The sequence below is a fragment of the Adiantum capillus-veneris genome, chromosome 2, assembly GCF_014529385.1.
Source record: "Adiantum capillus-veneris isolate H3 chromosome 2, ASM1452938v2, whole genome shotgun sequence".
Taxonomy (NCBI): domain Eukaryota; kingdom Viridiplantae; phylum Streptophyta; class Polypodiopsida; order Polypodiales; family Pteridaceae; genus Adiantum; species Adiantum capillus-veneris.
This window is the reverse complement of record NC_140932.1, coordinates 15094741-15166829: the sequence shown is the minus strand read 5'-3', so window position 1 is coordinate 15166829 and position 72089 is coordinate 15094741. Positions and strand designations below refer to the sequence as shown.

The 72089-nt window shown below is 40.6% G+C and overlaps 1 protein-coding gene and 1 pseudogene across 1 annotated transcript; both read right to left on the bottom strand.

The window, feature by feature from the left end:
* Positions 1–5712: 5712 nt before the first annotated feature.
* On the bottom strand, positions 5713–6529 carry LOC147462408 (uncharacterized; annotated as a pseudogene).
* A 15351-nt stretch (positions 6530–21880) lies between these two features.
* LOC147462407 (uncharacterized) lies at positions 21881–38855 on the bottom strand. The gene is made up of 3 exons (XM_086493586.1): positions 38379–38855; positions 38184–38285; positions 21881–21976 (listed from the first exon to the last, which is right to left on the bottom strand). The coding sequence occupies exons 1-3, from the start codon at positions 38853–38855 to the stop codon at positions 21881–21883; spliced, it is 675 nt and encodes a 224-aa protein (XP_086349712.1).
* Between the last annotated feature and the right edge of the window lie 33234 nt (positions 38856–72089).

Here is a 72089-nt window from a genome sequence, read left to right as displayed (position 1 = left end):
CCCGGGCTAGAAATTTTCAAAATTCAATTCGTACAAAAACTGACCCCGCTAGTCCTTCCGAAAGATTCAATGTAAATTAAATTATTAAGAAAAACTGAATGGTTGTAGTAATCATTTAAGCATAAACTTTACTAGAGGCCTCCCATATATTTACCAATTAAGCAAAAATAGGTCAAAATATAGCACAATTGATATTTTAAAGCTGGCAAGTAATGGGAGGGGTCATCACTGACCTTCCAAGGACACAATTAGCAACAGGGGGTGCCATCTTGAGCTGTAGGGTTGCTTGAGCTGCAAGAAACTTCCATTTTCAGCCTATGAGACCTTATGAGTGCCAAGAAACCTATAAATAAGACCCCTTGCTTCACATTTTGAACAGACTCCGAGTCCTGGCCATTTCTCTCTCACCTAGAGAGAACTCTACTCAAAAATCACTAGAGAGAAAAACTATAATTGGTTAATCTACGGTAATCAGCATTAAACCTTTTTAATTAGCAAAATTATATTAATTTACTTATATATTCTTAATTAATCCAATTAATTAAGAAGATAAAACTTACTTACACTCTATATTACTTAATTCTCTACTGATTATTTAGATTAAGCTCAAGGATATTAAGTTAATTAATTATTAAGCTTTATTAGGACTGAAATTAATCATTTTAGCCATAAATTAATAGTAATTATACTATTTAAACTTAGATTGAGATAAGATAAATATGAGAGTTGTGTAGACTATCAAGATGCTAGGAAAAATATCTCTTGATTTTTTGATTAATTTTTGTAATTATTTAAGCAGAATTACACTGTATTTAAGGAAAAAGTAAAGGGGAAAATTATCAAATTATACTAAAAAGCTTTGAGATAATTTTCATAGATAAAGAAATCTTAGAGAACTTGTGATAATTATCTTAACCACATATAATTAGTTTAGCTAATTATCTTAGTAGAAAAACACTGTTTTTAAGGAAAAATTAAAGGGGGAAACTAGCAAATTAGACTAAAAAGCTTTGAGATAATTTTTAGAGGTAAACTATATCTTAGGAAACTCGTGATAATCATCTTAACCACAGATAATTAGTTTAGCTAATTATCTTAGTAAAAAGACATTGTTTTAAAGGAAAAATTAAAGGGGGAAAATAGAAAAAATTAGATTAAAAATATTTATTAATTTTTAGAGGTAAAACATATCTTAAGAAACCCGTGATAATTATCTTAACCACATGTAATTAGTTTAGCTAATTATCTTAGTTTAAAAACAATGTTTTTAAGAGAAAACTAAAGGGGTAAAATAGCAAACTAAACTAAAAATATTTGAGATAATTTTCAGAGGTAAAATACATCTTAGGAAACACGTAATAATTATCTTAACTATAGATAATTAGTTTGGCTAATTACCTTAGTAGAAAAACACTGTTTTTAAAGAAAATGTAAAGAGGGAAATTACAAATTAGATTAAAAAGCTTTGATATAATTTTCAAAGTTAAAATACATCTTATGGAACCCGTGATAATTAGATTAACCATAGATAAGTATCTTAGCTGATTATCTTAGTAGAAAAACACAGTTTTTAAGGAAAAATTAAAAGGAGAAATTATTAAATCATGTTATATGATTACATGCTATTTATCAGAGTTATAATACATGATAAAAATGCCGTGATAATTATGACAAGGTTACAAAATTAGTATAGATGTTTATTTGGATCAAATTATATTAATTTTAGATAAAAAGTAAAGAGGAAAATTAGTAAATCATGTGATGATTACATGCTATTCTTCACAGCTATATTACATCATGAAAAAGCATTGATAATTATTTCAAGGTTAGAAACTTATTATAAATATTTATCTTAGTCAAATTATACTATTTTTAGCTGAAATTTAAAGAGAGAACTTAGTAAATCATGTTATATGATTATGTTCTATTTATCAAATCTAGATTACATAATAAAGAGGTCATGATAATTATGTCAAGGTTAAAAAATTAGTATAGATATTTATTTAAGTCAAATTATACTAATTTTAGCTAAAAATTAAAGATAGAAATTAGATAATTAAGTTGAAAAATTAAAAGATAATTACCAGAGATTAGAAATATTCATATCCACTTGTGATAATTATAACATAGGTAATAAGTGAGTTTAGGAAATTATAATTGACCAAAAGTCCTATTAATAGCAAAATATTAATTAAAATAAATAGACTTTGCGGTCAAAAGTTTTTAGGAAAATTATAGTAAGTGTAAACCTATGATATAAAGTTGAGAAAATTAAATCTTTAAGAGAAAATAAATAGAATAAATATTAAGCTCAAAATAAGCAGATTCCAAGCTTAAAATTCGATGGAAAAATTAGGAAAAAGATATACAAAATTATAAGAAAATTAGGATAGCTTAGAAAACCCTTAGGAAAGCTTTGGAAAAAAGTTATCATACCCATATAGGCAAATAAGAAACTACTAGGTCAAGGATGGGTTAATTTTATTTGCGAGTTAATCAATTCGTGTTTTTTCGCTAAAGGTGATGCTTTTTCGAGTTTATATAAGCATTGAGCTCTCTCATATGTATGCTCTCTATGGTGTCATTGAGGTAGGTGAAATAAGTAGCGAGAGAAGGAGAGAGAAGAAGAATTAGACGGAGACAGAAAAACATACTTGTGGAATAGGGATAGAATAGGGGTGTGAGAGTACCAACAACGAGAGAAACACACACACACACACACACACACACACACACACACACACACACACACACACACACACACACACACACACACACACAGGGTGTATGAAGGATAAAGAGAGAGAGAAAATGTCAAAGTGGCAGCTAGCCAAGAGAGAAAATCATTTGCACAATAGTCGAATTGTCATTTTTGCAATGATCGGGGCATAATATTCATAGCGCATAAATCAAGCATATATTCTTGCAAACTCCACTAAAGCAGTTAGTGGTGGTTACTCATGGCACTAGTAGATGCTTTTCAAGATTTGGGACTACTCATGGCACTAGCATATGCTTCTACCGGTTACCTAGCAATATTGTGAGTGCAAATTGGACCAACATCTAAATTATTTTCAAGATATTGTGCACCTTTTAATATACTCAAGTGAGTTGGAGATATGGCTTACAAACTCTCTTTATCTATGCATTCTCGTATTCATCCAAGTGCTTGTGATTGGAGACTGAAGTGGTCCTTTTTAAAAAAATAGCATGTCCATGGGTGAGCAAAAGACATAAAGGGTGTTGTTAATGATCGAGAGGATGTATGAGTGGTCAAGCATATTTTTATGCACTCATATTTGGAACACTCTTTGGTGGTCCACAAATGTATCAATCTCTTGTTGATTACAACCAATCATATCAAGTAATTTTTTTTATTCCTCTGATTGATCCCCTCTATATAAATTCCAGAAGGAAACACCACATGCATTTACAATTTATCCTAATTCTTTTTTTGAGAAAGGTTTAATTCAGAGCTTTCTTTTATTAGAAAGACCTTTGTTGTTGCAATGAAGGAGATAGGCTTTTGGAAAGTGGAGGAAGTTGTTTTCATAATCTCCGTACTGGTGAACAACCCTTAGTTTTCGCTTTTCACACAGAGAGTGAGACCTCAATAATTTTGTCCATTTCTCAAATGAGCATAACAAAAACAATATCAACCTAATGTATATCGACCAATAAATTATAGGAGTTAGGGTCTGAGTATGACCACGATGCATGGTTTATGATAGTGAACATCAAGCCAGGTAATTCTTTTAAAAAATACTACTATGGAAGAAATCATTGAGTCAAAGGTGACATTTGAGCATTCAAACTTCAAGAATTCCCTATTCAAATAATATGACATCTTTTATAGCCAACAAATCACCTGAATAATGCAATGTATCCATCCATGTGAAGAATCCAAGGCATTAGTAATCTTAAGAGCATTAGTAGCCAAAAACAGGTAGAAGCAAGTGAAAGGCATAGGAGTATCATACTACTACCATGGCATAAAATTTCCTAATTAGAGGCCATGTGAAAATACGAGCGTGTTAAAAAGGGGAGCTTTTCACTTAGAGCTTTTGCAAAATTATAGAGCTTGACTAGCAATCTCATCATTATATTTTTTTGCATTTGTTAATGTCTTGCATGCAAAATTTCCTATGCCTTCAAAACAAAAAAATAAAAGTTGATCACATTTGGATAAACTTCCTTGATCCACAATCGTTAAAAGCAGCTCAAACCTACTCACATGTGTCCGTGTTAAGCATATCTTATATTCTGCTTGAAAAAGTGCATCACATTTGGGATGCATGCAGACCAAAGCATTGCAATGAACATCCCTAATTAAAATTCTCATCCATTTTCTTTGGACCATTTCAATGTTTTTAATATTGTTGCATGCCAAAATTATATACAAGAATCTTGACGAGCACATTATATGATTTCATCAATATGACACAATTTGCATACATGTCAAACAAGCATGATAGTATATACCAAGAGCGTGTGATTAACAATTTGATCATGACTTTGTTTGCCCATGTGCAAAATGTTACATGCCTTGAACATGCAAAAATAGGTGATCACGTCTGGAGAGAGGCCCTTGCTTTGGAGCGGATGAAAACAACGCAGGCCTTAGTCCTGGCCACCTTAGACATACCCTGCACTAAGTGCAACTTCAAGAGATAACATCTTGGGCATGAAGTTTATCAACCACTTGTGCTGATTTGGTGAATATACCACATGCTACTGTGTTTTCTTTTGACAGTGCAAGCATCGACTCCTACTGTCATGGCTGGGTGGGAGTAGTGACATAATTTGAAATCCTCTCAATATTATGGTGTGTCAAATAGACGTAGGTATCATGAGGAGTGAGCACCTCTTTTTATTGATATGTACAAAGAGACAAGTCAAAGAGTTTGTGTTTTATCATGCACCCTGCTACGCGGTTGAGAGGGCTAGCCAGCACCCCGGTTAGTGCGGGCAATGGTTGAGGGGCTAGGACATATCCATAGCTGCAGTCCCATGTGGGCATCATTATTTGCGGTAGTAGCTTGAGTGAGTGTAGCATAGTCCCCATCCTCCGCAAAAGCTCCTCATGCTTTCCACCTCGCAACTTGGCCATTGTGGAAGACTGTGATGGGGCAAGCATAACGAATGGTGGACAGATAGTGGGCAACAATGAGCGTCATGCGTCAGTGCTTGGTTGAGGGCAGTATGCACCACACCCTTTGATTTTGCATCGAGAGAATTAGTGGCCTCATTCAAGAGTAAGATAGTTAAATCTTTTAAGAGGCCAATGTTCTCCACAAGTCAACCAGACTCCCCAGAAATTTTCCACATCAGATAGCCTACATATGAAAATTCAAAGCCTACATAGTACACCACCATGTTTAAATCTCTATGGCTAGGATCAAGCTCATCCATCGGTCGAGCATTGGTTGTGGCTAACTTAGAGCTATGAGACATTGACTGCCTACAGTGAAGCTCTAATTATTATGTCTTGCCATGCAATAAATAGATTGATGCAAAAGGGGCAAAGGACGTCTAGAAGAGTGTTCTAGTGGAAGGAGAGGAAGACAGACTATAAGCAGAGAAAACAAAAACCATCATTTTACAAAGTAAATAAGCCTTTGCATGTATACTATATAGTTAATTGTCTTCTTACAATAGGCAAAGGCTACATTGATCGACACCATCCTATGTTAGCTATCTTTAAAACTTAATCTACGATCCCGAACTCGCCCTATCGATGCTTTCAGTTACAATAATCTTCACACATGCGTTCTCGTTCTGTTCTCATCGTCATCGACCCTTAAAGATCCTTCAGAGTAATTAACAGAGTAATTAACGTCAGAGTGCTTTCTTACTATCTTTTCGCTTTTGTAATATTGCTCAAAGAATTCTTGATTTACCTTTCTAATTCCTTCCAAACTACAAGCTTAAACATACTATAGCATGGATTAAGACAGAAAAAAATAATCAAAGTCCAGCTGTCAGCAATGTTTATACGTAAACCTTAATCCGGTACCTGTGATTAAATGTTTTAGTTTGATTGAATCGATCAATGATTGCGATTGGCTAGCAAGAGATTCACACCTAGCCGGGTGACGATGGGATTGATTTCGGCATGCTGGAAGAGCGCTTTGACGCATTCTTCTTTGTCTAGACAGAGAGTGAGGCAGCGTTCTATGAGGTACTGCACCTGCAACTCAGAGGAGAGAGCTTGCATGTGTAATTAATGGCGTTATCCAGCAGACCTATATATGTATGCTGGTTGATAATTAAAACCCTAGTTGACTTAATAATCAAGCTCTAGCACATAATTGCTGGTAAAGAAATAGAGCATAAATCAATGATTATAGGCAGGCAGGCTCACCTTCCTAATGAAAGATTGCGAAGCCTCATCCATCACATTTTCTGTGCTTGTGCTCGAATTCGACAATGATGATGCAGTGTCAGTGCTAGCTGCACTGCAGCTTAATGCACTGGTGGCCGAGGTACTTGACGAGGAGGATGACCTGCATGAAGCTGTTGGTCTCATGATGTTGTTTCTCGCTCGCAAAGACAGGAAAAGACAGTGGCAGAGTCTATAGTAGCAGAAGACGTGCAGCACTTATACTAGCATGTCAGAGCATTGTAGGACACTTACGGTGACAGTAGAGTCTAGACATGTCCTAGACATGTACACAGAGTGTTGAAACACCACTTCAATCTCCAGAGTTACACACTCATGGCGGCCGGACACTGTCGACAGTAGTGTCAGGATACCAGTACTGTATTGAGCCACGCGCTTATATTAGTACAAGCACAGGCCCAAAGTACAGTACAATGTCCTGCTGCTGCAGAGAAATTGAGCCACGCGCTTATATTAGTACGAGCACACGGATCACTCAGTCCAGAGCAGCGCGCGCGCTGCTATTCCTTGGCTGCTGGAAAGAGTATTGTAATGACTCTGCTCAAAAGGCTGTAATGACTCTAGTGTAATGTTTCCCTTGGCCGCTGGAAAGACTATTTGATAGCTGGTCAAACCTGAGCCGCTTTCCAAATGTGTCCTCCTGGGGAGTGTGGGAGCAGCGTGCGCGCTGCTTCTTCATGGTGCTCTTTGCAAGCATCTTAGATCTCCTACATGACCACGCCATATGATCACGTGTCCACCCAGTGCAGGCACATGTGAAAAGACATAGATTCTCACACAAAGAGGAAGGAAAACGTGTTTTGCAAAGGCACCTTCCCCTCAACCATCTTGCTCAAATAGACCATGGGTGGGGGTCTAACAATACGCAACCAATGACCAGCATGCACATTGCTTGTGACTGGAGGCTACATACCGATGAAAGGAGGTGATGGGGACTGGTCCTAGCACCCTTGATCTCAAGGGTGCCAATGCCCCTTTACTGGCAAACTTGCCCATCTTCGGCTTCTAGTGCTCACGAGCCTAATGGATTTTCAAGTAGCAACACACGAGTATCCTACTCCTAAAAGCAAAAAAACAATAAGACCACAACTAGCTTAGTATATAGTGACAAATAAAAAAAAGACCACAAATAGCAAGTGTTTATGTGTGTGTGTGCAATTGTATTTGTGTGTGTAACATTTAATGGCCTAATAACTTATGTGTAGCGGAAATTAGCATGAACATAGTGGGCATTTCATTAGAATGGATTCCTAATGAGAATTACAAGAGTGCTTGGGTGGAGAGAGCAACAAAAAGCATAACACCTAGTTAGATAGCATCAACAATACTTTCAAAAGAGAGAGAAATTAAGCAATTGACAACATTTGAGGACCGGATTTGCATGGAGCCGGTCCCCCCTCCAAAAGGCTTTGTATTATGGTTTCTCCCTGCAAGAGAGACATTGTACAATACAATTCTTTGTGTTCCTTCAAGACTAGCTAGTGCAATGAAGATGAAAGCTTCATGCACCAAGCAAAACACTTATCAAACACAACTTTAATTATCCCCGGTCTCAGACCCAAGACCTCACACACCTTCGAAGATGGTGAGAGCTAGCAGGGTATGAGAGTAGATTGAGAGGAAGAAGGAGTATCTTACGAGAAAGATGTACATCTCCTCACATAATCACTCATATTAGCATAGCTTAGCTTAGTAATTAGCCTGGTAGAAGAGATGAGCATGCATTGAAGCTTAGCTCTTGGTTGGCTTTGCATCCACATGCCAAGAGTGTGTCGATGTAGGCTTCTATCTCACAAGCTTGGAGTAGGTGATGAGCTCTCCATTAAAGCTTGGGAAGAGATAGTCTTCTTTACTTCTCACATAGGCTGTGTGAGAGTGTGTGTGTGATAATGCCTTGCAAAAATCAGCCCCCTCTCTCTCTTGGGCGAGCCCTCTTGCTATTTGCTCTTGAAGGCTACCCATTGGACCTCCCCAGGGCTAGCCTATCACAATTAAGCAGCATAAGTGATAGCCTTCTGACATGTGTCCCCCTTTCCCCTTTTGTGAGAGCTTAATCAATTAAACTTAATTGATTTAAATGAATTAAATCCCCATTGGACCAATAGGAATTAAGTAGCCCATTGGGCTACTCAATTCCTATTGGACCCCTTCATGGGCTGTCCAATAATCATCCAGGAGACTTAATTTTCATTGGTTCTTTTTATTAAGTGTCTTAAAATTAATTAGGCTAAATTTACTCTAGCCTAATTCTCATTGGTCCACTTCAAGGGTCATCCAATCGGAATTGGGTACACCTTGTGGGCATATGGCCTAGGGAGTTGACATGTGTCCCTCATTCCCTTTGTGTAAAGGGAGCTTGTGTGTGTGTATGTGGCTTTCTCTCTCATCCCCTAGAAGAAAGGCTCGCCCCCTCCCATGTAGGGATATACAAGACTTTTTGGTCACACACAAAGCATCCAATTTCCCCTAGGGTTGACCTTTGGACACAACCTTTGAATTTTGGAACCTTAGCATTTTGGAAGTCTTAATGGGCTGAACCTTAGGGTCTTTTTAGCCCATTGTTTCACATGGCTCTTTTGCAGATGGCCCCCCCTTTGGATCCCTATTTTCCCTCCTTTGGATCCCTACTATGGCCGGTCTGCTAGCTTAACCAATATTCTAGCTTTTTCTCCCCTGGCACTTCCCCATATTAAATGATCAGTTTAACATGAGAAAATCATTTAGGAGAATTAGATATTGATTATTATGACAGTGTGTGTGTATTACAACAAGTTTATTTGTGTTTGTGTTTGTAGTATACAAATGCATGATTGTAAAGTGTGTGTTTGTAGTATACAAATGCATTACTTATTGTGTTTACGTCATGTGTTACTGTGTGGTTGTGTGTGTGAATGCAAGTGTGTATATGTGTGTGTGTATGCATGATTGTATTTGTGAAATGTGTTGTTGTGTGTGTGTGTATGCATGATTGTATTTGGTAAAGGTGTTGCTCTTTGTGTGTGTGTGTGTGTGTGTGTGTGCACGTGCATTTCCGTCAGAGGAGCTTCCAATGGAGCCCCATTTGGAGCTCCTCCATGCCTTGAAAGGCATGGTGAGAAGGTAGTGTGCACGCTGCCTTTTCACCATGCCTTTCAAGGCATGGGGGAGCTCCATTTGGATCCCCAATGGAGCTCTTCCATGCCTTGAAAGGCATGGAGGAGCTCCATTTGGAGCTCCTATGGCAGACCTACATGCATGCTCGCACCCGCGCGTGCACACACACACACACACACATACACCCATTTACATGAGTATAAAACATGCACACACACACCCACACACACCCACACACGCACCCCCCCCCCCCCAACACACACACACACCCTGAGTACCTTCTCTTCTTCTTCTACTCCTTCTTCTGCAAACTGAACACATAACAATTTTATATCTCAAGTATAAAACTCCTGGTTTCGGCATTCTTTTGGTTTTGTTAATTGGCTAATATACTGGTACAGCGGTATTAGACGTATCATTACCAGTGCTACCAGCACTAGTACTAGCACTAGAAGTCGTTTGACTAGTACTAGTACTAGTACTAGTATGCCAATATATCAGTATAGCAGTTTTAGTAATAGTACTAGCACTAAAAGTTGGAAGACTAGTACTTCTATCAGTACCAAAATACGTATCATTACCAGTGCTACCAACACCAGTACTAGCACTAGAAGTCTTTTGACTAGTACTAGTACTAGTATGCTAGTATATCAGTATAGCAGTTCTAGTAACAGTACTAGCACTAAAAGCTGGAAGACTAGTACTTGTACCAGTACCAATATACCAAACTTGTATCTATATGTGTATACTGGCTCTCATCAGGATCCTTATAGAATTGCCTATTTCCTATCTCCGAGGGTGAAACTCCTGGTTTTAACATTGTTCAAAAATTCGTGAAATAACAATATGTTAGGGAACTGGTAAACCATTAAACATGTATACTAGAAAAGTAATAAAGCAGTATCAGTACCAGTACTACCAGTGCTATTACTAGCACTGACAATTTTAGACTAGTACCAATACTAAGTATGCCCCTTGGTATACCAGTTTAGAAGTATCACAATTTCAATACCAGTACTAGGAGTACTAGTACTAGCAGCACTAACTCATACCAGTACTAGTATACCATACCTGTATCAGTACCAGTATATTGGCTCTTTGCAAGATTTATGGAATTACCTATTTCCTATATAAGACTACTAGTTTATACACCTTTTTGGTATTCTCGACATAAACAATGTTTAGAAACCAGTTTGCCAATAAACCAGTATAGCATTATAACAATATAACAATATAGACGTGTAGCAGTATCAATACCAGTACTGCCAGTATCAATACTAGCACTGAGAGTCTGAGACTAGTACCAGTACTAGTATACCAGTTGACCAGGATTGCAGGATAACAGTACTAGTACTACCAGTATATCGACACTGACAATGAAAATCTGAGACTGGTATCGGTACCAATACCAATGTATCGGACTGTAATAAGTTTTTTTAAAACGATGTAATTGGCTACCAAAGTCTCTTGAAATTTTGCTTTCAATTATAAGGTTACTTACACAAAAAGGTGTACCTATATGAAATGGATAACAACTAGTGTACCAATTTACCAAGATAGCAGGATAGCAGTACTAGTGTTGGCACTGAAAATTTGAGACTAGTACCAGTACTAGTACTAGTGTATCAGAGTGTAAAAAATTTGTTTAAAATGATGTAATTGGCTACCAAAGTCTCTTGAAATTTCGCTTTCAATTATAAGGTTACTTACACAAAAGGTGTACCTATGTGAAATGGATAACAACTAGTGTACCAATTTAAGAGGATAGTAGGATAGTAGTACTAGTACTACCAATACCAATACTGGCACTAAAAATCTAAGACTGGTACCAATACTAGTGTATCAGACTGTAAATTTTTTGTTTAAAATGATGTAACTGGCTACCAAAGTCTCTTGAAATTTCTCTTTCAATTATAAGGTTACTTACACAAAACGGTATACCTATGTGAAATGGATAACAGCTAGTGTGACAATTTACTAGGATAATAGGATAGCAGTACCAGTACTACCAGTACCAATACTAGCACTAAAAATTTGATACTGGTACCAATACCAGCACCAGTATATCAGACTGTTAAAGTTTGTTTATAATGGTGTAATTGACTACCAAAGTCTCTTGAAATTTATATATCAATTATAAGGTTACTTGCACAAAAAGGTTGTACCTTTGTGACATGGATAACAACTGGGATTCCCATGCATCACCTTCATATAGAGCAAATGCTAACAAAATGTTGTGTTGTTTCTATGGGTGCAAGTGAGGGCTACTCTCTTTGGTTCAGCTTTTTTGGTGCTTTATTATTTTGAAGATTGGCAATTGGTTTGAAGTTTGTGAAGGAGCTGCTTCCTTTTGGATGGTGTCTTTTGGTGTTGGAATTAGGGTTGCAGAGAAACACACACAGCTTGGAGAAGACGAAGGAAGCTCAAGGCACACAATAGAGAGTGTGTTACTTAGTGTGCAATGGAAAGATAGATAGCCCTAGAGTTATGGGCGTATATACAATGCACGGGGGAAAAAACCTCCTAAAGAGGGAAAAAATGCCCCGACGGTCCTAGTGTGTTCACACCCATCACTACCACATGTATATGGTAACAAATCCCCCCTGGAGTGATGCGGTGAACAAGAGCTGGCACATGAGTAAAGGGAAGTGCCATGCCCTGAGGACAGGATCAGTCCACAAAGGGGAGTAAGCCCAAAGCTTTGTGGAAAGCTTCAAGCTTCTCACGAGACAATGCCTTTGTGAAAAGATCTGCGAGGTTGTCTTGTGTTGGCACATAAGCCAAGTTGATCTCTCCTGCTGAGAGCCTCTCCCTGACATAGTGGTAATGCACCTCAATGTGCTTTGTGCGACCATGAAAAACTGGGTTCCTCGCAACTGCCAATGCGCTCTGACTGTCAGTGTAGATAGTGTTGGTAGTGTCTTGTCCAACACCCAAATCAGCCATAAGGCGTCTGAGCCATACACACTCAATCGTAGCTGTGAATACTGCCCTGTACTCAGCCTCACAACTCGAAGTGGCCACAGTAGGTTGCTTCTTGCTCAATCATGATATACATGAACTGCCAAGCATGAAACAAAAACCACTTGTGGACACTCGCGTGTCAAAACACTTTGTCCTCTTGTCCTTTTATGACAAAACCGCGAGGCTGCGTTACATAAACTTCCTCAAATATGTCACCATTCAAGAAAGCAGTAACAATGTCTGATTGATGTACATCCCAACCAAAATGAGTTGCCAATGCACATAGAAAACGCACAGTAGTCATACGACAAGTGGGAGAAAAAGTCTCTTCATAATCTATGCCTTTTTGCTGTGCATAACCCTTTACAACAAGTCGAGCATTATAGCGATCGATCTCACCATCCGGCTTGCGTTTCAACTTGTAAACCCACTTCGTACCAATGGCCTTTTTGCCAGGAGGCAAATCACATAAAGTCCATGTGTCATTTTCTATAAGTGCATCATATTCTGATTGCATGGCAGCCATACAATTTTCTGAATTCTGTGCTTCATCAAAAGATAGAGGCTCCTCAACATCATGTAAACTAGACATAGCCAAAGCATAACAATCTGATGCGTAAGATGCATGGCGAGAGCCTAAACGAGTACAGCTAGACAAAGGTGCATCCAATTTACTGTCACACAAAGTGTGCACCAGCCATTTTGGCATACCTCTAGCCTGCTCATTTTCAACCCTTTCCTCATCAACTACATCATGTACATCTGCATCAGTAATAGGCTGATCTAAAACATTTTCAGAAACCCCCATAGGTTGTACATTTTCCTCATTGGAACTTACATTCGTATTTCCACCACTGAAAAGAGGCAACAAAGTGTCATAGATGTCCTGTGAGCTTACATTACTGTCTCTAGTACATGACAGCAAGGGCTGAACAGAATCTTCCACAAACACTACATCCCGTGAAACTAGAATACGTTTTGTTTGCGGATGATACAACCTGTATCCTTTGCTTTCAGCACTATAACCAACAAAAATACATTTGACAGCCTTATCATCCAATTTTTTGCGCTGCACTTGTGGCACCAAAGCATATGCCAAACAGCCAAAAACACGCATGTGCTCAATAGAAGGCTTTCTATCATGCCATGCTTCATATGGAGTAATAGACTGCAAAGCTTTCGTAGGACACCTGTTAAGTACATAAGTGGCACACATGATAGCCTCAAGACAAAAAGAATGCGGTAAAGCTTGACTTTTGACCATACATTGTGCCATTTTCGTCAGTGACCTGTTTTTCCTCTCAGCAACACCATTTTGCTGAGGTGTATAAGGCACTGTACATTGGTGTTTTATTCCACGACTAGCCAAAAATGCATTAAATTCATGAGACATATACTCCCCCCCTCGATCGGAACGGAGGGTGCCCATAGTACATTTCGACACATTTTCAGCCATAGCCAGAAATTGTTTGAAGCACATGAAAACTTTGGACTTCGATTTAAGCGGAAATACCCATGCATGCCTGGAGTAATCATCAATGAAAGTCACAATGTATAGGTAATTGCCCAAGGACGGAGTTTGCATGGGCCCACAAACATCACTATGCACAAGCTGCAACCTGCATGTGGCCCGAACTGAACCATCCTTTGGAAATTTAGAACGCTGCATCTTACCCAAAATACAGCCTTCAAACATGTTTGACAGGTGCTTCAAGAGGCGGCAAAGAAGCAACCATATCAGATTTCTGCAAATGCAGCAAACTGGAAAAATTCAGATGACCAAAACGTGCATGCCAAAGTTTTGCATTTGAAATAGCCCTTGAATCTGCAATAGCATTTGCAAAATTTTGTCCACACTTGTCATACAAAGTGAGCTTATACAGCCCACGACACAAAAGCCCAGATGCAACAATTTCATCACCAAAACTGAGATCATGAACTGTACATCTGTCATCCACAAATTTTACTACAAGTCCAAGTCTAGCAAGTGCAGATACAGACAAGAGATTCTTCTTGATCCCAGGTACATAAAGTGCATCAACAAGTGTGAAGGAACTGCCATTAGCAAAAGTGAGCACAATCTTTCAAACTCCCTGAACTGGATAAGAGGCATTGTTGGCACAAGTGACTGAATTCCCATGAGGGACTGACTCGAGAGAGGTAAACAATTCACGTCGATGTGAGGTAATGTGCTTTGTAGCACCACTGTCAAAATACCACACATGTGAATCTGCAGCAACTAACAAGCATGCATCATGGACAGCAGGATTATAAGTGCACTCTGCGCTAAATGCGCATTCTGCATCAACATCAGCAACACAGTCTCCTTTCACAGAAGACTTAACAATGGATGCATTTGTAGTGGAACCAGCAGTGGAACCACCCTCTTTCTTCTTAGCCTCCAACTTAGGACACGACTTGATCAAGTGATCATTGGCTTTACAATAATGGATGCGCATCTTCTTTTTGCCCTTATCACCAGAATTGCCAGACGAAGTACTGCTAGCAGAAGCATAAGGAATAGAATTTTTGCCACTCGCAGCAGAACCATAAGAAGTGGTTGCATTACTGTTACCCCCCTTTCTTTGAGAAGCAATAAAAGCCTGTTCAACTGCACGCTGCCTAGTCCTGTTTTTTCTAGAAAGTGACTCTTGCAACAGCAATGTGCATAATGCATCAAACTTGACAACTTCAGGATTTCCTTGGGTCATCAGTCTCCAAGTATTAGCCAAAGTCTGGTAGGAATCTGGTAAGGCATCAAGAACAGTCTGCACAAGGGAACTGTCTGAAATGACTTCACCTGCAGAAATAAGATGCTCATTGATATCCTTGACACTAGCAAGGAAAGTGTCCATATCATCTTCCTCATGCATAATCTTCGACTCTAGATCTTTACGCAGCAAAGCAATTTTAGCCTCATTGCGGCTTGCATAAAGACCTGCTAAAATATCCCAAGCCTGTTTTGCAAATTTTGCTGAACGGATGTGAGGAACAATGGTGCGCTTCACAAACAACTCAATCAATGCATGAGCCTGCGCATCCTTAACATCCCAACGAGCTTGTTCTGTTGTAGGCAAAACAACTCTAACAGCTACAATCCTTGCAGCAAGACCTGCAACATCCTCAACATTGCCTACATCCTCAGAACCAGGACGTACATCAATGCCTGCACAATGTTCTAGTCACCCTTTGACACAAGAACATGTTGCATCATATAAGCCCACATAGGGTAGTTGTCCCCATCCACCCTGTCCTCAGCAACAAACATCTTGAACACATCTATGTTGTTGTTGTCAGCCATGGTAAATGCTGCGCCTGATGTGAAAACTGCTCGAAAATAGGAGAAATGGAGCGAGAACAACCTGTGCTATATAGCACAAACCGTAGAAGACTATAAGGTACCTGTCATGCAGAAAATGGCACTGACAAGAATTCTGCACAAAATGACGAAATAGCCTGTGCAGTACTGCCTGTAGTGGAAACGGAGGCTGAAATGAGCCCAAATCAAAATTCTGAGCAGACCAAGGTCTTCGAGTCTTCCCAAAATTTTTGTCGACCTGCGAACGCTCGCCAAAGCTCATTGAAATCGGAGAAAGTGAGCAGGTGTGTGCTGGAGCAGCTGGCGTTTGAGCCCGGGAGGACGTGACCTGCTCTGATACCAATTGTTGGAATTAGGGTTGCAGAGAAACACACACAGCTTGGAGAAGATGAAGGAAGCTCAAGGCACACAATAGAGAGTGTGTTACTTAGTGTGCAATGGAAAGATAGATAGCCCTAGAGTTATGGGCGTATATACAATGCACGGGGGAAAAAACCTCCTAAAGAGGGAAAAAATGCCCCGGCGGTCCTAGTGTGTTCACACACATCACTAGTTTGCTCAAAATTTTGATTTGGGCTCATTTCGGCCTCCGTTTCCACTACGGGCAGTACTGCACAGGCTATTTCTTCATTTTGTGCAGATTTTCTGTTAGTGCCGCTTTCTGCATAACAGGTGCCTTATAGGCTTCTATGGTTTGTGATATATAGCATAAGTTGTTCCCGCTCCATTTCTCCTATTTTCGGGCAGTTTTCACATCAGGTGCAGCATTTACCATGGCTGACAACAACAACACAGATGTGTTCAAGATGTTTTCTGCTGAGGACAGGTGGATGGGGACAACTACCCTATGTGGGCTTATATGATGCAACATGTTCTTGTGTCAAAAGGTGTCTGGAACATTGTGCAGGGCATTGATGTACGTCCTGGTTCTGAAGATGTAGGCGATGTTGAGGATGTTGCAGGTCTTGCTGCAAGGATTGCAGCTGTTAGAGTTGTTTTTCCTACGGCAGAACAAGCTCGTTGGGATGTTAAGGATGCGCAGGCTCATGCATTGATTGCGTTTTTTGTGAAGCGCACCATTATTCCTCACATCCGTTCAACAAAATCTGCAAAACAGGCTTGGGATATTCTAGCAGGTCTTTATGCAAGCCGCAATGAGGCTGAAATTGCTTTGCTGCGTAAAGAGCTAGAGTCGAAGATTATGCATGAGGAAGATGATATGGACACTTTCCTTGCTAGTGTCAAGGATATCAATGAGCAACTCATTTCTGCAGGTGAAGTCATTTCGGACAGTTCCCTTGTGCAGACTGTTCTTGATGCCTTACCAGATTCCTACCAGACTTTTGCTAGTACTTGGAGACTGATGACCCAAGGAAATCCTGAAGTTGTCAAGTTTGATGCATTATGCACATTGTTGTTGCAAGAGTCACTTTCTAGAAAAAACAAGACTAGGTAGCGTGCAGTTGAACAGGCTTTTATTGCTTCTCAAAGAAAGGGTGGTAACAGTAATGCAGCCACTTCTTATGGTTCTACTGCGAGTGGCAAAAATTCTGTTCCTAATGCTTCTGGTGGCAGCACTTCTTCTGGCAATTCTGGTGATAAGGGCAAAAAGAAGATGCGTTGCCATTATTGTAAAGCTAATGATCACTTGATCAAGTCGTGTCCTAAGTTGAAGGCCAAAGAGGCTAAGAAGAAAGAGGGTGGTTCCACTGCAAATGCTGGTTCCACTACAAATGCAACCATTGTTGAGTCTTCTATGAAAGGAGATTGTGATGCTGATGTTGATGCAGAATGGGCTTTTAGCGCAGAGTGCACTTACAATCCTGCTGTCCATGATGCATGCTTGTCAGTTGCTGCAGATTCACATGTGTGGTATTTCGACAGTGGTGCTACAAAGCACATTACCTCACATCGTGAATTGTTTACCTCTCTCGAGTCTGTCCCTCATGGGAATTCAGTCACTTGTGCCAACAACGCCTCTTATCCAGTTCAGGGAGTTGGAAAGATTGTGCTCACTGCTGCTAATGGCAGTTCCTTCACACTTGTTGATGCACTTTATGTACCTGGGATCAAGAAGAATCTCTTGTCTGTATCCGCACTTGCTAGACTTGGACTTGTAGTCAAATTTGTGGATGACAGATGTACAGTTCATGATCTCAGTTTTGGTGATGAAATTGTTGCATCTAGGCTTTTGTGCCATGGGCTGTATAAGCTCACTTTGTATGACAAGTGTGGACAAAATTTTGCAAATGCTCTTGCAAATTCAAGGGCTATTTTAGATGCAAAACTTTGGCATGCACGTTTTGGTCATCTGAATTTTGCCAGTTTGCTGCGTTTGCAGAAATCTGATATGGTTGCTTCTTTGCCGCCTCTTGAAGCACCTGTCAAACATGTTTGTGAAGGCTATATTCTGGGTAAAATGCAGCGTTCTAAGTTTCCAAAGGATGGTTCAGTTAGGGCCACATGCAGGTTGCAGCTTGTGCATAGTGATGTTTGTGGGCCCATGCAAACTCCGTCCTTGGGCAATTACGTGTACTTCGTGACTTTCATTGATGATTACTCCAGGCATGCATGGGTATTTCCGCTTAAAGCGAAGTCCGAAGTTTTTATGTGCTTCAAACAATTTTTGGCTATGGCTGAAAATGTCTCAAAATGTACTATGGGCACCCTCCGTTCCGATCGAGGGGGGGAGTATATGTCTCATGAATTTAATGCATTTCTGGCTAGTCGTGGGATAAAACACCAATGTACAGTGCCTTATACACCTCAGCAAAATGGTGTTGCTGAGAGGAAAAACAGGTCACTAACGGAAATGGCACGATGTATGGTCAAAAGTCAAGCTTTGCCGCATTCTTTTTGGCTTGAGGCTATCATGTGTGCCACTTATGTACTTAACAGGTGTCCTACGAAAGCTTTGCAGTCTATTACTCCATATGAAGCATGGCATGATAGAAAGTCTTCTATTGAGCACATGCGTGTTTTTGGCTGTTTGGCATATGCTTTGGTGCCACAAGTGCAGCGCAAAAAATTGGATGATAAGGCTGTCAAATGTATTTTTGTTGGTTATAGTGCTGAAAGCAACGGTTACAGGTTGTATCATCTGCAAACAAAACGTATTCTGGTTTCACGGGATGTAGTGTTTGTGGAAGACTCTGTTCAGCCCTTGCTGTCATGTACTAGAGACAGTAATGTAAGCTCACAGGACATTTATGACACTTTGTTGCCTCTTTTCAGTGGTGGAAATACGAATGTAAGTTCCAATGAGGAAAATGTACAGCCTATGGGGGTTTCTGAAAATATTTTAGAACAGCCTATTAGTGATGCAGATGTACATGATGTACTTGATGAGGAAAGGGCTGAAAATGAGCAGGCTAGAGGTATGCCAAAATGGTTGGTGCACACTTTGCGTGACAGTAAATTGGATGCACCTTTATCTAGTCGTACTCGTTCAAGCTCTCGCCATGCATCTTATGCATTAGATTGTTATGCTTTGGCTATGTCTAGTTTACATGATGTTGAGGAGCCTCTGTCTTTTGATGAAGCACAAAATTCAGAAAATTGGATTGCTGCCATGAAATCAGAATATGATGCACTTATAGAGAATGACACATGGACTTTATGTGATTTGCCTCCTTGCAAAAAGGCCATTGGTACGAAGTGGGTTTACAAGTTGAAACGCAAGCCGGATGGTGAGATCGATTGCCATAAGGCTCGACTTGTTGCAAAGGGTTATGCACAACAAAAAGGCATAGATTATGAAGAGACTTTTGCTCCCACTTGTCGTATGACTACTGTGCGTTTTCTATGTGCATTGGCAGCTCATTTTGGTTGGGATGTACATCAATCAGACATTGTTACTGCTTTCTTGAATGGTGATATATTTGAGGAAGTTTATGTAACGCAGCCTCGCGGTTTTGTCATAAAAGGACAAGAGGACAAAGTGTGCAAATGTAAGAAGGCTTTGTATGGGTTGAAGCAATCTCCTCGTGCTTGGTATGAGAAAGCTGACACTCATTTGGTTAAACGAGGCTTTCGTAACAGTCCAGCAGAAAGCACATTGTATGTAAAGCGTGAGGATGATGTATTTCTCATTGTGGTTCTTTATGTTGATGATTTGCTGATCACTGGACCAAATGAGAGACATATTGCTGAACTTAAGGCTGATTTGAATGCTACTTTCAAGATGAAAGATTTGGGGCTGTTGCATCATTACTTGGGTATACAGTTTAAGCAGTGTGATGGTGGTATTGCCTTGTGTCAGAAAAGTTACATAGAGACATTGCTATGTAAGTTTGGACTTGAGGATTGCAAACCTATTGCCCCTCCCATGGAAACAGGTTTGAAGTTGAGTCTACATGATGCTGGCGATCCTGCTGATGTCACTCTTTACCAAACTGCTGTTGGCTGCCTCATTTATGTATGCAACACGAGGCCAGATATTCAATTTGCAGTCTCACAGGTCAACAGATTTATGCATAGCCCAGGGTCTAAGCATTGGCAGGCTGTCAAGAGGATTTTCCGCTACCTTAGTGGCACTTTACATCTTGGCTTGTTTTATCCCAAGGAGGGATCATTGCCGCCAGACTTACATGCTTTTTCGGACTCAGATTGGGCTGGTTGTTTTGACACGCGAGTGTCCACAAGTGGTTTTTGTTTCATGCTTGGCAGTTCATGTATATCATGGTTGAGCAAGAAGCAACCTACTGTGGCCACTTCGAGTTGTGAGGCTGAGTACAGGGCAGTCTTCACAGCTACGGTTGAGTGTGTATGGCTCAGACGCCTTATGGATGACTTGGGTGTTGGACAGGACACTGCCAACACTATCTACACTGCAAGTCAGAGCGCATTGGCAGTTGCGAGGAACCCAGTTTTTCATGCTCGCACAACGCACATTGAGGTGCATTACCATTATGTCAGGGAGAGGCTCTTAGCAGGAGAGATCAGCTTGGCTTATGTGCCAACACAGGACAACCTTGCAGATCTTTTCAAAAAGGCATTGTCTCGTGAGAAGCTTGAAGCTTTCCGCAAAGCTTTGGGCTTACTCCCCTTTGTGGACTGATCCTGTCCTCAGGGCATGGCACTTCCCTTTACTCATGTGCCAGCTCTCGTTCACCGCATCACTCCAGGGGGGATTTGTTACCATATACATGTGGTAGTGATGTGTGTGAACACACTAGGACCGCCGGGGCATTTTTTCCCTCTTTAGGAGGTTTTTTTCCCCCGTGCATTGTATATACGCCTATCACTCTAGGGCTATCCATCTTTCCATTGCACACTAAGTAACACACTCTCTATCGTGTGCCTTGAGCTTCCTTCGTCTTCTCCAAGCTGTGTGTGTTTCTCTGCAACCCTAAATCCAACAGGTTGAGGATACCTTAGCCCAATTTGTGGAAGTTATAGGGCCAAAATAGTTTTTTTGGACTTTTAATATGCTGTCCCATTTCCGCTGCAAGAAAGGACTAGGTCTTCTTCTAAGGCTATAGACCCAAGCCATTGTCAATGGTAAAGGTCTATTCCTTGGATTTTTCTGGTTTAGAGACGCTGATTTTTACTAGGCCTAGAGACCTGTTGAGGATCCCATTCCGATCTTGGTATAGGCCTGTTGGGGATCTCACAACGGAGACCAACTCTGGATGCAGGACGAGGTGACTAATGTTTGTCCCTTGTACATGTGGAGGATTCACTTGCTATGTCTACTTCTAAACATCCTTGCTTAAGCGATGAATACTTTTCTCCATTCGGACGTGGGATTCTTGGGGTGTTTGGGTAGCTACAGATAGCTTTGTTATTTCTACATCTTTCTCTGCCAATTGTGTCATGTAAATATCTTTCTCCTTTTTGAGTTGTATGTCGGCCCCTTCAACTATCAATGCCAGCTCATCCCGTGTGAAAGTGACACAACTCCCCCTAATATCATGGGTGGCTATAGTTGTCTCCTTCGAGGAAAATTCTACTGGTCGTTGCTGCACAAAATGTACATACAATATTTTTGCAAAATATAGCGTACAATCTGCATTGTGCAATGGGTGGCCATAAACTTCCAAGTAGATCCTCTCATTGTTATCTTTAATCGCTTTTTTTTAATCTTTTTCAAAGAGCATCTAAAGACAGACCCTAATCATGTCCAGCGACCGCTTGTTGAACTTGAGCTTCATCTTGAGCCTATCCCCTGTTCGCTCATTGCATTGTAGATTTGACTGCAACATTGCCATATACTCAGAGAGCTCTACACAACAACGCCAAGCATTCCACGAGAAATGGAGCACACGCCCTAACGCGTCTACGAGATATTTGTTGTCATAAGTGTATTAAACAATGCTTGTTTTCTGTGTGCAAGTAGTCATTAGAATTGTGGCAACATAAACTACGCATAGATGCCCATAGATTTCAATTTCAGACACTTTCAAAATTATGCTCTGTCTTCATACTCGTTTTTTGCAGATGGGTTTGGAGTGAGGGTTTTGAGTGTAGAGGCTTTGGGACATGTACATCCTAGTGAGGGGATGACAGATTGTAAATAGAAAGACATTTGTCTCATTGAACTCTATTTTTAGTTTAACCTATGGTAGCCTTAATATATAAGGTACCTAGGTCATTTTGTAAAGAGAACTTTATCTTAATCAAACTTTTGAGCTGCCATCAACAATTGTGTGTGAGAGAGGAAGAGATAGAGAACGTGAGCTTCATCCTGGTGCTACCTCGTGTGCTTGCTCATCGCATTGGAGATCTGACTGCACCATTGTAGACTCGGAGAGAGATACGCAACAATGCCAAGCATTCCACACGAAATGGAGCACTGGTAACGCGTCTACGAGCTATTTGTGGTCATAAGTGCATCAAATGATGTCTATTTTATGCGTGCAAGTAGTCATTAGAATTTTTGTGACATAAGCTACACATAAGTACTCGTAGATTTTAGTTTCAGACACTTTCAAATTTCTGCTCTATCTTCATGCGCGTTTTTTGCAGATAGGCTTGGAGTGAGGGTTTTGAGTGTAGAGGCTTTGGGACAGGTGTATCCTAGTGAGGGGATGGTGTTCCTTAAGTTTCATGTGGTCTGGTGAGTTTCCTTTTGTTTTTTTGTATGTGGGTTGGGTGGTGTACTTGAGAGCATTCAGATTCCTGATCTTGGCTTAGTTGGCCTTCCAGAGTGTTGTATGTGTGGGATGGTCTCAGCCTAACAAGCTATAAAGATTTCCTCCGTGTGCCTATCTTGTCATTTGTTTCCTCGATTGACATTATGTTGATCTAGGTAGAGTTTCATGCACTTTATAGATGGTGTGATTCGCTCTCGCAACATTGGCGCCATTGCTGAGGATACAAGGACTTGAGTAGATAATCCTACTAACACTCGTGTGATGGTTTCTTGCTTTAGTTCGACTAAAGAGAGAATTTTTCTTAAGTGGATCTGGAAAATGATATTCCGAGATCAAGTGGACAGTTGGGAAGCGTGTGTCTTGCCGAGGGTTTGTAACTAGACAGTTGGGAAGCGTGTGTCTTGCCGAGGGTTTGTAACTAGATAGATTTAGTTAGGATTTGTAGTATTAGTTGTAGATTAGAGTAGTTGTTGGTGGTCGAGTGATTTGTGAGGTGATAAAGCATTTGCTAGTCCGTGTGTGGTAGTGAAGCGTTTTTCTAGTCATAAATGCAAAACCCATATGATGTGTAGGAGTAGCTTTAAGTTAGTAATCTGATTTTGATCTAGAGCTATTCATCACTGATATATTTGTTGAAGTGCTTGTTTGCATTTAAAATCAAGAAAAAGTTTGATTTTGAGGGTAAAAATGAAATAAACAGGTTTTTGTGGACATATTTACATGACGAATTGATGTTGTGCATATAAGAGGACATTTGGAAGAGTTATATGGAGAAAAAATGAGATTCTACAAACTTGGACACCATACGCGTATGATGTCTCAAGAGGCATCTGGAGACCAAATTTGACAAATCTGATTGTACCAGAGTGTTCAAAAGGTGTGTTTTACCCTGAGTACACCTTGAGACTAGGGTTTTTACCAACCCTTAGTACCCAAAAGACAAAAGACTGAGTGTCAAAAACGGAAAAAGGAGAAAATTGTGTTTCTGAGCATATTTTTGCATGAAAATTGGTAAAAGTGCTTGAAAACCAGTGATGGAGACTTGGGGATGCTTGTGCTTGAATTTTGGCAAAAAATCCATCAACATACATCATACGCATATGCTGTCTGAAGGGTAATTATGGCAGCCAAAATGAACTTTTGACTTTACACCCCTATTTTGCATCTTGTGTTGAGCCATACACCAAATGTCATTTCATTTGGGCATATAGATTGAGAATTGAGGGGATTTTACTCTTTCGAGGAATCTCCTTGTCAAAAAGTGGTAAATTTGTGAAATTTTGATTTCAAAAATTTGTTGTGAGCACATGTGCATGTTGTACAGACCAAGGAGGACCTGGGGTAAAAACAGAAGTCCATTCTGACCAAATACACATCATACGCATTTGGTGTCCTAGAGGTTAGATCTGGGTCAAATCGTACATCTGAGTACATCCTGGTGATCTAAAGAAGTTAAGAAGCAAATAGGAAAAATTCCATTGAATTTGAAGCATTTTTGGGCTTGTAAGGCCACAAGACGGATCTAGACAAAGTGAATGCTTGATTTGATCATATCTAGCACAAAAGGTGTTGGAATTGAATTTTGAAATTTGCATTGAATTGCTTGTGTAGTGAGGGACCTCTAGAGTGAGTTTCACCTCAATTTGACCAGCTAGATATCATACACGTATGATGTCTAAAGGGAAATTTTACGGACCAAAGCTAATGTCAGAGCTTACCAGGGTGCTTAGCACCTCAAAAAAAGGTTAAAGACCAAATTTCATTCAATTTGGATCACTTTTGGTTTAGCTAACCTCCTAGAGAAGTTGCAAGCAACTAAACAAAAAAAGGAGTGATGGACCTAACTAAAAGTATCAGAATTACAAACTAAGACTTGAAGTGGCTAGAGTACATCAAGGTGAGTCTATAGTTAAAGTTTGCAGCAAATCTGAGTCAAGAGACATCATACGCGTACAAAGACTTCAAGAACAGGTTGAAGCCAAACAAGAACCATGAGAAGAAAGGGGATGGTGTCATTGGATTTTTTTCTTCTGAGTAACTTAAACATGCATGGAGTAGGTCTATTGTGAGACCAATGAGTCTGCAACAAGTCTCACCTCCCAACCTCTGCCCCTTATATATGCAAACCCCGAGCTTCGGCTAGCCCCTAGCCTCTAGCCCTTGGCCTGACATTACTCCCCCCTTGGAGAAGCATTTTCATAACAAAAGTGGGAAATCTCTTCTTAATAACATTAATGTTTTTCCAAGCGGCACCTTCCTCATGTATGTCTTTCCACTTGATTAATGCTTGTCGATACACCTGATGACGTGTACATAGATAATGATAGTTGAGAATGCGCTCAGGTTTATGCGGCTTGGTTGGAGGTTTGATGAAATCAACCAAAATTTGTTAGTCAATGACATTGTCGTCCCTATGTAATCGTTTACATAAATGACTTACATAAAATAACAGATGAATATGAAAGTCTGCATGTAACAAGAGTTTGTAGGCCATATCTCCAACTTGCTTAAGTTTCCTTAAATGCCCACAATATCTGAGAGTTAATTTAGGTGTTGGCCCAGTCTTTAGACTTTTTGAATGCTCTAGCATGCGTAAAAATACTTCTTTCCCTTCCATGAAGGTAACTTGATGACGTTTCTCATCAACATACTTTTTATATCTATCATGTGCTTGTTGAACATTTTGACGAGAAAGTTTCAACATATCCATGTGGTCTTGGACAAAATCCTTGACCTCTTGTGAAGTTTCTCAGTTTCCAACCCCATCATAACTGGTGACCTAGGTTGAAAACCATACATGAGCATGAAAGGACTAAAATCAATCATCACATGCTTGGCACTATTGGAAGAAAATTCTAGAAAAGGGAGATAATCTTACCAATTTGATATGATTTTTGCTAATGGATGCTCTTAGCATGTCCTCTAGCTCTTAATTAACATGTTCAATCAAACCATCTGTATCAATATTATGTGCAATATTGATGTTGAGTTGAGTACCCAATCATTTAAACACAGCTCTCTAGAAATGACTGTTAAACTTGGGATCACAATCACACACAATATTGTTGGGCATTTGGTACAACGTACGATTGTCAACAAATAACTTAGCTAGCCCTAGAGTCTTAATTGTGGACTTGGTTGGAATATATTTGCAAAGTTTAGTCAAACGATCTACTACCAGCCATACCCAATCATGACCTCATATAGTGGTTGGTAAACCCACAATCAAATCCATAGAGATACTTTTCCATTTACCGTTAGGAATGTCCAATGGATGCAAGAGACCTCCCACTTCCAAATGCTCATCTTTATTCACTTGAAATTCTTGGCAAGTGAATAAAGATGTCTTGGCAATGCAAGACATAGTCGTGAACGTAGCCATGTAAACCTAGCTAGTAAAATTATCATCATACAAGTTCATAAGTTGTCTTTATGCATGGGTGCCGTGCACCGGGACTATCATGACATTCATAACAAATTTGGCACCATGTCTGCGTTCGTCAACTCTCTGCACCTCATCACTTGAAAGAGGAGAACTGGGTGTGGAGGTTAAAGACACACTACCAGCATTGGAGCGAGAAGGATCCCTAATTTCACACGGCTCCACACTTTGCAATATGTTTCATCATGCTCATATTTTCCCTTTAGAGATTTCAAAAACTCACTTCAAAGGTCTGTGAAGAGAAGAGAGTTGATCTCAGGCATATAACTAAGAGCATTAGCTACCACATTGTATCGTTCTTTATGATACCAGAGCTTTGCATTATACTATTAAAGAATCGCAGTCCACCTAGACTTTTGATCCTTCAAATCAATTTGTTGTGAAAACCATTTTATCCTTTTATGGTCAAACATAATCCTAAACTAAACCCCATACAGATAATGCCGCCACATTTTCAAACCAGACACCATTGCGTAGAGTTCTCATTTGTAAGTAGAGTAATTCTGTTGTATAGAATCACGCTTCTTTCTTTCAAATGCAATTGACCTTCCCTCTTATAGAAGGACTACTCCAATAGCACGATTACTAGCATCCTTTTCTAACATAAACAATTTCATAGGGTCCACAATTGCTAAAATAGGAGCTATAGCTAATGCGTTCTTGAGAGCATCGATACTTTTTTGTTGAGCTTCTCCCCGTTGAAAGGTTTTCCCCTTGGTATTTCCTTCTTCTCCCTTGCAATAATCTCCTACCTTATTCATGGGAACTGGTTTTGCATGATACTTTTACAAAAAGATGGAATGGAGGCAAAAGCTAGCTGCAAGCCTGCATAAGCAAAGCAAGGCTTTCAGTTGGTCCGCCATCGAAACAACAATATGAGCATAGTTTTAACGAACCGTCGATAAAAACCTACAAATCCCAAGAAATTTTCAGCTCTTCCAAATTTTTAGGAGAAGGCCGTTTTCTAATGGCATCCACTTTGGCTGCTCCAAATAATGAGTTTCCTCCTTGACGCATGCCCTTTCTTGCCACACTTGAAACATTAGTTATCCTTGCGATCCATGCCCTTTCTTTCCACACTTGAAACATCAATTATCCTTGCGATAATGCTCAAGCTCTTCAGGAAAGAGTTTGTTTTTGTCTTTGTAAACTCCCTTCTCCTTACCTTTGTTTTTGCCTTTGTAAACTCCCTTCTCCTTAGCTTTGTTGTTATTGGATTTGCCCTTAGGAGACTTTTTGACATTTTCCTTCCCCTTAGGTTCATTAGAACCCTTGTTTTTCATGGGCTTAAGATCTCTCTCTGCCCGTGTTTGGAAATTGATTTGAGAAGCCACCATAGTATGGTGTATAACTGCGGATATGGTGCATGGCCTTTGGGAGTTGACATAATCCACCATTTCTTCAGTTAAGCCCGCACAAAATTGTTGTTTTTGCTCTCCAAAATCCATCTTTTTGAAGACATCAGCTTTGAGATGTAAGTCTCAAAACTTGTCTACATATTTATGAATGGATTCATAGGGAGAGAGCTTCAAGCTTTGCCATTCGGTGAGTACTTTATCTTTGGCATCAGTGGCCAAAAACTGCTTCATGATGGAAGCTCTTAGAGCTTTCCATGTTTGTGGAGCTTCACCGTTGGCCCATAGGCTAGACCACCATTGCCTGGCAGACTTTTGAAAGTGCATAGCTACATGTCATAGCTTAAAGGACTCCGTGAATCCCTCATCTCCAAACGCCGCATCAAATTGTTGGATAAAGGCCAAGACTTTGTCCATAGCACCAAAGGTGCTATTGTAGGTAAGAAAAGAGATGCTCTTTCCTCCCTCTTTGAACTTCTTGAGTTTGGACGACCTCTTCCATGCGGCATAGGATTTTCTATGGCCTCTTCTTTTTGATGGTTCAAAAGTTGCACCATCGCTTTCTTCAGAAGATGAAGAATTTGAGGAAGATGGAGAAGAGGGTGACCTCTTTCTTGCCTTTTTCTTGCCTTGGTTCTCTTTGTTTGCACCATCACTTTCTTTATAAGAGGAAGAGGATAAAGAAGATGGATAAGAGGGTGTCCTCTTGCTCGCCTTTTTCTTCTCTTGCTTTCTACCATCCCTCTTTGAATTATGGTGTGCAGAAGTGTGTGACGGTCTTCTCTATTTAGGAGGTGATGGAGAGCGTTTTTCCCGCCATCTTTGTGGAGCCATCTCCACCAAGTTGATAGGAGACTCACTTCTTTCTCGTTCCTTCGGTGGGGGCTCTTGAGTTCTCCTTTCAGAAGGAGATGCGTCATCAAGAAGCAAATTTTTGAGCCCTTCGTATGGATCCTCTTCTTCTTCCCAAATCGAAGAGAGGCCTCTTTTGGAAGTCTCACAAGGAGGCTTCGTAGGTACTCTTTCATCGTGTTGGGGAGCTTGGAGAATCCCATGAGCACGAAGCTACCGTTTCACTTCACTTTCGAGGGATGGATTGCCCATGGCCATGTGAAATTAATTTTGAGCAGGCTACTCATGATGCCCATGTGATTGTTAACTACCTTGTTTCTAGGCTTCGAAGATGGTGAGAGCTAGCGGGGTATGAGAGTAGATTGAGAGGAAGGAGTAGTCTTACAAGAAATGTGTACATCTCCTCACATAATCACTCATATTAGCATAGCATAGCTTAGTAATTAGCATGGTAGAGGAGATGAGCATGCATTGAAGCTTGGCTCTTGGTTGGATTTGCATCACAAAGCCAAGCGTTTTTGGTGTAGGCCTCCCTTCTCACAAGCTTGGAGTAGGTGATAAACTTTCCATTAAAGCTTGAGAAGGAGAGAGACAGTATTCTTGCTTCACATGAGCTAGTGTGAGTGTGTGTGGAATAATGCCTTCAAAAATTCAGCCCCCTCTCTGTCTTGGTCGACCACTCTTCCATTTTACTCATGCAGGCACCCCATTGGCCCATGCCAGGCTTAGCCAATGAAAATTGAAAGGTATAAGTGATATCCTTCTGACATGTGTCCCCCTTTCCATTTTTCTGAGAGATTTAGGTAATTATTTAATGCAACTAAACTCTCATTGGACCCCTTTGTCTCCTGGACAATAGGAATCAGGCAAGCCATTGGGTTGTTGAATGCTCATTGGACCCCTTGGGAGACTGTCCAATAGTATTCTAGAGAGATTATTTCTTATTGGTTCTTTTATTAAGTATTTTTAAATGGATTAAAATAGATTTACTCTAGCCTAATTCTCATTGGTCCACCTCCATGGCCATCCAATAGTATTTGAGTGCACCTTGTGGGCATCTGGGCTAAGGAGCTTACGTGTGTCCCTCATTTCCTTTGTGTAAAGGAGTCTTGTGAGTGTATGTGTGTTTCTCTCTCATCCCCTACTTGCAAGGATCACCCCCTCCTATGTAGGAATTATTGAAGTCTTTTTGTACACACACAAAGCATCCAATTTTCCTAAGCTTGATCATTGGACTCAACCTTTGAATTTTTGGAACCTTAGCATTTTGGAAGTCTTAAATGGCTGAACCTTAGGGTCTTTAAAGCCCATTGTTGTACATTGCTCTTTTGCAGATGGCACCCCATTTGGATCCCTATTTTCCCTCCTTTGGATCCCTATTGTGGCCGGTCTGCCAACTTAACCAATATTCTAGCTTTTTCTCCCCTAGTACTTCCCCATATTAAATGATCAATTTAACATGAGAAAATCATTTAGGAAAATTAGATATTAGTTATTATGACAGGTGCTCTCTACTCATTATGGAAACTCTATCCTCAAGTGGTACCTGCATCGTGTCTCTAGGTGGTGATTTATGACTCATCAACATATCTGATTCATGTGATGTAGAAAGCTCTGTGTCTAGTGTGTTCATAGTGTGTGGTGTGATCTCTATAGCCTCTCTAGGCATGGTAGCTCTGGCGATGTAGTGGTAAGGCTTTGGCTCCTATGCTCCATATCAATTGTTGCCTCTACCATGATCTCAACAAAGGTTAGTCTCCTAGGTGGCATGGATGATGTAAATCCTGGAGGTGATCTAAGTCATGCCGGCTCTGTTGACGCTCCTTTCATCGGGTCTACCATAGGCTCAAAAACACTAATCCATAAGAGAAATAGTGTAGTCCACACAACAACATATAGGTAGCCTTATCATAAATGCTCCTATAGGCATCTCGTAAGGAACCTAGTGGGATAGCACTAAATGTGCCGTAGGGAGGATACTCTCCAGGTTTGGCTATCTCTCTCATGTACATCCTCTAATCCTCATTAGAGTACGAGGGTCCAATGTCAAACAAGTGCAAAGATCTAGTCTGTAGAAGCTTAAGGGTGTCTAGGCGATCCTCATGAAGAGCTAACGTAATATGCTCTGGACTATCCCCCGTCATGTGTTTATATCTTGTAGTAAAACCATTAAAAAGGTGCTCTGGTAATGTCGGATGTGCCCAGGCCCTAAGTATCTGGAAACTAGGTGTTTGACGATTTGTGGGCTAAAGTTGGATATATCCATGTTGGATGTCTACATGTGTGTAGATATGCAATCCATCTAGCTCACCATGAACCCACAATAGCGTGTCAAATAGGGCCTCAAGATCCATGATCACCAAACTCTGTCAATCTAGGTCAAATCTAGTGTCAAGGAAGTCTATAAGCAAATGCACTAGCTAGCGTGTGTAATCTAGCAATCAAAGGCTAGCCAAGGTCTAACGTGGAGTTACTACATGTGAACTGGCTCTAAAAATCATATCTAGGCCCAAGTCATGGGTAAGAAATCAATTAATGTACCAAATCAAGCTTTGAATATACTTAAGTATGCTTTGAGGCTTGGTCTTACCTTGTGTGCTCTCTCACCCCCTAGCTTTAGGTCTCGCCCCCTCCTTTGTAGGGATTTTGTTGTCTTTTGGAACACAAGCACCTTAGTCAGCAAGCACGACAAAGCACCTCAAGCTTGGGTAGTGTTCCCACAAGCTCCCTAGTCAGCAAGCATGACAAGCACCTCAAGCATCTTAGTAATCAAGCACGACAAGCACCTCAAGCATCTTAGTCATCAAGCATGACAAGCACCTCAAGCTTGGGCAGGGTTCCCACCTCAAGCTCAGCCCTAGCTTACCTAAGGTCAAAGGGCTTTTAACACAAACCATTGGAGGTCTTTAATGAAGCTAAACCTAAGCTATTTAAGCTCCATTGACTAGCCTTGCTTTTTGAAAAGTCATCTCTCATTTGGACCCCTTTACTTTGGCCCCGTGTTGAGATAGACCTGTAAGCTCTTCTAATTTAATATGAGAAAAGTATTTGGGTTGGCTAGATATATATAAGATTTTATGACATATGGATTTCACACACCCTTGGTTTAAACTCGATTAATTAATCGGATTAGAGAAGGAGGGTCATGACATTTTCCATTTTTAGTGAGCAAGATCCTTTTGAGCTCCCTAATAACTCGATAGAGGTAGAACCTTAGGTACCCCGTAAGGTCCACTATTAAGACTACAAATCCCGACGCTTTTAAGAATCTATTATGTACGAGTTAATAGATCCTTGTCTCCCTTATCATGGCTAATTCATAGGCTCAACCTATCATGCTCAATCAAAGAACCTTCCTTTCTTTAAAAAGAACGGATAACCTTGAAAAGATCTGTTATTACCAATGTGAGATTATTGACAATATAGAAATGGAAAAATACACATTAATTTGTAGATTAATTACTTTGTTTATAACTAAACATGTTGTAACATAACATTTGCAAAGACATGCACAATTTCATCAATATTCAATCAGGCATGCACACATGAACTAACACACACACACACATACAATTCAACACTAGTTCAAGGTTGAACTTTTTGGAGCTAACCCCCTCTTTGAAAGGACTTTTTAATAACTACTCACTTCAACCAAAGATCATTTGATTACTTACAATGCTAGTCACACTTCTTGCTAATCAAATTAGAAGGATGGAGACTCTAGAATTTGACATCATACTGTGAATATACTTTATCAACAATTAACTCATAGGACTCAATCTCAAGGCCTTAAACACCTCGCGAGTGATAAGATCTACAAAGATTAAGAAATCAGGTTCAAAAAGAGAATTATATAAGCATTAAGAAAAGTAGTAACATGTTTTGTTGTTAATTAGCATAAGCAATATACTTAGTTATGGAGAGAGAGAGAGAGAGAGAGAGAGAGAGAGAGAGGGTGAGCCTTGAGAAGAGCACGGAGACCTTTCTTTAAACTGAGGATTGCTTGGAGCTTCAAGATCTAGGAAGACAGAAGTACCTCTACTCTCTTCAATGTAGTCTCACAGAAAAAAAATAATCCCTTTTGCGGTCCTCGAATTGAAAAAAGTTATTCATCTTGCCATTACTAAAAATATAAACGGTCCATTATTCAAGAAACCCCTTCTTTTTTGAGTTATATTAAAAATACTCACACCAAGTTCTTAAGAGGTAGTTTTCTATTTTAACGACTACTTCTTTTACCTTCTCTCTTGTATGGGAGGCTTGTGGACGACATTCCTTATCTCCACATAGCTTTAGATTTTCATGTGTGGATAATAACACCTTGGATCCCATTGCCACCTTTTGGTTAGCCATATTGCCCACCTTTGGAGGCTTTAGGGATTCGTTTCAGACTCTTTTGGACTCATAAATATCCCATTTTTGTCTCATAAAATCCTTGTTGAATACTTATAAAATTCCTTTGGCACTTTCATAAATGAATTAACCTTCTGGAACTCTCAAGTCCTAAAACACATTTTACTAGCCATTTTACATTATTAGCGTTTTTTATATTTTTTATTTTGTCTCACTAGAATGGCCAATTCTAAAGGTAGAAAATAATTTTAATAGACCAAAAATGAAATTTGGTGACATTCACCCTCTCTCTCACACAGATATCGAATCTCTCATATTCTTCTTGCTTTAATGGGAGAATATGTTGGTGCCATTGTTGAACAATAGTGCTATCTTGAAGCACCTCTGTATCACTAAGTCCCCTTCTACACACATCCAAAAGCATTGCATTTGAAGAGGCCTGTGTTGCACTCTATGAGTGTTCTTCTTCCCCACAATTTTTGTCTATGTTGCCATAGCTCAAGAGCTCCAAGGTTTTCATAATAAGGATTTATGTGGTGATGATTCCTCTGCCAATCACTCCATGTTGATTGAGATCTCTCAAGGAGCAATTGTTTCAAGAATTTTCTTCTTTTCTCGGTACACTATCTACCATGGCTTCACATGTCTCAACTCCCCATTTTAATTTAAGCAAGGCTCACATCTTCTTGAGTGGTTTGATCCTCCATTTGATACTTGTATAGCTAGAAAAAATAAGGATGCTACATATGACAATGAGTTGATTTGATTAAAATCAAGAATTTTAATGTGCAAGACATGCATAAATGCTTTAAAGGCTTAACTAGCTACACTTAACGATAACATGACTCATCTCATGGATTTGATAGACCATTTTATGCATCAACAAGATGCAAATACGATAGCCAAGGAGTAAATGCACAAGGAGAATCTCCCTCAAAATAATCCACCCAAGGGGTAGGTTCCTCCCATGAGATTGATTTATTGCAATCTCAAAAGAGGTGGCTGAATTACTCACGCGTATAAAGCCTCCTCATTTTTGTGGTGAGAGGAGAGAGACAGTAACAAAGACACAATGAATACGTTTCCCAGCAAGTGGAGATATATCCATATTTCATACTCTAAATGCCAGCATGTGACTGCAAATGAGTCTCTCACTTGAAGGCAAGGCCTACAACTGGTGGATGACATATAAACCATACACTCATTCCACGATGCAGGCTGCATTTGAAAGTGCTTATTGCAAGAAGTTCCTCCATGCTAATGAGAAGGATAGAAATTGGTCAGATTGGGATACATGTTCAATGATACATCATCCATCATTCACCCAATATAAGTCTCATTTTCAAGATTTCATTCTAAAATGTGATGCATTAGAGGATTCTAAGTGAGTCTATGGTTTTTGTAGAGGTCTAGATCCTGAGCTCAACAAGCAAGTGATACTTCACATGCATCATATCATACTAGCCATGAGAGAAAATATCCTCCTGTAGCTAGTGATAAATCTAACAAAACCAAGGGGCCTTAAGGACCTCTCATTATCAATGACCCAATATAACTCTCATTATTAATATGTCATTGAAAAACTTGATGGATTAGAGGATTATAAGCCATGCATGTCTTTTCTAGAGGTCTAGATTGTGAGCTCAAGAAGCAAGTGATAGTCCATGTGTAGCGTATCATAGGATTCATAAGACAAAATACCCCCCTGTAGATAGTGGGCAATCTAAGTTCTAAGAGAACCAAGAGGCCACAAGTACCTCTCTCCAATGAGGATTTTGAGAGAGCTAAAATATCTCCTTGTAGATAGTGAGCAATCTAAGAGAACTAGGGGGCCTCAAGGACCTCTCTCCAACGAGGACTTTGAGAGAGCTAAGAGGGAAAGCTTTTTTATATTGCTAAGTAGGCAAACATTCTATAAAGGATTGTCCCAATGGGAATTTGGAATGTCCTATAGGAGGATACACCTAGAAAGGGATGTCCATGGTCCTTTTCATCCATTCAAGTCAAGTAGAGTCTTGCATTGATTGTGATGTCTAAAAATATTGTGTTTGAATGCTGATTTTTTGAATCAGACTTCACAATAAAATTTTATAGTTTATTGTCATAGGTTTTGAATTATTGAAAACATCATTTTTGATGTGTTGTCCCATGATTGTTATCTCAGTGAAGTTTTTTGCTTGTGTATTAGGGGTGCAAATGAATCCTTTTGTCACCCCAGCTTGCAAGATAACAAAGGAGTAATAATTCACTTAAACAAAACATGCTTGGTTGAGTAATTAAGATATTATGAATCTTGTAGTAATTTGAATAGGGCCTTGCTCAATTGGCTCCCTATATCTAATGGGTTTCTCTAGTGACACTTTGTAAAGATTTTTCTCTTAAGTTCAATTGGTTCCTATATTGCATGTCAAATATCTCTCCTCTCCTAAACTACTTCTTGTATTGTTCATATGAGGAAATCAAGCCCACTCAAAGACCCACACCACCCTTGGGTTATACACCCTTATGCAATCTAGGTATAGACTTATGTTTTTCCTTTTTTTCTCTACATTACAATCACCATAGTAGCTTGAATGGCATGCATACAATCCTCATAGCCATCATTTTTTTTATTGATGTTTTTTATTTAAGATTCTTTATACAAGATAGTGTGAATGACCAAACTAAATTTGACAAGGGTGATTTGTTTGTTAAGAAAAGGCTGATTTTGAGACCATCATTGCATCCAAAACACCATAGAACCTAACAAATGACTCCACCTTGCCTATTTTGAACACACGGAGTGGAGGAAAACACCTAAGAAAGGCCCAAAAGAGGGGGTTTCCTCCCCTCTGCAATATTAGTGAGAATTTCAAAAAGTGTTACCATTTATTGTGGTAGTGATGTGTGTGAAAACACTTAAGACCATTGGGGCACTTTTTCCCTCATTAGGAGATTTTTCCTTCGTGCATTGTATATGCACCATCACTCTAGGGATAGCTTATCTTTCTATTTGTGCATTAAGCAATACACTCTCTATTGTGTGCCTTGATCTTCTTCATATTCTCCAACTTTTGTGTGCATCCCTACAACCCTTATTTGAACATTTGGTATTAGAGAAGGTGCGTCCTCATGGGCATAGTCACCAGCATCGCTAGCACCCATTGCTCACTTTCTTGGAATTGGGTGAGCATCAAAACGTTGAGTACTACTATGGGAAAGCTTGTGGAGCTCGGTGTGCTCAGAAGTTTGATTCAGGATCATTTTGGCCTCAATGATCCTTTGCTACTTGAGTGGCACTTTACATCTTGGGCTGTTTTATCCCAAGAGGGGACCATAACTTCCAGATTTTCATGCTTTTTTGGACTGAAATTGGGCTGGTTGTTATGTCACATTAGTGTCCACAGGTATTTTTGTTTCATGCTTGGAAATTCATGCATATCATGGTTGAGCAAGAAGCAACTTATCGTGGCCACTTCCAATTGTAAATATGAGTACATGGCAATGTTCAAAGCTACAGTTGAGTGTGTATGGCTCATACGCCTTATGGCCAATTTGGGTGTTGGACATGACACCACCAATATCATTTACACTGACAATTAAAGCACATTGGCAGATACAAGGAACCCAATTTTTCATGCTCTCATAAAGAACATTGAGGCACATTATCACCTCATTATCACTATGCGTGGGAGAGACTCTCAACAAGAGAGATCAACTTAGCTTATGTGACAACGTAGGACAAACGTGGAGATTTGTTCACGAATGCATTGCCTTGTAATAATCTCAAAGCTTTGGGGTTGCTTCCCTTTGTGGATTGATATGTCCTTAGTGCTTGTTACTTTCTAATACACTATGTGCTAGCTCTCGTTCACTACATCACTCCAAGAGGGACTTGTTACCATACATATGGTATTGATGTGTGTGAACACACTTAGGACCATCAAGACACTATTTCCCCTCACTAGAGCTTTTTGTCAAAGTTTGTACCATCTCAAGTGAATAGCCCAAAGTGATCCCAATATTTATTTTGGATTTAGGTATTTATTTTACTTATTTGGGTAGGGCAATTTGCTAAGGTGAGTACATAAAAACACCTAGGCCCCATTGTAAAGGATACTACTTTCATTGCTAAGGTTGGTTGGTTCAAACGTCTCTCTCTCTCTCTCTCTCTCTCTCTATCTATCTCTCTCTCTCTCTCTCTCTCTCTCTCTCTCTCTCTCTCTCTCTCTCTCTCTCATACTTCATGCTTCTCTCCTTGGTTTAACACTTCCACATCATCAACTTTGATGTGGTATCAAAGTTTTGGAGGTGGAGGAGAATGTCAAGCAGTGATAAATTTTGAAGAGGAGGTGCTTCAGTTTTCACTTAGTGTTTTCTTACTTGATCCCTTGTAGCATTTTGAAATGCAGGCAGCCTTGTGTGGTATGATCTTGTGGTGCTCTTGGACGTGCTCCATTGAAGGAGGATGTAGCACAACATTCACTACAAGAGGTTGTGTGCACTTGTGACGCTGTTAGCAACGGAAATACATTGGGTTTTTATACTCCCCGGCGTCGCTAAGACCATCGCTAACAGCATCGATATGAGAACGTCGCTATGACCGTCGCTATATGCGTCTCTATAGCCGTCGCTATATAGCGACGATCATAGAGACTTTTACAGGCCACCTATAGCGATGTTTATAGCAACGTTGAAGAGCCTTATATAGCGACCCTCATAGCGACACCTAAGAGAAAAAAAATTGGTGGAAGGGCATTCAATGCCCTACCACCCATCAACCATATTGAATGTTTCAATAATTGAGTAAACCTAAATGAATCCAAGATACCGAGATTCACCTTTGAAAGAAAGTGCAAGATTAGATATAGACCCAAAGTAGTCACCCACAAGACAATATAACCATTAACTCCATCATCCATAGTATTGTTTGCAGAATAAAGATACAAAAACTAACAAAAGTAAATTGATGAAAGTAAATCAATGACAAGTTTACACATCATAGGCAAAATCAATTGATTGTTAAACTTTGCAAATGTAATAGTTACAACACCATTGTCATTATTGAAAAAATATACATGGTTTTCCAATAGTTATAAAAAGACGTATAAACGTCATCTCATGATACATATGCTATGACAAAAGGAAACTAATGCTATCTAGCTACAGCTAGACTGACATTGTCTAATCAGACATCTCATCGCGTCCAAGCAGCGTATCTGTTGAATTTTGCAAAAAAAAAACAATAAGATAGCTTTCTGTAAGTATAAACATATAATTTATAAAACAATACAACAAATAGAAGAGAGTAAACCCTAATACTAACCATGCCACCGCGAGAACTTAGAATGTCCATCAGGGTGTTTAAGCCCTTCCTGCTTGCGTACTCGCGCTCGTATGGTGTAGGGTCACGTCCTGTCATCGCCCACTATCAAAACATACAAAGAATCCATTATATTAGAATTTAAACCCCCCTTAACCCTAAACTATCAAACCTAAAGAGAAATGTGAAAACACTTACAAAATCGGCCTCAAATGATGCCCACCCGCCGCTCCCCAGGTAGTGCGAGCTCCCTGCCTCTACTCGCGCTTTGGCTACCTCCTTTTGTTGCTTCCACTTGTCGGGATTCTCACGCGCTGCTTTCTTCGCATTCTTCCAATCTTCTTTGGCTAGCCAATCTGGTCTGTTCCACCCATGCTTAATTGCATTTTGCACTTCGAAATGCTTGTGCTTGTAGTATTCGTGCATTCGAACCTTAATCTGGTCTTCATTGAAGCGGTCATCCCGTGTTGAAACGGGAAACTCGTCATGCAGAATGTTGATGAATCTTTTTCTTAAATCACTTGGTACTTCACTCCAGGTGTTTAGTATGTAGTGTCTAAACACCTGAGAGCAAAGACCGCACATGCGCGAGATCACCTTCTTGCCTTCATCATCCAAGATGATGCTGCCACTGAAGTCGACGAAGTAAGACAAGCCGTCTCCCCGATGACGCATGAACTTGGGTGTCCCGACAGGGGTCTCTAGCAGCGTGTCGAGATGGGGGTACGGACGTCAGGTGTCTCCACTGGAGTCTGGGCCCCGAAGCGAGGAGTGTCGACTGGAGTGACTCCTGGAGGATTAGCTAGTGATGTGTTGCTGCTAGGAATGGCCGTCAGTCGTGCAAAACCTGGTGTAGATAGCTATGTCGTGGTTGGTGTGGGGGGCGGGCAAAGAAGGGGAGGGTAAAGAGCCTCGTCGAACACAAGGTGGTGCGAGGCATCGACGGCGGCATCCCCACAACAACCACCGACGCCACCACTAGAGCGTCGGTGCATAGATGAGTGTGAAGATCATGTCATTGACACCAAAGCTTCAGAGCACGCTGAATGATCCGAAACAGAGGGAGATGCTAAAGGAGTAGGAACGCATAATGGTGCTCCAGAGCAATGACACTCCACGTACCACTGTCTCTGTTGGAGTGACAAACAAAGAAGAAAGAAACTCATCATCATCCATACCTACATTAAACACACAAAAATTTAATCTTAATATTGAATGAATGGAGAAGAAAACATGGACAAGTAGAGAGAGAGAGAGAGAGAGAGAGAGAGAGAGAGAGAGAGAGAGAGAGAGAGAGAGAGAGAGAGAGAGAGAGGACTCATAAAGGGGCAGGGATTCCTGCATAGAGAGATTTTGTTGAATTTTTGTGAATTTGTAAAAGCACTGCACTTCGGGTGCGATGGAGACTGAAGCTGCATCACGAAGGTCTGCTCATAGAAGTTGCTTGCCCCACCACTAAATCTAATTGATCGGGTGAAAGAGACGCTGAGAAGCAGTAGTAGTGCTTCTTAGTGTCTCTTTCACCCGATCAACTAGATCTAGCGGTGGGACAAGCATCATCTATATTGAGCAGACCTTCGCAATTGTAGCTTCAATCTCCATCGCACTCGGAGCGCAGTGCTTGTCGTCCCTGCTTGTGAGAATATACCTAGAGCATATGTACCTGGAGTGGACGCAAAGATCATTAAATATAATGATGCAATGATGCATATAGACAAAAATGGACAAAAAGCCACGTGAATACAATATATATTATAAAACGGAGCAAAATTGTTCAAATAAAATATTTATGTCTTTAAGAGGTCTCTCTCTCATCCTCACAAAGCTCAGCATAACTTCCTATATCTATATGGAGCTCTCCATTTAAAAAGATGTCCTTAGTTTCATTTTGTAGATCCTCTGCATGCACCTCATAGAGAGTAGCATCTTGATGCTCATATGGCACCACCTCAACGGCTTCTGACTGAGCATCTTCTTCGATCTCCTCCATTGATGCCGCTATGATTGGCACATGGTAGCCTTCATACATCCATGCACTACAAGGGGCTACCTCTATGACGTACCATCAATTTGATGCAGACTTTGTAGGATGAAATATCACCTTCCAGAGCCACATAACTTACATGAGAGCTTCCAAGCACATAACTTCTAAAATTGGATGTTAATACTTACATATTTACTTGTTCACAATGCTCAGGTAGTATGAAAGTGTCTCTTAGGTCAGTCCATTTCTTAGTTGAATCCACCTCAAGAAAACCAGACTCTCCTCTACGCACAGTAGCGTTGCAACCCTCCATGATTATCTTGAACCATTGCACGTCGAACAAGTTGACAAAAAATCCTGTATAATTGATCCTCAAAACCTCTCGTAGCATGCTGAAGTAAGTGAGTTCCGCCACCATAGGATCTGCATCAGAGGACCGTCATCAACTAGAATGTTGAAATTTTTCCATCATTCCACAATCTTGAGTAAAACGCTTTTTGTCGATCCGTTCCACCCTAAAATGTTGACCTTAACACCATGCTGCTATGTATGACTTATACTATAACCAAAAAAATTATGAGTGGCCGTTCAAACATCTAGAAAGTCACTAGTCGTACATTGCAAACTTACCTTGGCCGCGCAACCCCGAGAGTACTCCCACTCCTCCTCAGTCACTTCTTCACCGCATTGTTGTGTGCTTTTCGATTGGTTGTGCAACCATCTTAAGCTCATGAACATTGGTAGTCTCTCCAGACCCGTCAGATAGTGCATCAGTTGGTCGTCTTCCCGTCTCCACTCAATTCGTGCCCTTTGTCGCTCTTGCTGTGCATCCTCATATTGTGAAATCCACTTTTGCATCACTGGATTGTGAAGCATGCAAAATCGGTTGATTTTAGCCTCTAGATCTTCCATCATCTTCTTCTCAACACCGAGATTGCATATGACAATCCCAGATATGCGCTCATCATCTATGTTCGCCATAGCATGTCCCGAGCTTTATCAAATCCATCTAGCCACTCTCCAATGTACACTAGGGACTCTGATACCAACCAACCTTCTGCCATGCTACCCTCTGGGAGTGCCTTCTGACGCACATATCCCTTGAGCGATTTCATGAAACGTTCTAAAAAGAACATCCATCTAGAATGTACTATGCCAGCTATTTCCACCTCATCAACTATGTGAACAGGAAGATGGACCTGAATGGTTAGCATGGTAGTAGGAAAGTGTTTCTCAAACATGCACACAACCTCCACAGCGTTTAGTTTGGTGAATGGTATGTAGTCTACGTTGATCTCCTTTTGTGAGATCCATTGCACCAACTTCGCAAGTTTTTAAATTGTGTTACGGACGTCAAGAGACAAACATCCCTCAATGGCCACCGATAAAATAAACTGCAAAACACGTGCAGCAATGATATTAAAGTCCACACACGAATTTGTTACACAATTCCCACTATGATATATTCCACTATGAACATACCTGACACATTTTATGCCAGTCATGTGACTTTAAACTGGTAAGCTTTCCTTCTTTAGCAAAACGCATTTGGAGTGAGTGCATTATGCCAGTGGGGGTCCACACAGATCGAATGGTCTCTTTTACTTTATGTTCTTGGGCTCCTGTGAAAATCCATGGTGCTTTAGGGAGTTTTATCAATCCATCGGATGTTGTCTGCGGCCAATATTGCTCCATACGATCCACATTTCTAAGGTCAACCCTGGCTTCCAAAGTATCTTTTCTGCCGGTCCGATGGTCCCATAGCAGATTACCCACATTCTTGAATATGTGCATTGGATCGAGCAAGTGATTGGTCATGAGTTGGGGCCAATATGGCAACTCATACCATAGAGAGAGTCTCTTCATCCCTGGGGGAAAACCATCATCACACATATCCTTTTTCTTTAACCATGCTGCTTGTGCAGACATCCTCGGTGGCTCTCTTCCCAAAAGCCACCGCGTAACACATGATTCTCTGGAAGATACGCTTAATGACCTTCGTAGATTTGCTTCTTCAATGAGGACGCCCGACGTGCATTCAGTCTAGGTCCACATGTGACACATGCTGTGTATCCGCTTGTTTGAAGCCCTGCATGTATACACATGATAATAGATAAGCTTAAGAAAAACCAAGATTTACAGTGTTTGAGTTTAAGTGTAAGTCACATGAGCATTCTGTTAGTCCGGGATAGTCATGCATGGTCCACATTAGAATGCCTCAATCAAAGCATTCCGTCGACCTGTGTGTCGACTCATATCACTACTTCTATGCCAATCCACAATTGTTGCAGCTCTTCCAATAGTGGACGAAGATACACATCCATATTCTTCACTTTATAGCGCCCCGACACAGTCAACTGCAAGGTGTTGATCTTTGACCAAATGGATTGACGCCATCCTTAGCCAGGCCTAGGCGCAAATTTTGAACTTCCCTGGCAAAATCCGACCATGTTTCATCTATATGTTTCCAAGATGCACAATCTACAGGAATCCGTAGCACACCATCCGAAGATTTATTCTCCTCATGCCATGATGCTAGGGTGGCCATGGACTTACATTCGAAGAAATGCTTGATGCGAGGAAGCAGAGGAAAATGTCGCAAAACCTTTTGTGGAATTTTTGTTCCGTGGAGATCTACTCGATATCTCTCGGAATCACATTCCGGACACTTCTCCATGTCTATGTATTCCCCTCTGAAAATAATGCAGTCATTAGGACAAGTGTGCATCAAATTGTAATCCATCCCCAAGTTTTGCAAGATATTTTTTGCTTCCTCTCTGGAATCTGGCATCACATTATTAGCTGGCAGTATGTGCTCTTTGAGCAATCTACACAGCAAAACAAATGCGATACAATTGTGTAAAAATCTATCAGATCATTATACATCTAGAGTTTTTTATTAAAGTAAACACATTGTAATAGATCACCTGAAAAGCGTTGTGACGCTAGTGTCTCTCCATCCAAACTTTGTCTGCATGTTGAGAAGAACCAGGAGTGCCTTCAATCTAGACACACGTGCTCCATAATACAATGGCGTATCGGCTTCACTTTTCATATCATCATAGATAAGCCTTTCTGAATCCATGATCGTCTCGATCATTTCATCGATCTTGGGTGAAAACATTGCCTCATTGGGAATGTGGTCTACATGATCATCCCCCGAGCTGTCAGAGGCTACATCTAGTGGCCTCACTCATGCTGCTTGACCAAAGCGTCTGCAAACACATCTATTAGGTTGCAAGATTGTTGCCTGTTGGCCAACGAGTTCAACGAGTTATAATTGGCAACAACTCGATCTATAATAGATGGATCGAACTTGCCAAATTCATGAACATGCTGCAAAGAAAGGCGTCTTGTCCGTCGCACAGCATGCTTGCATTGATTACAAGGACATAAGATCCTCGTTGAGAGATAGATGTTTCGGTTGGACGGCCTTACATCCTCATCACTACTCATAATGAGGGTGAAAACCTTATAACCTAGACATAAATTTAACCTTCTATTTGCATCCTCCGTCTTTTATCTCTCTTTCTCTCTCTTTGTTCACCCTGTAAACTACCTCACATTCTCTAGTCATGTCCAATCCCTGCACACCTCGGTCTAGAGGTGCACGGAGATCAGAACCACCGGGTTATAGTCTTGTCTTTATTGGTCAATGCCTATATTTGTGGGTACAAGAAATCTACACACCCACATATACATGATAGTGCATGTAGTGGACAAAACCCCTTTGCCTCTTCTCTAGCTGTAGCATTTCACAGCATCTTAACATCTTTTCACAGTAGATATTTGTCTGTAGCATGCACGTACGCCATTCTTGCAATGTATCTGATGCCTGATCAAAGCTATTAGTGTTTGAGCTCATGGGTCGAATTTCAAGCACATGCATTTGGCAAGGAACAAATGCGCTGTATCGAAAACACTATATATGTGCATGCCAATTCATCATTGTTGGTTGGATTATAGACACGATGTTTCAAAGTTCATTATCTAGGAAAGTTTGGATGTGATGTTTTCACAATTCATGAATGGAGATTCTTGGACATAGTGTGGTTTACAATTCAACTTTCCATGAGGCAAATTTACTCAAGATGGCATTCTTCTTAGGTGACACATTGATAATAGAAAATTCGAGGTGTATCCACTAGCATGACATCTATTATTTGGAGTGTCCATGGTTGCTTCTTCATCTATTGTTTGGAGTGTCCATGGTCACTTCTTCCTCGACTTGGTCTCACCATTTATATCCACTATGAGTTGCAGAGAGCGTGTCAAGGTTTGTAGCATCTCAAGTGAATAGCCCAATGTGATTGCAATATTTATTTTCGCTTTAGGTATATATTTTACTTATTTGTCAAACCTTGGGTAGGTCATTTGCTAAGGTGAGTATTATAAACACACCTAGCCCCCATTGTAAAGGATACTAATTTCTTTGCCAAGTTTGTTTGGTTTAGAACTCTCTCTCTCTCTCTCTCTCTCTCTCTCTCTCTCTCTCTCTCTCTCTCTCTCTCTCTCATACCGTCTCTCCTTGGTTCCATGCTTCCACATCATTAATTTTGACAATCCCCCGCCCCTGTGCATTGTATATATTCCATCACTCTAGGGCTAACTTATCTTTCTATTTGCACACTGAACAATACACTCTTTGTTATGTTCCTTGAGCTTTTTATCTTCTCCAAGTTGTGTGCACATCCCTGCAACCCTAATTCCAACAAGAGTGAATGGTCCCAAAAGATGGTGCACACTATTTGGCCATTTCAGCATACGGGCACCCACCTAGCTAGACACCATATTTTTAATGTATTCGTACTTTGTTATTTTTGTGAGCTAGTGTAGCTACACTAGGTGTAATCTAATTTCAAAGTATCAGGTCGATTTCTTGAGTTTTAATTCTATCGTGATATGTGTAAAGGCCCATGTGAGCGAGCTACTAGCCATTTAAAAATCCCTATGTATCAAAGAAAATAACTTTAGTGTGAAAGGGAAGCTTATCTTTTGGAGAAGGAAGAACTTTGTGTATGTACACTCAAGCGGCAAGTTTGAGCTAAAAATACCTTCTGGAGACCAAGATACAAGCAAACATTCTCGTGTCCTGATCTTGAGATTGATTTGAGTACTGCTTTAAGTGCAGCTCACCAAAAATGCTCTAACTTTTGATACGGAACTCCAAATTGAGTCAGGCAAAGACTGGAGAAAAGCCAATTTTTTTCAAGTTTCCTAATTTCAAACTTTTAGGGCACCCAAAACTAGTTTCCATAGACCAAAGGGTCACAAAGGCATGACATTGAGAAACTTAACCAGGGACAACAAGGGATAAGTTACATCAAGCCAAGGTGGGCTTGTCAAAGAATATCTTGAGAGTATTGAGTGAGATTTAACCATGACAAATCATCCCCCAATAGGATTTTCTACTCAAATCAGAGATATGCAGATCAATTGATATTGCAACACCATCAACAATGGGAATGGGAGAAGACCTAGAGGAGAAGCATCCATTGATCAACAACCCAACATGAGATTCATCAAAACCAGCAAATTCATGAGACTTCTAATGGATTACACTCATGAGGGCTTGTATAGGTTCACAAATGGGAATCAACATACCTTCTACAAGTGTGTAGATCTCAATGTTGGAGAGTTGACAAACCATAAGAACCTCTATGCATTCACATATACAGATGCCTAAGGAGTGCAAGTTTTGATGGTAGATAAGTATGGACGAGAGTACAAACTATTTGATCCAATTAACCTAGAAAGATATACATATAAGGTTACTCCAATCTCTATGTCCTTTTAGCCAAGTGTGAGTGCACCAATCATGCTTGAGACCACAATACAACAATTCGGACATAGATTTCCACAAATTATGCTAGAGCTTAAACTAGAGAGGATTTTGCCAATATTTTCTCCAAGTTGACAAGATCAAGTGGTGGTTCTTCTAAAATCACTCCTAGATGAAGTGTATGGACAAGTTGTAGTTGTACTTAAGGAGAAGGATCACATGCCATCTTTTGAGGATGTTATAAACTCTTTACAAGAAAGAAGATAAAAGGCACCAATAGCAGCATCATGGAGGATCTTATGCTATCGGTTCTTCAAAGAAAGGTACATTCAAAAAGAACCTCAAGTGTACACACTATGGAAGGGACAACCACCTCTCCAAAGATTTATTTTTTTGTCAACTTTTGTAAGAATTGTGGACAAACCAATCACTCTAAAAAATATTGCAGATATTCAACCAAACCACCAAGAACTTCAAGCAACAAAAATCACTACAAAGACAAGGAAAAAGGAAAAATCAACATGGTTTCTTGTGACGATACTGATGATGACAATGACAACATAAAGAACAAAAGTCACCATGGGGTTGTCTTCATGAAGGATATATTACGAAAGCACTCAATTTGTAATTTTGCATACCCTAATTTGTGTTGTAGGGGAGGATTTGTGTGACTCCACATTGTGTTTGAGGGATTTTGTATTCCATACCCTACTTTGTTCAAGGGGAGGTTTGTATGCTTACACCCTCTATGTCAAGGGGAGGAGAATTTTTGTACCTACCCCCTAGTGTGTTTTGAGGGGAGGATGTTTTGTGTGAGTGCTACACTAAACGGGAGGATTGTTGGGTTGTGGATTTTGTTGCACCTCACACTCATAGGAAAAACTCCTAGTCTAGAAGTCATGTGGAGTATGTGTGTGCCTTTATAAAGGCAAAAGTTATGTGTAAGAAAGTAACTTGTGTTTGTGAGAATCATGTGCAATAGGCAAGGTGCATGTGACAAGCTAGCATATAAGCAACTCTTTGTACTCGCTTTTGTGTGCAATAATCAACCTAATTTGCATGTACTATATTGTGAATTGTCTATCTCTCAAGCTCTACACTAGCCTACTCAAGCATGCCATTGCCATGAATGGCACACTAATCTACCCTCCTTAACACTACACACGCTATCATTCTAAACAAGGTGGACGGTCACGTTGGCATTCTCAAACAATTTAGTGAGATGGATCCCATATGAGACACTTAAATGAAGATACTTTTAACAAACTAAAATATCAAAGAAAATCTTTACTAAGGCTTGTTTTAAAAAACAAAGAATGAATTAAAACTAATAAAATGAAAATGAGGTCAAGTAATATAAGGCCATGAAATGGGCTTAAAATGAAAAGGTGGTTTTACTCAGAATAGAAAATTTGGCATCCTTGATCGGGCAATCCATGCGAAGGCCCTATGTGCCAAGTTTGTAGTGTCAATTGCAAATTAGGACCAAGCATGCACCATTTATGACGTATGATACGTTAAACAAGGTAAAACTCCTCTCCCAAGGTGGCCCATGGAAAGAGATAGGGGCTCATGAAAAATGTATTGGCACTACCCTAGGCTCACGTAAAGATAGGCAGCAACACATGTGACCTGCTGCGTAAATGTGCCAAAGTAGCATAAGAACTCAAATGGGGAGAGGCAACCAAATATCTCAAGAGCTCCATCACCTACTGGTCCCCTTGTCTCTCTAAGATTATAGGTGTTACAATAAGTTTCTTTTGGATAAAAATACCTAGGAAAATTAACAACAAAGGGTTAACACATCCATCACAATTTTTGGGTCAAAAACAACTTGACCAACCAACTACTCGTTTTACAACCTCAGCTGAAATTAAACTCTTCTAGTCAGCAAAGTGGTTGACACACACATCACTCCCGCATATATGGTAACAAATCCCCCTAGGAAGGATGCAATTTACGAGAGCTTACACATAGTGTATAAGGAACTTCCATGCCCTAAGAACATGATCAATCCACAAAAGGAAGCAAGCCCAAATCTTTGCAAAAAGCTTCAAACTTATCACAAGGCAATGCTTTTGTGAACAAATCTGTAAGGTTATCCTATGTCGGTACATAAGTCAAGTTGGTCTCTCCTGTTAAGAGTCTGTGTTTGACATAGTGATAATGTGCCTCAATGTGCTTTGTGCGAGCATGAAAAATTGGGTTTCTTGCAGTTGCCCACAAATAGATCATATCATGAAACCAAGATACTTCTTTTTTTGCGGATGGAGTAAGCTATAACCTTTGCTTTCAAAATTGTAAACACAAAAATGAATTTGATAGCATTATCATCCAATTTTATGTGTTGCGTTGGCACAAAGCATAAGCTAAACAAAAAAAAATGCACATGTGATCGGTAGATGGCTTCTTATCATGCCATGATTCATAAGAATTCATAGGTTGCAAGGCTTTGATAGGACACATGTTAAGTACATAAGTAGCACACATGACAACTTCAAGACAAAAAGAATTGACAAAGGTTGCCTCTTGACTATACATCGTGCCATCTCTATAAGAGACCTAACTTTTTCTTTAAGAAACACCATTTTGCTAAGGTGTATACGGAATTGTACATTGGTGTTTTATCCCATGACTGTCCAGAAATGCTCCCCCTCAATCTAAACGGAGGGTGTCCATAGTACACTTAAAGACATCTTCAACCATAAACAAAAATTGCCTGACACACACCAACACTTTGAACTTAGCTTTAAGCAAATACACCCATGTATGCTTGGAGTAATCATAAAAAAAAATCACAAAGTACAAGGGATTACCCAAGGATGGAATTTGCATAGGTCCACAAAAATCACTATGCATACCTTGCAAACTGCATGTAACCCTGACTAAACCATCCTTTGGAAACTTTGAACACTACATATTACCCAAAATACATTCTTCACAAACATGCTTAGAAGGTGCTTCAAGAGGTAGCAAAGAAGTGAGAAAACCGGAAAAATTCAAACGCCCAAAACATGCATGCCAAAGTTTGGCCACATCTGAAACACTTTGAATCCACAAATGCATTTGCAAAATTCTACCCACACTTGGCATACAAAGTGAGCTTATACAACCCACAACACAAAATACCAAATGCAAAAATTTAATCACGAAAATTGAGATCATGAAGTGTATATCTGCCATCCACAAATTTGACAACAAGACCAAGTCTTGCAAGTGCAAATATAGATAAAAGGTTCTTTTTTATCTCTGGTATATAAAGTGCATCAATAAGTGTAAAAAAATTGTTATTCACAGCAATAAGAACAATCTTTCCAACTCCCTTGACAACATAAGAGGCATTGTTGGCACAAGTGATCATATTCCCATGAGGGACAACCTGGAGAGAGGCAAACAAATCACGCTACAAATTAATGTGCTTTGTAGCACCACTATCAAAGTACCAAACATGTGACTCTACAACAATTGACATACGTGCATCATGGACAGAAGGTTCATAAGTATACTTTGCACTAAACGCCCACTCTGTGTCTACATCAACATCATAATCTCCATTTATACAAGATTCTACAATAGCTTTATTGGTAGTAGATCTAACATCTTTTTTCTTGGCTTCTTTTGCCTTCAACTTAGGACATTGATTTATCAACTGCTCATTAGCCTTGCACTAATGGAAATGCATCTTCTTTGTTGGGGGTCCCATCATTGAAATAGCTCTAATGACCAACAGAATTATCAATCCAGAGGGATGAGCTACCCGGTTAGGGCATGGAAACACTCACACGGTTAGTGAGCTAATTGTGGCAACACAAATGGTTAACTCTACGAGATGATCTTCTCAGAGTATGGAGGAGCGAAGCTGCAATGAAGGGCAATCTCCATATCCACTTCTGTTCACCGCTAATCAACCCAATCACACACACTACGATTGCAAGACGCACACAACACTAATCATATCATGCAACACACTAATCGCAAGCACACACACATAGATCTATCGAGCACCGCACTCCAATCAAACCTACATGCACACACAATCAAAAGAGGGCAATCACACAAGATTAGAAAGGGATTAACCACTAATTAATTAAGATCTAGTTAATCTAAGCATCATAGGCAATCATAAGAAGTAAGAGAGAGGCTTAGTGAGAGAGAATGAATCATTGATTAGTGTTAATCAAGTCTCATGAGCAAGGAGAATCTCAAGGACTCCATAGCCACACACCTCAAGAGCTCTCACCAAAGAGTGCTCTCAACAAATGACTTGAGAACCCTAATTTCTTTTACACACTACCTTATATACCTAGCTTAAAAATATGCAATGTCCAGGCGCCCAAGGCCTATAGGTCTCACCACTTACTGAATCTGCAACCTAGGCACAGTAAATGACCTATTCTTTACAACTTGGAACTCCCATTGAGCCCATAACACATTACAAATATTACAATGGCTTGAAATAAATCGGGAATTTACAATACATGACCATTTCGGGAAAATGTGTAACTCCAATCTTTACTGCTTCTTCATATTCATCCTCGATGTGCATCCGTACGTCTTCGGTCTTTAGCAGCTTCTGTTAACTGACGTTGACTCAGTTAACATTCCCCCCTTCCTATTTTAGTGCCTGTCCTCGGGCACTGTTGAAAAATGTCCGTGGAGACTGTGGAAGGTTTTTGATTGGTGGTTGATGGGTTGATTGTCTTCATTTGTCATTGGATTTATTGACGAGGTTCAAATTTTTGCAGCATCTTTATTGTTTCGAATATGTATGATGTGAGAGATGATGTTGCATTTGTCTTTTGTAGCATAATGATGAGGCTACTGTTTATTTATGAAAAGTATGTACAAGGAAAGTAGAACGATGAGGTTCTAGATTAGGGTCTAATACCTGGATGACCAAAGGGAAAAAACCCAGTGGGAAAAAAGTGCCTTTGGTATATGCACATTATTGGAGTACTTATTAGCATGGGAAATATTAATAAAGTACTCAAGGGATTATTTGATGATAGATATGGAATTAAAAAGGTAGCAAATATGAAAGGGTAGCATGATGGAACATTGGTTTGCCTATTGTAGTCCACTCAAGGTGCATAGGTGGAAGCAAAAAAGAGTGTCTAATGCATATGTCCAATGGTGGGGCATCCTATTTATGCATACACAAAAATGCATGGAGAACAATATGCTGTGCAAGAATAATTTTGAGGGGTTCTTCAAAAATATGGTGTAGCTATAAAAGCATATGACATGGCTTTGCAAGTTGGCACCTCTTTAAGAATGGTTTTTGTTGACGAGGGTATGTGCTCTCCTCTTACTGTGCACTGTACGTGAGTGTTAGACTCTACGACACTCCACCAATTGTAAGTTAATAGACTTTGACTCTTATGCTCATCTCATCCAGCATGAGCAACATGACTTAGATATGCTCAACTCTTTCAACTTGAGCGTAAGCCTAATAACTATGACTCTTAGCATAGAGTTTAATATGACTTGAACCTTTGGGATTAATGCTTTGCTCATTTTATGGCTCAGCAGCCCGACTCTGACCATGCCAAAGAGTGTTTTTTGCACCCTAGCGACTTGAATTTTCACATTCTTGTGTTTACTACAAACATTTCTTCAGGTAAAAGTATCCATGTGTTGGACAAACATTGATACCTTGTGTTGTCCAACACAAGATATCAATGTTTGTCCAATTTTTGTGTTTACTACAAACATTTCTTCACACACCCATGAAGTGCATGCAAACACTACCTAGATCAACATAATGTCAATCGAGGACACAGATGACACGATAGGCACACGGATGAAATCTCTTTATCTTGTCAGGCTGAGACCATCCTACACATACAACACTCTGGAAGGCCAACTAAACCACAATCAAGAACCTCACTACTCTCAACTACACCACCTAGCCACATACACACATACGGAAGGTAACTCACCTAATCATGCCAGATTCGTACGAAACTTAAGGAACACCATCCCCTCACTAGGATACACCTGTTCCTAAGCTTCTACACTCAAAACCCTCGCTCTAAACCTATCTGCGGAAAACACGTAGGATGACAGATCAGAATTTTAAAAGTGCCCGAAACTGAAATTTATGAGTACCTATGCGTAGCTTATGTCTCCACGATTCTATAGACTACTAGCACGCAGAAAACAGACATTGTTTGATACACTTACGGCCACAAATAGCTCGTAGATGCGTCGGCGTGTGCGCTTCGTCTCGCGTGGAATGCTTGGCGTTGTTGCGTAGCTCTCCTCGAGCCTACAGCAATGGTGCAGTCGAATCTCCAATGTGTCGAGCGAGCCGGGTGTAGCAAGAGGATAAAGCTCACGCTCACTCTCTTTCTCTCTCACACACAGTAGACGGAAGTGCTAAAGTTTTGATTATGATTAAAGTCCTCCCCTTTACAACATGACCTAGGTACCTTATATACTAAGGCTACCTTAGGTTTAACCAAAAATGGGGTTGAAAGGGTCAAATGGCTTTGTATTTACAATCTGGAAGTGCCATTGCACCCCGGCTTCTGAAACTAGAATAACTACTCATTACAAATGATGTTTATAGCCATAATCCGCAGCATTTCATAACTCGCAAAAGATAAGACTTTGGTACGAAACTTGAGTTATGTTGTGTTGTTGACCTAGCGGTCAACTCTCCCCCCTTCCGTGTTCATGTCGTCCGCGACATGACCTGATTGTCGATGGTGATGTGTTCTTTGCTGTTGTTTTGGCTTTATCTATTGCACTGCTTGTAACTTTGTCGAACCACAACAAGAACTATGATCCATTAGAGCGGACATCTATCATCATAATTATTCATCTTTTGAGATCCTCTGATTACTTTTATGTCTTCTCTTCTTCATTGGGAACTTCTTTGTTCTTGTGCAATCATGTTGTTAGTATTGTCTGTAGCTTTTTCATTGTAGGCCATTCTTCGACTCGCCATTGAGGAGAAGTATGCTATGATCTGAAATTGGTGCTCCAATTCATTTGTCAATTGATTTGAGTAGCATTTCCTTATTGTTGATGTAGAAGGAATATGTACAAGAGGATGGTGATAGGTGTCTTTAGATTAGGGTCTAAAACCTGGATGACCAAAGGGAAAAAACCCGGTGGGAAAAAAAATGCCTTTGGTATACGCTTTTATTGGAGTTGAGCAGTTGAACGTGAAGTACATGTTCATGAAAGATGAGTGCTTGGGTGAAACACGGAAAGAGTGCCTGATGCAAGTGCCAATTATGGGACACTCTATATTCATATGAGAAATTTATCAACAAAAGCATGCAATGTGAACGAAGGAGCTGATGGGTGTTTCAAGGAATAAATGTAGCACATGTGACATCCAAAGATGTTTCAATAGCTTCCACCTTTCCAAGTAGGGTTCTCGATGTAGAAGTTTCTCCACTCATATCTCATTGTGCTCAGTACGTGAGTGTCTTTTGGACCTTCTCCTTCACTTCACCAGACTTAAGTACTTACACTTCGACTCTTTTGCTCACCTATACCAGCATGAGCGACACAACGTAAATATGCTCAACTCTTCCATCTTGAGCAGTACCTAGAATAGCTAAGACACTTAGACCACAGAGAATATTACTTGAAGCTTTGGAACTAACACCTCACTCATTTTGTGGCTTAGCTACTCGACTCTGACTTTTATGAATTGTCGGTTGCATATTGACACTGCGTTGTGACAAGTTCTCCGGCTGTTGTAGTGGCTGCTGGGACATACTTCGTGAAGTTTCATCGTTTTCCTGTACCTTCTTCTCTTTGTAGTGCTCAGGCCTCTCGTCAGTCTTTTCTTCATGTGGATTATGGATTTTTTTATTTTTTACTTAATAATAAACAAAGAAAATCTTAAAACAACTCAACAAAAGAAAAATCATTCAAATAGAAATCTAAATGCTATGTACACTACACACATGTCCCTAGGGGCTCATATATGGATTTTGTCCCCATACTCCTCTGTAATACTACTATGATGGCATATACTCTAAATTTCGTCAAAAAATTATCACAATAAAACGCAAAAATTCAATGCATCTCACAAAACATTGCCCTCTAATAGTCATAATGTTAGGTTCACATTCAGAATGCCTCCCCCCTTCCTATTTGGAGTCATCCTTTACGACAGGGTATCGCAAAGGGTATGTGTTGTGCTTAGGCAATTAAAAGTTGTGCCTATGCAGGCCTTGTAATGTAGCCCTATTATGCATACACAATCAATGCATGGAAAAGATTTATGTTGTGCAAGATGTGGGTATAAGCAATTTGCTTATTGGAATTTGTTGGCGAGGGTTCCTATTCTAAGCAATGTAATGGTCTTTGAAGCTCTTGTATCGTTGCTTGATTGAAGCAACTTGCTCTCTTCTAACTGTACTGTAATCGTAGGAAGAATTGTAAGAATTCAAGCGGCGATGCACTGACAGCAGTTTTGTTGTTCTTCTTTGGGACCCATTTCTTTGCGATTATTGGATGTTTTGTTGTTGCTGGCTCTCGTTTGGGAACCCATACTTGCCCGTGCTTCATTTGTGTTTGAAGAGACTTCTTTGGGATCCACCTTTTTGTTGTGTGAGTCAACAGTGGTCTTTGCTTCAGCCCTTGTACGCTTGGTTGGGGACGGGATTCAGGCTTTGAAAGTTGATACTGTTGTTGTTTTGGAATCCAAATGAATTCCTAACTTTTTTGTGCTTGAATCAACTTCTTTGGAGCCCAAACTTGAGTTGTGAAAGCTTGTGACTTTGTGATATTCTTACCCGTTCGTGCACGCTTTCCTTGTTTTTGTTTTGGTGTTGGCTCTTGTGATTTGTCATTAGAGATCTTTGTCTTCTTGATCCATATCTGTTTTTGGCCGATCTGGCTTTTTGGTATCGAGATTTGTCGAGCTTTTTGGCTTTGACTTGTTGTCCTGTTCTTTTGACCTGTCATGGTTGTTGCTGAAGGGGTTGGTGATAGTGATGGCATGAGTTGATGATAGGGGATGTCGTAAGATTCATCACTATCGCTACTATCATCAGCAAGGTTGACTTCTTCTACTTTTCCTTGATTTTTTGGCTGGTAGTGGAAAGTTACTGTCTGTTTGCTCCTGGGTGGTAGTTTCTTGGAGGACTTTTCTAGCCCATTGATTAGAGCATTGTTAGCTCGTTGCTCTGGTCGTATTCCTCCTAGCTGAGTCTTTGCATCCTTATTAGGAGCCATGTATGAGGATGCTTGTGGTGGCTGTGTCTTCACCGAGGACTTTGGAATCCAATTTTGATGCACTTTATTCGTGTAGCGATGACATTGATTCCCGTGTCGTTGATCTTCTTGAAGCTTGAAGTGTTCTACAGAGTCATGGAACTCATCGTCTTCTTCTTTTTTTGATTCTCCACATTTCTTTGTTTTCTCCTTATTTTGAGAGCTTGTTGATGTCTGGTTCTCTTCGTTTTCCTGGATTACACTTACTGTGAAATAAGAAACGACATCATAGCCATTTTCATCACAAAAATTTGTTGTGGGAGCATGCTCCACGACGCACACGTCCAGAGTAGCCAAGATGTGTTCCCATCCAAAAGGCTCTAACTCTTCTTCAGGAAATGGTTATGGGATATAGTCCATATCCTCTATAACCCTCTCTAGGATACATTCCTCACGTTTCAAGCTACCACATTGTGAAGCTCCACAGATCCACAGTTCTTTAGGCTTATCTAACCAAGCTGGAAGTTCTAATCCTACTACTGTGGCGGAATCAAACTCCTCAACCGGTGTTCTCATCACATCCCTATAGCTATGGTCCCTCAAGTTTATCTTTGTTATGGTTTCCATATGTCTCAGGTATATATGGTCATAAACCCAATCTTGGACCATTTTCAATTGTCGCATGAATGGTCTTCCCAAAATGATGTCATAGTTTTTCTTCTTGCCAAAGTCAACAACAGCAAAAGTGTGTTCATATTCAATGCCACAAGAAGTAACAAGTACTTTTTCTAGCAGTCCTAGGGGCTTTTCCTTGTGTCAGTCTGCAAGCTGCAGGGTCATTCGTGTGGATATCAAGGCAAGTTTTCCCCATTTTTTCCAAACCTCTTTGATTGAAATGGCCACACCAGCTCCACTGTCAAGGATTGCCATGGTTTTTACATTATTGCATTCCATAGGAAGGGTGGTGTTTCCATCTTCTCCCTCGTAATACTCGCCTACCTTGTTTAATGGCACTAGCCTAGTATTTAGTTGAGGCATTTCAAGCTCTTTTATGCCTTCCTCGATTTGAGTCATTGGGGTTTTTACACCAAATTTCTCTAGACATTTACCCACATTAGCCCACATGTTTGGTTTTATTCTGAGAAACTCGGCTAACATTATTGTACAGGTGACTGGGGTAGATAGAATATCTACTAGCCCCTTTGAATCGATGGCCTTGTTGGGAGACAGTCTCTATGATGGGACTGCAACCACATCTGACTTGGTCTCGTACTCTCCCATGTAGGACGGTAGTGTTCTTAGCGAATGGGGTTGACTATCCATAGATTGTACAGATCCTTTGTCGCCCCAATACGATCGCACATCTAGATTCATTTGAGATCCAGTCTCAAATTCCTCTATTGGTGGTAGAAACACTCCTTGTTCATCACCAGTCTTGTCTACTCGTCTTCTTAGGTCATCGGCTTCATTGGTCTCTCTGACTTGTTTCCACAATTCTTCAAGACCATCTATCTCTTTACAATCCTCAGGTATAGCTTGGTGAAATCCCTCGGAAGAGTTATCCGTAGTATTCAGTACTATCGTTGGTTCTAATGCTGGTTCTTTGAGGTTTGGTCTGTGCTCATGACTAGAATCTGGCTCTTTTAGTTCATGGTTTGGTGGCATTACTTGTGTAGGCATGACACGGATCACGTCCTCAGGTTTTGCAACTGGTGGTTCTAGTAAAGCTTGGGCTTTTTGAATCATTTTCTGGCATATTTCAAACCTTTGCTTTTCTAGTTCAGCATCGGGATATGTCATCCACGTGTGTTCTTGGGTTTGGTTGTTTTTGAGCCTCACATCATAGGCTTTCAAGAGGGCATCTAATGTCTCATTAACCTTCTCTACCAACACAGATCCTCCTGAACTAGCACTTCTCGGTTTCTCATCCGTGGATGGTTCTTCTAGAGGTTTAACCATCTGTGTAAGAGAAGGTGCCTCCTTTTCCTCATGTTGTTTTAACTTCTCCTCAGCTTTGGTAAGCTTCTCAGCTAGTGATTTTTGCTCTCGTTCCCTCTGTGCTTTCATCCTAGTCTTTCTAGCTTTCCAACTATTTTGTTTGCTCTTGGTTTTCTGACTAGGTGCGTCTGTCTTTGGTCTATCATCTGTCTTTGTACTCGTGTCACTTTTCGTGTTCTTTGTCTCTGGATTCTCATCAGCTTTCTTTTGAGCTTGTGCTCTCGTAACCACTTGAACTCGTACGACATTTTCATTTTCTGAGCTACTAGGTAGCTGAACAATCCCTAATACATTTGTCATGATTTTCCTGATTTGGTTTGGGTTTTTCGGGCAATCGGGGATCAAGTGAGTGATGCCACACTCAAGACAATAGGCATTTACTTCAATGATCTCCGTAAGAGGACATTGTTTGACCAAGTGGTTGTCACGACTTTTGTGACAATCTGTCTCTGGTTGAGGATATTCTTTTAGAATTTCCTCTTGGCTATAAGCAAGCTTTGACCTAGATAAGACGTTATTTGAAATGAATCACAATGTCCTTTCGTCCATTTCATACCTTCTTTCTTTCGACTAAAACCCAGGAGGTGGAGGTTGTACCGGCCTCACCACTCCATGTGTTTCTCTCACATTTTGTTGCTCCGAAGGGTAGTACTCACTTTGGTTGCTATACCACATTGTAGCTGGTACTGGCGTTGGTTTATTTGATGCTTCCATCATTGGCATGTATCTCATGTCTACCTGCATTCTAGCACCTGGCAGTGGAGGTTGTTGTCCTAAGACAAGCTGTGGCCTTAAAACTCCTACTGGTCTTGGCGCATTCCCCGTAATGTATCTAGGTGGAGTAGGTGCTTCTGGAATAGGTTGTACATACTTCTCCCTAGTATTTTCCATGCTATAATAGCACTCTTCCCCCGTATGGTTCGTCCATTTTCTCTCAATTTCACACCACTTCGGCTCTCCCGAATCAGACCTTACAAAAGGAATCAACCTCTTGACCAAGTCGTCGATAAGCTTTTCTTGATCAATAGGTGTCGTTGGCTTGGCAATGGACTCACTTATCTGTGAAACACTATGCTGAGAGGATGTGTCATCTCCTTGATTCTTTAAGTCCTTTTCTTTGTATGGCTCATAGTTATCCACTAGATAAAGAGCTTCTTTGATCAACTCGTTTAGCGTCATCCTCCTTCTCATATGCAGATCCTTCTGAAGGCCCGCATGTCTCATTCCCTGGATAAAGATCAGCATCAGTCGTGCTTGCGTAGGTAATTCCGCTCTCGGACAGAGCTTAACATATCTCTTGAGCCGTAATGATGGTTTGCGTACTGATTCATCCTCTTTCTGTTTAAATCTATGGATTTGCGAGACCGTGTTGTGAGCAATGCCTTTTGGCAAGAATTCTTCAATAAACTCCTCAAACAGCTCATCTAGGGTCTCAAAATCCCCTTTTGACACCGAGTCGAACCATGTAGCTACATCATCTTCTAGAGTCAATCCAAATCCCGCAAACTATCGCAAAATCTGAAACTTCCTCTGCTCTAATCACTCTTCGAAAAGCCGTTAGGTGATCTCTCGGATCTTTATCCCCGGAGTATTTTCTATTTACCCATTTCTGGACTTGGGATGGTCTAAATCGTCAATTGTCTACAAGTCTAACCAGAGACTCTCCCAATCCTTCTCTCGTTATCGCTCTTGAAGGGAATCCTGGTGCCTCTCTTCTTGGAATTCCTATAGGAATTCTCGTGTTTGGTGGAGGCATTTGTGGTCCTTCATTGACCAAATATCCACCTCTTTCTAGTACAATCTGTGGATTTGTGCTTTCTACAACTCTGTATTCTCGTCCATACTTGTCGACAACTATAGATCTCCATTGACAGTCGACTCCGTATGTGTAGACATATAAGAGCTTGTAATCCGTTATCTCTTCTAGGTATGGATCTGAGCACCTATAAAGATTGACCTCATTGTCTTCACTGTATCTATATAGTCCTTCACTCCCATGACCAATCATCCAAACTCTCTCAACAAGATGGATCTTTATCAATTGCAAGTTTGGAAGATCCATTGTGGGAGGATATTCCTCTATCGTCGGGATCTCCAAGCTTGTGTAAGCTACGTTTGAATCTAGGGTAGACAAGATTTCTGGGCTTAAGAGCTTTTGCTTGGTTCAAGTAGACTTAGTCCACTGTGTTCAAGTGCTTTGGTTAGGGAAAAGTCGAAACTATGTCCAAAACCACAATCGTTTCTTCACAATTCTTGCAAATTGTCGCTTTTAGACACCCCTAACTTGCGGATGTATTTTGAGGCCTCAAACGACGTTTTTTTTAAAAGTTGAACTAAATGGTTGCCTTTGGCATACATTTAGTTCATTTTTTACTATAAGATCTGTAGAGCTGCTCTCAGGCTACGTTTTGATATAAAAACTTTTCCGATCCGATACCGTTTGTGAAAGTTATGGGCCAAAACAGTGAAATGCAGTTTAGAATGGTCAAAATGAGTACAAATTCAATTTTAAAAGAAGATTTGGGAACTCTGTGACACTGTGAACACTCATGTTTGGGCAAAAGTACAGTTGGACCCTAAAACTGGCCTAGAGACATCCTACGCGTAGGATGTCTATATGCTTAGAATTTAACAAAATTTGGTCCAGAGACTCCCCTTAAGTCCAGCAACACAATGGTATGATCAGAATTTTATTTCGACCTAAAAATGGCCTTGAGACATCCTACGCGTAGGATGTCTTTTTGCTCAGAATGACTTGAAATTTTCACGCCGGCTTCTCCTTGATGTGCAGATCAGAGTGGTGTGCTCATAAGTTGGTTTGGAGTCCTAAATCAAGCTGGAGACATCCTACGTGTAGGATGTCTAATTGCTCAGATTTTGTCCAAACTTGATCCCAAGATTCTCCTAGTGCTCAGCAACCCAATGATATGCTCAAAATTGAATTTGGATGCCAATAGGTCAAGATTTAGGCTGCAAGAGCTTCTAGTGCACTCCAAGAGTAGGATGTCTGACAATTCTTGTCTTTGCTTGGTAAATAGGCCAAACAAGGTCCAAATTCACTTTTGAAAAAAGTTCTGGAATCCTTGAGACACTGGGAACCTCCCTATATGGCCAAAGTAGAATTTTGACCACTTTATGACCCTAGAGACATCCTACGCGTAGGATGTCTTTTTGCTCTGTTTCAGCTCAAACTTACACTGTAACTTCCCCTTGATGTGCTAAACTCACAGCTATTTTTACTTTTTGATTCTAACGCCTATAGGTTGGTCAAATGATCAAGAATCTGCTCCAAAAGCCTGATGTCTGTTCTGATGAATTCCTAAGTCAAATCAACTCCAAATTGGACCAAAATTGACTAGGAGGCTTGCCTAAGGCTATACAACACCCTGCTATGTCCACATGAGAATTTTGGTCTCAGAATCATGCAGTAGACATCCTACGCGTAGGATGTCTTTTTGCTCAGAATGAACCCAAATTTGAACCACAGACTCTCCTTAAGGTGTTGATCACTGTGGTATGCTCAGAGGTTGATTTGGAGTGCTAAATCATGGTGAAGACATCCTACGCGTAGGATGTCTAAGTGCTTAGAATTGCCCCAAACTTGAGCCACAACTTCCCCTTGATGTCAGCAACCCAATGCTATGCTTAGATTTTAATTTGGATGTCAAAAGACCCCAAAACTAGTTGTTCTAGCCTTTTTCAGTCAAAAGTGCTAAAGTCCGCTTTGAACTCAATTTTCTCACCCAAATGAGGTGAAACCCCTTTTAGTCACTCAATATATCATTCAAGACATGTTCATGCAGCCATCTTATGGTTTTTGTCTCAAAATGAGGCCTTGGACACAATTTGGATAGGATGTCTGGCAATTCTCGTCTTTTGGCTTTGATCTGTCAAAATTTGGTCAAATTTTCACTTTCCACGTGAAAATAGGGTAAAACCTACCTTCTAAACACACTGGTAACATCGGATTTTCAAAATTTCCACCAGCTCACCTTGTAGACATCCTACGCGTAGGATGTTCTGCTGATTTTTTGAGACTGAAGTGTCCCTGATGCTTCCTTATGCTCTCAGCAAGTGCAAGTATGCTTCACAATTGCAAAAACATGCAAAAATCACTCAATTAAGCCTTTGCTGAAATTTTACGTTTTCTGACTCCTCCTTTTGGCTTTTGGTCAACAAAAATAGGGAAAAACACCCAAGTCAATATGTTACTAGGGTAAAAGCTACCCTCTGAACCCACTGGTGCAGTCAAAATTTTCAAATTTGGTCTCCAGAACCTCCTTGAGACATCCTAAGCGTAGGATGTCTATGTTTACAGAATTGCAGGTTTTCTTCACAGAACCCTTGCAATTGCTCTTTTATATGCACAGCATCAGTCAGTCATACAAAAATATCCACAAAAGCTTGTTTAATGCATTTTTACCCTCAAAAGTACACTTTTTGTGATTTCAAATGCAATCAAGCACTTTAGCAAATAATTCAGTGCTGAATAGCTCTAGATCAGAATCGGATCACTTACCTAAAGCTACTCCTACAAATCATATGGGGTTTTGCATCTATGAGTAGAAAAACGCTTCACTGCCACACACGGACTAGTAAACGCTTTTATCACCTCACAAATCACTCGACCACCAACAACTACTCTAATCTACAAATCCTAACTAAACCTATCTAATCGTAGACCCTCGGCAAGACACACGCTTCCTGGCTATCCACTTGATCGCGGAATATCCTCTTCCGGACCCACTTAAGAAAAACGCTTTCTTTAGCCGAAACTAAATCAAGCAACCATCACACGAGTGTTAGTAGGAAACCTACTTAGGTCCTTGTGTCCCCGGCAACGGCGCCAATGTTGGACGGGAGCGACTCACACACCCATGAAGTGCATGCAAACACTACCTAGATCAACATAATGTCAATCGAGGACACAGATGACACGATAGGCACATGGAGGAAATCTCTTTAGCTTGTCAGGCTGAGACCATCCTACACATACAACACTTTGGAAGGCCAACTAAACCATGATTCTATAGACTACTAGCACGCAGAAAATAGACATCGTTTGATACAATTACGACCACAAATAGCTCGTACAGATGCGTCGGCGTGTGTGCTTCGTCTCGCGTGTAATGCTTGGCGTTGTCGTGTAGCTCTCCTCGAGCCTACAGCAATGGTGCAGTCGGATCTCCAATGTGTCGAGCGAGCCGGGTGTAGCAAGAGGATAAAGCTCACGCTCACTCTCTTTCTCTCTCACACACAGTAGACGGCAGCGCTAAAGTTTTGATTATGATTAAAGTCCTCCCCTTTACAAAATGACCTAGGTACCTTATATACTAAGGCTACCTTAGGTTTAACCAAAAATGGGGTTGAAAGGGTCAAATGGCTTTGTATTTACAATCTGGAAGTGCCATTGCACCCCGGCTTCTGAAACTAGAATAACTACTCATTACAAATGACGTTTATAGCCATAATCCGCAGCATTTCATAACTCGCAAAAGATAAGACTTTAGTACGAAACTTGAGTTATGTTGTGTTGTTGACCCAGCGGTCAACACCTTGTGGGCCTTCTTTCGTGGGAGGGACTTGACTTCACTTCATATACCCGTACCTGAGGTTTTGGTACCCATATCTTTCTGTTACCTTGATAGTACTATTGTTCCTTTAAGCTCCATTGTGAAGCTATCCATCCCATGTGTTTGTCTTTCTGTGTTGATTTCCTATCGTTAACCCAAATCGGATCATTGACTTTAACTAAACTGCTCGAAACAAATAGTTGCTTGACTTTCCTTTGCTTTCTTGAGTATTTGGATTGATATACCTTTGCTTTTCTGGGTGTCTCCTAAAAGGTTTTAGTTGGTTCAGCAATTGACTTGAAGTTTTGAAAGCTTGACTCGCTTGAAGAAGCTAATCCATGAGGGTTCTTTGATGTAGAGGCATATGCTATCACAACTTCTTTGCTAGTCAGTGGAAGGTCCACTTTAGCTTTACCTTTTTCTGCTGATTTGACTGGCATTGTCTCATTGATCTTTGGGCTTCCTATTTCTTCTTGTTTGTCTGCAACCCCGTTCTTCCTAACTTCTGGCTTTGGTGGCATTCTCTGCTCAATAGCTATTGTGGTTGCTCTTTGTTCTGTTTGATTTGCACTTCTTATTGCCTGATTTTCTTTAATCTCTTATGAAGTTTTGTCCGATGGAGATGAATCATCTTCCATAAGATCTTCTTTGATATAAGTCTCCATTTTAACTGTGCTCGAGGACTTTGTGCTGTCGTCCGCGGGTGACCAGTCTTGGTCTTCATTATTTGATGCCTGTGATGACTCCGTCATGTTTGAATTTTGTATCTCTAGGACCTTTTGGGCCATTGGCATTCCCTTTATGATGTCTTCTGGCATATCCTTTGCTCTAATCATGTGGAATTGAGCTTTGTTGATCTGCAAACTTACTTCAATGGTGGTGGAGATGATTCCCCAGCATTCTGCTCGTTTGTTTCCTGATATGCTCACAAATTCAGGAGCGTCTTCCAGCTGTGGTTGGCCACATCTTTTCCAAGTTCGAAAAGACATGAGGTTCTTGTATAACTAGAAATCTAGCTTTACTTCGCTTGACAACTTCTCTTTGTTTTCACCAACAATGTTGCACTTGATCTTTTTAGGATCTGTGTCTGAATTGACTTCTTTTGCTATGGCAGCATGCTTTGGTTAAACTTTATCTATATTTTCTTTGCTTTGACCACCTGCTTCAATCGATGTCAACTCCATTGGATGTAATATTGCACCTTTTTGCAATTGTTGAGCATTATCCTCCTGCATTTGAGTAACCTTTGACCTTAATAGATCCACTGTACTTTCTGGCAAAATCTGTCTCTTCGGAGGAGATTTTGGTGGTGACCTTTGTGTAGCTTTCTGGACCTTAGCTCCCATTGACTTTGACTTTTCTATCATCTGTTCTGGCAGCTTGAGGCTTTGCATCATTTTCAAATAGTCTTTGACTTCAGTCAGGCCATCTGTAGGGGTTTTTACAAGGTCATAATCTTGCTGATATTCTTTACCATGTGCATTTTGATATGCATATGTGAGCTTGATCACATGTAACTGTTTGAACACTATGGGCTTTGTCGGCTTTTGGCTTTGACTTGTGAAAATCAACTGAAACTCCTGTCCTTTATGATCTTCATATAAGCATTTGTTTGCAGATTCTGATGGAATCTGGGTCAGTTGGAAACTTCCAACAACCATATGATCTTTCAATGGTTTCTGCTTTGAAGGGGTATGTTGGCTAGAAGCTCTAGGGCTTCTAAGTGGTGTAGCATTTCCCGGTAAAAGAGTTGAGCTTGATGGATTTATAGCTCCCCCCTTCCTAGGGTGATCACTATAGCCTGCTTCATTGTAAGAGTTCAAAGTTGTTTGGCTTTGGTTTAATCTCACCTTTTGGGACTGTGAAGGTACACTTTGGGTAGAATTGTTGATGTTTGGCATCTGTGAACTCCCTACATAGTTTCCTATGTATCTCCGTGAAACATGACAAATTATTCCCCAAGTCAAGCTATAGATAGCATTATCTTTGTCCTGATATTGTCTATCCCATGGGTCTCCTGTGATTTGAGCTTCTGTGATTTCAGGACCCAAGGCATCATAGATGCTAGACTATCAGATGTATCTATGACTGTTTTGGTCAAAGTATATGTTCGTTTGGTCACAACATCAAAGCTTGATTTCCGATGGAGGAGAGTTTGGCTTTGAACAAATTTATGGGTTCACTCGGGTATATCCTTTAGCTCTAGAGAGGATGGGTTATAATAGATTCTTTACTTTGAAATGAACCATCCTTTTTTATCTATCACACTGGACGCACTTCTATGAGCTGGTATGTGTTGGGGTATAAAGCCCAATGTGGTCGCCCAGGTAAGTGGGCGGGCCGCCAGGTATGTACACATATTCTTTTGTAAAAACCTAATAAGAACTCACTATTCTCTACACATTACAGTAGAGGGAGTTCACCATATCGTCGTGCTCTTCTTCTCGCACTCTCTCTCGCGTCACACTTCCGCCCGTACTCCTTCAACTGGTATCAGAGCTCAGATCGAGGCTCGGGGCAGCATTTGCAGGTATCCAGAGTCACCTGCTCAGATTGGAGTGAGATTCGACAGGCGAAGACACGGCCCCAAATCTTGTCGGAGAACCCGAAGGGCTTGATGTTCTAAGAATTTCATTCTGAGGTCATCTCGGCCACCATTCGGCTTCGACAAAGTTCTGCGCAGGCCATTTTTGACTACGTGGTCTCAGCGGGTGCAAATCCGACTCTGCAAATTCGGGGTTTCGGCCTACGACTGCAGGTGCTATGGCAATCGACACTCCCAGAGTGTTCATTTGTGGCTGTCTACACATCGAAGGACGGCTCACAGTTCTTGGAGGCGTGTCACATACGACACGGGCGCATCTACACACTGACTGTAAGCGACATTCACTAGTTCATCAGGTAGCTTGTGTTTGTTGCTTGATATTCCATATTTCATCCTGACATTGCAGGTACTTCCACATGGAATGTATTGTCAGAGATGATGTATGTCTATTGAGGGTTTGCTGGCTGTGAGTCACGCAGCAAACAACCGTCGCAGCGGTTACAGCATATAGTGGTAAATTTGTGGATGTATGACTTTGTGGGAAGTCTATGTACTGTGAGATTTAATGCAGCCTTTGTTGAGGGTCGAGTGAGATTTTATTGAGCTGGGGGGTTCTCGAATGTTGAGATCCTTTCGGTGATACAGGTCTTGGAGCGATCCCTCGAGCACCCCTAGATAGGCAGCTAGGATGTATTGACTGTGAGTTAGACAGTTGGGATTGCATCTTTGCTTTACTGCCGTTGAGGCATTGTCGCAGTCTATGCTTACAGGACAGTGATAGAACAGTGAGAGACAGTACAAGTGCAGGACAGGTTTACCCATAGCTTACAGTGTTAGAGAGACAATGGTTTTTTGAGCTGTTTTTTGAGTACACCAGAGCCATTTTACAAAGGAGACTTTGCCGAAATTTATGCAGAATCTGAAGCTTTCTTGGTTCATTTGACAGGTTGATATTGGTTCAGAGGTCAGTTTACAGGGGAAACTCTGCCGAATTTTTCCCAGGAAAGTAAACTACTGTGAAGCGTAGCTATGGCTGGATCATAGGACACTGCTCTTTACAATATCAAGAAGCTGGATGGAACCAATTTCCCATTGTGGAAGAAGAAGATTTGGCACGTGGTGGTACAAAAGAAGCAGATAAAACCAATAAAGCTCAAGGGGATAAAACCAGAAGATATGGAAGAAGATGAATGGAGCGAAATGGATGAATTGGCACTTTCTACCATTATGCTGACTTTGGCAGAAAGCGTTTACTTCAATGTAGTAGACGAGATGTCATCTTATCAAGCATGGTTAAAGCTGAGTGATCTTTATGAGAGGCAGAGTGCAGCTTCACAGGTATACTGGCTTAAGAAGCTTGTTGACTTGAAGATGAAAGAAGGGACACCTATGTCCAATCATCTGAATGAATTCAACACAATCTACAGTCAATTGTCAGCTCAAGGTGTCAAGTTTGGCGAACCTGTTAGAGCTATGTTCCTGTTGATCACATTGCCGAAAAGTTGGGACACTTTTCCCACAGCTTTGAGTAATTCTACACCTCCAGATGGTTTGAACATAGCAGGTGTAGAAGGAAGTCTGCTTACTGAAGAAACCAATAGAAAGACAATGGACAAAGGCAAAGGAACAACCTTAGTTGTCAGGGGAAGGACCAAAGAAAAGTACAAAGGTGGAAAGAGGAATCAGTCTCGTAGCAAGTCCCGCAGTGTTAAAGGCAAGAGTGGCATAGAATGCTACCATTGTGGCAAGAAGGGTCACATGAAAAGAGACTGCAGAGAATGGAAAGTAGAAAAAGGCAAAGAGAAAGATGAAGACCATGGTGAGAAGAACAAGTACTCAGTGAAGATTCAAGAAACAAATGTGACAAACACTGTTGCAGAGGGTGACAGTCTAGTGTCAGGAGACATCTACTTCTTGAAGAATACAATGGACTCAGCTCTTCTTACAGCATCTGATGGAAATGCACTGAGTGACTGGATTATAGACTCAGGGGCATCACTTCATGTGTCTCCAAACAAGGAGTGGTTTACCTCTTATGTGACCACTAAAGATCATGTTTGGCTAGGCAATGGGCAAACATGTGAGATCTTAGGTGTTGGAGATGTTCAATTGAAGCTTCAAAATGGCTCTTCTTTCACGATGAAGAATGTGAGACATGTTCCCGCAATTACAAAGAGCTTGATCAGCACAGGTTTACTTGATGATGCTGGCTATGTCACCACTTTTGGACAGAACATGTGGAAGATATCCAAGGGTTCTATTACAGTAGCACATGGAGTAAAGTCTGGAGGACTTTACATGATTTATGTATCAAATGTCTCTAAAAATGTAATCAATGTAACCGAGCAGCCGAACGTTTCTTTGTGGCATAGCCAGTTAGGACATATGTCCAAGAAGGGAATGGAAATCTTGTCTCATTCTGGTTATTTGCCTGGCTTTTCATTTAATGAATTTGAAGTCTTTGAACATTTTCTGTATGGTAAGAAAACACAGCAGCCACATAAGCATAGAAGCAGTAGAAGAGATACACAGTTGGCACTTGTTCATAGTGATTTGTGTGGACCTATGCCTAACCTATCTCTAGGGGGAGCTTCTTACTTTATGACATTTATAGATGATTACTCGAGGAAATTATGGGTTTACTTTCTCAAGCACAAGGATGAAGCGTTTAGTGTTTTCAAAACGTTTGTGACACTTGTGGAGAATCAGAGTGGCAAGAATCTTAAATGCTTACGCACTGACAATGGTGGAGAGTATGTTTCAAAGGCCTTTCAGGACTTTTGTGAGTCAAAAGGTATAAAACGTGAACTTACTGCTCCTTACAATCCTCCTCAAAATGGTGTTGCTGAGAGGATGAATAGGACCATACAAGAGAAGGTCAGAATTATGTTGTCTAATGCACAGCTGCCAAATGGGTTTTGGGCTGAAGCTGTATCAATAGCTGTTCATCTTGTAAATAGATCTCCTAGCAAGGTTTTACAGAAGGATTCAGTGCCAGAGATGGTATGGTCAAGCAAAATGCCCTCATACAAGCATCTCAGAGTCTTTGGCTGTGAGGCATATACTCACTTTCCAAAGGAATTAAGGAACAAACTTGAGCCAAAGAGTAGAAAGTGCATCTTTCTAGGCTATGGTAATTCTAGTGAGATGGGGTACAGACTTTGGGATCCCGAATCCAGAAAGGTTGTCCGCAGCAATGATGTTCACTTTAATGAATCCAAATATCATTCTAAACCAGAGAGGGTTGAGGAGATTAGAAGAGTTGTCTTCCAAGAAGATGGACCTGCACGCGCAAGACAAAATGTCAGGGCTCAAGAGGAGCAAGGACAGGATAGATTGGAACCATAGGTTGTGGCTCAGCCTGAGCCACCTATTGTGCGTAGATCTGGACGTATCACGCGACATCCTGATAGGTTTGTTCCATCTATGAACTATGTCATGTTGACTGATTGCAATGAGCCTTCATGTTACAAGGAAGCAGTGCAAATGAAGGACTCCGAGAATTGGCAATTGGCCATGCAGTCAGAGATGACAGCTCTGCATAAAAACCAGACATGGAAGCTAGTTAAATTACCACAGGGCAAAAAGGCTCTACCTTGTAAATGGGTTTACAGGTATAAGATCACCGCTCATGATAGTCAGCCAAAGTACAAAGCAAGGCTTGTTGCGAAGGGCTTTAAGCAAGAACAAGGCATTGACTTTGATGAAGTCTTCTCTCCGGTGGTCAAGATGACTACATTGAGATATTTTCTTGCATTGGTTGCCATATTAGATTTGGTGTTGCACCAAATGGATGTCAAGACAGCGTTCTTGCATGGTGATTTAGATGTGGAAATTTACATGCAGCAGCCAGAAGGGTTTGTTGAGAAAGGCAAGGAAGATTTGGTATGCCAGTTGTTAAAGAGTCTTTATGGATTAAAACAATCACCGAGGGCATGGTACCATAAGTTCCACAAGTTTATGCTTTCTCAAGGCTACAAACGTAGTGAGTGCGATCACTGTCTATATACAAAGAAGGCTAAGGATGGCAGTTGGCTGATCCTTATTTTGTATGTGGATGACATGTTGATTGTTGGCAAGCACTTGGAAGAAATTTCAGCTTTGAAGTCAAAGATGGCAAAATCGTTTGACATGAAAGACATGGGTGAGGCAAGTCATATACTTGGTATGCGCATTGAGAGAGACAGATCAAAGAAGTTGATTTGGTTATCTCAAGCAGAGTATATTGACAAGGTTTTGCAACGTTTCAATATGGAGAAGGGAAAGGCATTGAGTGTTCCATTGCCACCATATGTGAAACTTAGCAAACAAGATTTTCCTGTGTCTGAGGAAGAACAGGCTGAAATGGATAAGATTCCATATGCGCCTGCAGTGGGTAGTTTAATGTATGCAATGATTGCAGTGGGAGTAGTAAGTCGATACATGTCAAACCCAGGCAAGAAACATTGGGAGGCAGTGAAAGGAATACTGAGATACCTGAAATCTACAAAGAGTATGCGTATATGCTATGGGAGTCAGGAGCTAAGTGTAAAGGGTTTTACAGACTCAGATTATGCAGGTGACTTAGACAACCGAAGGTCTACATCAGGGTATGTCTTTACATTGGCTGGTGGAGCAGTATCATGGCGTTCTAGATTACAAGATTGTGTTACTCAGTCTACTACAGAGGCTGAATATGTTGCAGCATCAGAGGCATGCAAAGAATCAATTTTGCTTAATCGACTAGTAACAGATTTGGGAATCAAAGAAGAGATGCCTGTGTTATATTGTGATAGTCAAAGTGCTATACAATTGGCTCGCAATCCAGTTTATCACTCAAAGACAAAGCATGTGGATGTGAAGTATCATTTCATCAGGGAAATGCTCGAGGATAAGCAACTTCAGCTTGTCAAACCTCACACCACAGAAAATCCTGCTAATCTACTTACAAAAGGACTTCCCTCAGAGAGCTTTGCACATTTTCACAAGCAGTTAGGTGTAGGGTAGTACATCACTTATCTACATCTCTTGTATATTAGCTTGTATAGTAGCTTCTCTCACACTTAAAGTACCACATTGGACTTTAAGTGGGAGGTTGTTGGGGTATAAAGCCCAATGTGGTCGCCCAGGTAAGTGGGCGGGCCGCCAGGTATGTACACATATTCTTTTGTAAAAACCTAATAAGAACTCACTATGCTCTACACATTACAGTAGAGCGCGTTCACCATATCTTCGTGCTCTTCTTCTCGCACTCTCTCTCGCGTCACACTTCTGCTCGTACTCCTTCAGTATGTGGGTCGTTCAAACACCGGTTGATCCTTTTTGTATAGTTTCCTTTTTTGGTCTACATAGTGTGCATATGAATTATGTGTACCATACAAAGCTAACATCATTCTATTTGATGTGTCCCTTAGACTTGTGAATGATTGCACACTTATATCAGTGGATGCAAAATCATTTGCAAACTTAACATTCTTTTCAACCTTTGGTGATATCTTGACACCTTTACTAAATTCATGCAAGAATTTATTGTTCAAAGAATCAATTTTAAGCTTTTCACGTGTCTGTGCATCTTTATGCTCATTTTGAACTTGCAGTTTTTTTACTTGTACTTCTAATGGTAATGCAGAAACATCTGATTGCATTAAAAGTGACGAGTTAGATGCACTTACATTGAGATTTGCATTTCCAATTTGCTTTGTACCTTGCTCAACAGTTATGTTACCATATACATGTGGTAGTGATGTGTGTGAACACACTAGGACCACCGGGGTATTTTTTCCCTCCTTAGGAGGTTTTCTCCCCCGATCATTGTATATACGCCCATCACTCTAGGGCTATCTATCTTTCCATTGCATACTAAGTAACACACTCTCTATTGTGTGCCTTGAGCTTCCTTCGTCTTCTCCAAGCTGTGTGCGTGTCTCTGCAACCCTAATTCCAACAATTGGTATCAGAGCACGTTGCGTCCTCCCGAGCTTAGTCGCCAGCTGCTTGAGCACACGCCTGTTCACTTTCTCCAATTTCAGTGAGCTTTGGCAAGCGTTTGTAGGTCGACAAAAATTTCGAGCGAGCTCGTAGAGCCTAGTCTGCTCAGATTTTTGATCGGGCTCATTTCGGCGTCCGTTTCCACTACAGGCAGGTCTGCACAGGCAATTTTTTCATTTTGTGCAGAAATTTTTTCAATGACGTTTTCTACATAACAGGTGCCTTATAGTCTTCTACGGTTTGTGCTATATAGCACGTGTTGTTCCCGTTTAGTTTCTCCTATTTTCGGGCAGTTTTCACATCAGGTGCAGCATTTACCATGGCTGACAACAACAACACAGATGTGTTCAAGATGTTTGCTGCTAAGGACAGGTTGGATGGGGATAATTACCCTATGTGGGCTTATATGATGCAACATGTTCTTGTGTCAAAGGGCATTTGGAATATTGTGCAGGGCATTGATGTACATCTTGGTTCTGAAGATGTAGGCGATGTCGAGGATGTTGCAAGTCTTGCTGCAAGGATTGCTACTATTAGAGTTGTTTTTCCTACGACGGAACAAGCTCGTTGGGATGTAAAGGATGCGCAGGCTCATACATTGATTGCGTTGTCTGTGAAGAGCACCATTGTTCCTCACATCCGTTCAGCAAAACCTACAAAACTGGCTTGGTATATTCTAGCACATCTTTATGCAAGCCGCAATGAGGCTAAAATTGCTTTGCTACGTAAAGAGCTGATCAAAGATTATGCATGAGGAAGATGATATGGACACTTTCCTTGCTACTATCAAAGATATCAATGAGCAACTTATTTCTGCAGGTGAAGTCATTTTAGACAGTTCCCTTGTGCAGACTGCTCTTGATGCCTTACCAGA

Excerpts from the sequence above, each read along its gene's own strand:
- LOC147462407 (XM_086493586.1), bottom strand. The coding sequence starts at position 38,855 with ATGCGTCATCGGGGAGACGGCTTGTCTTACTTCGTCGACTTCAGTGGC. Across the intron at positions 38,286-38,378 it reads CATCATTTGAGGCCGATTTT|TGGGCGATGACAGGACGTGA; the intron begins GTAAGTGTTTTC and ends ATGTTTTGATAG. Across the intron at positions 21,977-38,183 it reads TAAGTTCTCGCGGTGGCATG|TCAAATCTACAATGCAATGA; the intron begins GTTAGTATTAGG and ends GCAATGTTGCAG.